Source organism: Topomyia yanbarensis, chromosome 1 (genome assembly GCF_030247195.1).
Source record: "Topomyia yanbarensis strain Yona2022 chromosome 1, ASM3024719v1, whole genome shotgun sequence".
In the NCBI taxonomy this organism is placed as follows: Eukaryota; Metazoa; Arthropoda; class Insecta; order Diptera; family Culicidae; genus Topomyia; species Topomyia yanbarensis.
This window is the reverse complement of record NC_080670.1, coordinates 211862175-211923122: the sequence shown is the minus strand read 5'-3', so window position 1 is coordinate 211923122 and position 60948 is coordinate 211862175. Positions and strand designations below refer to the sequence as shown.

General features: G+C 41.4%; 9 protein-coding genes across 14 annotated transcripts; 3 read left to right on the top strand and 6 right to left on the bottom strand.

The window, feature by feature from the left end:
• Positions 1 to 3016: 3016 nt before the first annotated feature.
• LOC131691384 (gastrula zinc finger protein XlCGF57.1-like) lies at positions 3017 to 5483 on the bottom strand. The gene is made up of 2 exons (XM_058977728.1): positions 5108 to 5483; positions 3017 to 4956 (listed from the first exon to the last, which is right to left on the bottom strand). The coding sequence occupies exons 1-2, from the start codon at positions 5362 to 5364 to the stop codon at positions 3609 to 3611; spliced, it is 1605 nt and encodes a 534-aa protein (XP_058833711.1). The 5' UTR covers positions 5365 to 5483; the 3' UTR covers positions 3017 to 3608.
• Positions 5484 to 11275: 5792 nt separating this feature from the next.
• On the bottom strand, positions 11276 to 13672 carry LOC131691373 (gastrula zinc finger protein XlCGF57.1-like). 2 transcript variants are annotated; one of them, XM_058977707.1, is made up of 3 exons: positions 13494 to 13672; positions 13197 to 13432; positions 11276 to 13095 (listed from the first exon to the last, which is right to left on the bottom strand). In XM_058977707.1, the coding sequence occupies exons 1-3, from the start codon at positions 13494 to 13496 to the stop codon at positions 11553 to 11555; spliced, it is 1782 nt and encodes a 593-aa protein (XP_058833690.1). In that variant the 5' UTR covers positions 13497 to 13672; the 3' UTR covers positions 11276 to 11552. The 2 variants fall into 2 exon arrangements, with proteins under 2 accessions (XP_058833690.1, XP_058833698.1); XM_058977715.1 differs by having other exon boundaries at positions 13500 to 13672.
• A 3541-nt stretch (positions 13673 to 17213) lies between these two features.
• On the top strand, positions 17214 to 20062 carry LOC131691346 (zinc finger protein 62-like). Of its 3 annotated transcripts, none has more exons than XM_058977666.1 (6): positions 17214 to 17269; positions 17332 to 17567; positions 17657 to 17770; positions 17830 to 19448; positions 19504 to 19684; positions 19746 to 20062. In XM_058977666.1, the coding sequence occupies exons 3-6, from the start codon at positions 17657 to 17659 to the stop codon at positions 19950 to 19952; spliced, it is 2121 nt and encodes a 706-aa protein (XP_058833649.1). In that variant the 5' UTR covers positions 17214 to 17269; positions 17332 to 17567; the 3' UTR covers positions 19953 to 20062. The 3 variants fall into 3 exon arrangements, with proteins under 3 accessions (XP_058833649.1, XP_058833656.1, XP_058833664.1); XM_058977673.1 differs by having other exon boundaries at positions 17628 to 17770; XM_058977681.1 differs by having other exon boundaries at positions 17229 to 17273.
• Positions 20063 to 27684: 7622 nt separating this feature from the next.
• On the top strand, positions 27685 to 29438 carry LOC131691407 (transcription factor grauzone-like). The gene is made up of 3 exons (XM_058977776.1): positions 27685 to 28406; positions 28469 to 28760; positions 28849 to 29438. The coding sequence occupies exons 1-3, from the start codon at positions 27746 to 27748 to the stop codon at positions 29393 to 29395; spliced, it is 1500 nt and encodes a 499-aa protein (XP_058833759.1). The 5' UTR covers positions 27685 to 27745; the 3' UTR covers positions 29396 to 29438.
• Positions 29439 to 29485: 47 nt separating this feature from the next.
• LOC131691414 (transcription factor grauzone-like) lies at positions 29486 to 31716 on the bottom strand. 2 transcript variants are annotated; one of them, XM_058977793.1, is made up of 5 exons: positions 31461 to 31716; positions 31039 to 31192; positions 30009 to 30979; positions 29772 to 29955; positions 29486 to 29713 (listed from the first exon to the last, which is right to left on the bottom strand). In XM_058977793.1, the coding sequence occupies exons 2-5, from the start codon at positions 31153 to 31155 to the stop codon at positions 29531 to 29533; spliced, it is 1455 nt and encodes a 484-aa protein (XP_058833776.1). In that variant the 5' UTR covers positions 31156 to 31192; positions 31461 to 31716; the 3' UTR covers positions 29486 to 29530. The 2 variants fall into 2 exon arrangements, with proteins under 2 accessions (XP_058833776.1, XP_058833769.1); XM_058977786.1 differs by lacking the exon at positions 31461 to 31716 and having other exon boundaries at positions 31039 to 31450.
• A 247-nt stretch (positions 31717 to 31963) lies between these two features.
• Positions 31964 to 35980, bottom strand: LOC131676218 (zinc finger protein 271-like). Its single transcript, XM_058955340.1, has 9 exons — positions 35510 to 35980; positions 35323 to 35436; positions 34232 to 35253; positions 33989 to 34169; positions 33731 to 33931; positions 33410 to 33547; positions 32431 to 33350; positions 32190 to 32370; positions 31964 to 32134 (listed from the first exon to the last, which is right to left on the bottom strand). Exons 2-9 carry the CDS (start codon positions 35434 to 35436, stop codon positions 31964 to 31966), a joined length of 2928 nt encoding a protein of 975 aa, XP_058811323.1. The 5' UTR covers positions 35510 to 35980.
• Positions 35981 to 36016: 36 nt separating this feature from the next.
• On the bottom strand, positions 36017 to 38095 carry LOC131691391 (transcription factor grauzone-like). 2 transcript variants are annotated; one of them, XM_058977751.1, is made up of 4 exons: positions 37826 to 38095; positions 36989 to 37751; positions 36642 to 36933; positions 36017 to 36586 (listed from the first exon to the last, which is right to left on the bottom strand). In XM_058977751.1, exons 2-4 carry the CDS (start codon positions 37665 to 37667, stop codon positions 36028 to 36030), a joined length of 1530 nt encoding a protein of 509 aa, XP_058833734.1. In that variant the 5' UTR covers positions 37668 to 37751; positions 37826 to 38095; the 3' UTR covers positions 36017 to 36027. The 2 variants fall into 2 exon arrangements, with proteins under 2 accessions (XP_058833734.1, XP_058833723.1); XM_058977740.1 differs by having other exon boundaries at positions 36989 to 38095.
• Positions 38096 to 39980: 1885 nt separating this feature from the next.
• LOC131691366 (zinc finger protein 675-like) lies at positions 39981 to 46841 on the top strand. The gene is made up of 4 exons (XM_058977693.1): positions 39981 to 42205; positions 42274 to 43448; positions 45714 to 45887; positions 45955 to 46841. The coding sequence occupies exons 1-4, from the start codon at positions 42089 to 42091 to the stop codon at positions 46340 to 46342; spliced, it is 1854 nt and encodes a 617-aa protein (XP_058833676.1). The 5' UTR covers positions 39981 to 42088; the 3' UTR covers positions 46343 to 46841.
• On the bottom strand, positions 43550 to 45661 carry LOC131691399 (transcription factor grauzone-like). Its single transcript, XM_058977763.1, has 5 exons — positions 45281 to 45661; positions 44509 to 45214; positions 44282 to 44447; positions 44050 to 44226; positions 43550 to 43988 (listed from the first exon to the last, which is right to left on the bottom strand). Exons 1-5 carry the CDS (start codon positions 45401 to 45403, stop codon positions 43643 to 43645), a joined length of 1518 nt encoding a protein of 505 aa, XP_058833746.1. The 5' UTR covers positions 45404 to 45661; the 3' UTR covers positions 43550 to 43642.
• Positions 46842 to 60948: the final 14107 nt, after the last annotated feature.

The window sequence follows — 60948 nt, the reverse complement described above, 5'->3', positions numbered from 1 at the left end:
TGTGCGAAAATATCACCCCTCTTCACTTGGGGTTTCTTTTCGAAACACTCTTATTTTTCTTCTCATTTTCAGAACACTTTTTCAAATGCTCCTTAATCACACACCACTGAAAAAAACACCCGCGAAACTTTAATCGTTTACCAACTAAACTTCAAATTTTCTGCCAATGTGCAGATAACCGAAGGAAAATGTCCGAAAACTCGCATTTGTGCGTTTGAATTTTCACTTCGAATTCCATTTTTTCTCAATGTAAACAAGCACGTCAGCGCCTAGCAACAAGCGTGCATTCCTGGCTTCCACATATCTTCCATTAAAAGCTAGTACTCACGGCCCCGCCATGCCGTTGCAGCATCTCACGATATAAATCGTGTGTCTCGCAACCGTCAGTTCCATCAAGCGTGCCCTCGTTAGTGCTGACAAAATCCCCTTGAGCTCAACCGTGGTACCTATTGCGACTGGCGACACGGTCTCCTATTAACCGCTTGTACTCTGGCTGCTCACCTGCGTCCAGGTGCGCAGCTGCGGTAACCAGATTCATTCCACCAACTGATCTGCCTGCGAATTGTTCCTGATCGACCGATACCTTGATGGAACTTCTGATGAGCCGCTATCTAAGCCCCGATGCTTGAAGTGTCGGAAAAGGGGCCCTACAATGTACCACGTGTCGTCATAAAATCTATAATCGCTGTGATTTACTCACTTCTCTTGGAAGGCGTTTTCCGTTTCGTGTTTGCTAGGCAGGTTAAAAGCGTATCGCTTTCCGTTCGCAGATCACTGCTTGCTGGTACTGATGCCTTCACGATTCTTATCTTCTCGGTGCAATCCGGTACGATTTGGTGCTGCCCGGAATCAACCCTGATTAGATCAACAGAGCTTGTATGAACGGACGTCGTGTTCCTGCTTGTACGCTGCCAAGAAGAAGGCAATTAGCGTCGGAACGATTGATTCATCTCATCCTGCTTACCTTGAGTTTTGACCGGGTCCTCACTCGTGTGACTGTCGGAATCGCGTGATTTTTCTGTGCGACCCTTGCCAAAGCAAAATCCTATTGGTTATTTGTGTGTTCTGTTCCGCACGAGTATTTTTCCAGCCGGTTTAAGCAGCAGGAATCACGACTGCACCTTGCACCATTACCTTTTGATCTGATTCCTCTTTTTAGTAAGCGGAAGCATTCTCTTTTCAACTGACAGGCAGAATGGATATAGTTATCGCAGAAAGTTTGTTGATGTTGTTTTACTTTCAAGATGGCAAGCGGCCCTTGTGGTGGATCCATACACGCTCAACTTTAACTTAGCGTAATATGTGTGTTTAAGATGTTCAAATTGAGTTAACATCTAATCAAATAATTTAACTGCTACAAAGTTACTTGGACCGTTGCTATTTGTGCTTTACTTCAATGACATATATTTAGTGCTAAAGACTCGTCGTACGTCTATCGCAGACAAGTTCAAAGTATATCGTCTCATTCGTTCAATCGAGGACTGAAGATTTCTCCCAAAAACAGCTTGAAACCTTCGTTGATTGTGGAATAGCAAGAAACGCATGTCAGTAAATCCGTAGATGTGCTCGGTGATCGAATGCCCATGAGACATTCTGACAACGCTCTGCTTGCAAGACTAAAAGGCGTTCGTTTAATAAAGAGGAAGAGGTTTCCTTTAGACTGTCCTGAGTTATTACTTGTCTAGTATGGCCACCCTAATTCTGACTATTTTTTTCACAATTACTTGGATGTTCGGGAAACTCGGTACTTCTATGTCGCTTGTTCTAAGCTTCGATAATTATTTCGGTACCACTCTATCCATCATCCCTAGAGTTCAGATATGTGAAGTACCCTGGTGCCTTATATTTCAGTTGTTCGCGTTCTTCAACTCGATCTCTATTTATTCAATGTTTTGTGTATTTAACTGCAAAAACTATATTATTTGTCATCTTTATTCACTATTTGTTGATTATATGTCATATGCAACTCAATCTTACTATTTCTTTAATTGGATATGTCGCGGGATCTGGATCTGTCGTAAACTGTTGGTTGGTGTTCGCTACTCCACCTTCGTCTGCTGTCTCTATCTCTGCCGATGCGTTTAACTATTAGTTGTAGGTTTTGCTTTCGGAGATCCTCAAACATTTATGCCCATCGTTCGAAATCGTTGAACCGAAACTTATCAAACAGTGCGACGCTGTTGCACTGCTCCTCAATTTCTTCCTTTTGTCCGCTAACACTTTCATCTGCTAAGAGATTTTCTTCAGCAGAGGGTCCAATTGTAACTTGTTCACAGTCTGGTAATCCTTCAGGAAGACGAATATTTCGTTGCGCCCTAGCTTGTTACAACCATTTTTATAGTTTTTCGGCTTACTTGTCTATCTTCCTAGGGTTAGCTTGTTGATCCTTTGTTATTCGTCAGCTGTACAATTATTCTGAATGGAGACACATCCTGTTGGTTGTATTCATACATCGTATAGACCTTCCTACCTGCGTCGTAGGGTTGATCCGTTATAACGTTAGGCTAGGTTTTCGTTATTTCACTTTCTCTACTTGGAAGACCCTCACGCTCAAACCGAATTGGTTGGCTCGAAAGAAGACGCGTTCACTTCCTCTTAGAGTTCAAAAGTATCGAGTAACACAAAATGGCGTTCACCACAAGTAGTTTTTGCCGTTCGCAAAGGTACATTCTTTTCAACTGAGATCGACTAAAAAAATCAAAAAGTATTTCTCACTAACAAAAACCGCATGTCAAATGCACTTCGACAACCAAATTGACAATAGTTAGAGAAGTGAACAGATGCCTTTATACCTGAGAATTTATACTATAACATCTCCTTTGGCCAGTTGTTCCAACTAGCGAATCAAATTCAGTTGAACAGAGGGGGTAACCTTCATTCAGCGAATCACGACTGTAATTGCGAGGAACAAAATATATTTTTTTCAAGTAATTTTATCCCAAGATGGCTTGGTTCGGGTTCGGTCATCGAAAAGCTCAGCTTAATTTTTCTTCTGCATTTTTATACTTCTTTAGATTAGAAATCAGCATTTCAGTCTGTTTTTAATAAATGTTCCCTTCTTCCGACGTTTCGGTCCTTAATGGACCTTTCTTAAGGAATCTGTGAATTTTATTGTGCCCATTAAGTTATTTTAAATGACAAAAAAAATTCCAATATTTTGGTGTCCTCTTGTCTGTTAGTTCTTGCTAAACGCATAGCTGTCAAGTTCTAAGATTCTGGTTTCGGTTCATGAAACCCCTCATCGCACGAAAACTGTTTATAGCAAACGATCTAACTTGGACCACGATTGGCGTCACTACACAACTCTATCAAGATGTCCGTTTACTCGAATTGTGTGTGCGTTATGTCGTGTTGTTATTCGATGTAGTTGGTGTGTATGATCTCGCTCATCTGTTTGCTAGTTTTTCACTCTCCTATGCACCTATCTTGATGATTATAACTAGCGTTATCGGAATGGTGTATATAGGTTTCAGCGGACTGGTGATGGAATAAAATTATTTGATCTGTTAACCAAGTGAGCCGTTGTCTTTTTCCCTTAATGAGAAAATACCTCTTTTAAAGCAACGAGGCCGTAATTTCGGGACTTTCCGTCCCGACACGGGAAACATTTAACCCATATGCAGGAGCATGTGTGCGGTCAGCCGATATTTTTCAGCAAATTTTAAACCACACTCGGTGCATTTGTACGGCCGATCGCCCGTATGAACAACCATATGTCTGTTTAGACTCTGCTGGCGGGTAAAATCTTTGTCACACACGTTGCACTTGTATGGCCGCTCGCCCGTGTGAAGGCGCATGTGTATGTTCAGGAAACATTTTTCGGTAAAACCTTTGCCACACTCAGTGCATTTGTAAGGCCGTTCACCCGAATGAGTAAACATGTGGTTGGTCAGGATCCGTTGGCTGATACAATCTTTGCCACACACGCTGCATGTGTACGGTAGCCCATCCGAATGTATCAGCATGTGGTTCTTCAGGTTCTTTCGTTGGCTAAAATCTTTGCCACACACATCACACTTGTGAGGTCGCTCACCCGTATGAAGGGGCATATGTGTGGTCAGCTGAAATTTGTAGGGAAAATCTTTGCCACACACATTGCACTTGAATATCCGCTCGCCCGTGTGAAGACGTATGTGTGTTGTCAACTGACATTTTTCTGTAAAATTTTTGCCACACATGTTGCATTTGTATGGCCGCTCGCCCGTGTGAAGGCGCATGTGTTTGATCAGACTCGTTTCGCGGGTAAAATCTTTGCCACACGTATCGCACTTGTATGGCCGATCATTCGCATGTACGAGCATGTGGATGTTCAAGTTCTTTTTGCGAGCAAAATCTTTGCCACACGCATCACACTTGTATGGACGATCATTCTTATGACTTAGCATATGTGTGTTCAGCGTATATTTGTCTTTGTAACATTTGTTGCACTCGGTGCACTTGTATGGTCGCTCGCCCGTATGACTGAACATATGCGTAGCCAGACTAGATTTTCTGATAAAACTTTTGTCACACTCAATACATTGGTATGGCCGCTCATCTGTATGAATGGTCATGTGTAAGGTCAGCTTGCTTTGGACGGCAAAACTTTTGTCACACAAGTCGCATTTATGTGGCCGCTCACCCGTATGAACGAGCTTGTGTCTGTTTAAACTATTTTTGTAGACAAAATCGTCGCCACACACAGTGCATTTGTACGGTCGCTTACCGCTGTGGGTATTCTGATGATTCGTGAAATCTGCTCTACTGGGGAATGCCTTACCACATACATCACAACTGAAAGGTCGTTTACTGCTGTGTACCCTGAAGTGCTTGTTTAGTTTATACTTCTGGATGAACCGCTTGCCACATACTTCGCATCCATATGGTAGTGTGGTATCGGTGGTTGAAATGGGGGATACTATCTGCGGATTGCTCAAGTCGTCGCCTTCAGCATCGGGATCCACGATATTTCTTTCGCTGAAAATATGGGAATCGTTAACAAACTAATCCTTGACTTGAGTAATGGGAAAACCAACAGGTTACCGTGGGATTAATTGGTAAATTACAGTGGTCTTTCCGTTTCTGCGGTCAAACTAATCTACTTCACAAAGGAATAAAACGAACTTACGTTTGATCAGATGAATTATAGCTGATGGAATCGTGCTCGATGCCAGAACCTTCCGACAGTCGAGTACTCTTTTCCTGTGGCCCAGTACTCGCATTTGAGAAATCGAAATCATGAGTTTTGATATCGGATGTTTTATTTGTATCGGCATCGTCTTGCTCTACCTTGTCAAATATACGATTGGCATCATTGGAGCACTGAGCATCTGTTAGACCGAAGTCTGTTTCTGGCTTGATTTTCAAGAACTCTTCCATATCCATATTAAGATTATATCGATAGATTTCTGATTGAACTTTAAATTATGGAATTTAATTTATCGGTCACCGCCACTTTAAAAAGAAAGTTTATTTTGTTCTACGCAAGCAGGAACGATTTAATCTTGACAGATCGAGGAACGAACGCTAGCATCGTAAACCGGGTTGCCAGAAAGGCTAGCAAAACCAGAAACACGCATAATTTGGCGCCCGTTAGCACCAATAGCATCAGCGGTGCACCAGCTTATGGAAGGTGCTCGTTCAAAACAACTCAAACCTTCACGGAAACGAAAAACTACCTAAAATTGAGTTCCTTTGACTCAATCTCGTGGTATCGTGGGGGAAGTTAAAATTAGGTAAACCGTGTTGAGGGTAGTTTTCATTTAACCACGGCAAAAATTACAACTCATTGATAGGTTTTTTATACTCAAATTTAAGTTGAATTTACCTAATTTTGAGTATACCCGAAACAACTCAAAAGTACCTTCCTCCACGGAAGACCTCGACTGAGTCGAATCTCTCGTTTTGTTTTTGACAACACTAATAAGTGCGAAAGCGACGCACAACTCAAAAGTAAGTTAAAAAACTTATTCTGCAGGTCGTTTTATTTATCAACAGTTTTTTCGGCATTTAATTAGCAAGGGACTGGAAGGTGAAGTATATTTTTCAATATTTAGAGCCATAGTACTCAAGGGAGAGCAAGGTGTTGAAAGGAGAAAGTTTAGAAAAGCGTGGAAGGATCATATATGCAAGCTTAGAGCTCACCGGCGACTTAACCTTTTGTCTGCTACCGTAGGGGTCAGGGTCTTTTGGCATTAGAAATGCGAATCACCTGAGTCTACGGCATGTCCGAACAAGCGTAAAGTAACTTGTTAATTCATGCTGTCGGATCCGACAAAAAGTTAAGTCACGGTAAACTTCCACACTAAGCATTTGCGACGTTGAAACTCATTGAATGAGCCAGTTTTGTTTGTTCCCTCACCAATTGCCTGCCTGAGTGATTTTATTTTATCGACTATTGTGGCTGTCTCAGCGTCTGTGACAATATGGTCACATGTGTTGCTGATTTGCACGGTGTCGGCAGCTTTCACCCAACGCTGCAACGATGAATCCCCATCACGGTAAGTTCTATTTTTACCATTTTTTTGTTAACCATTTTTGTTAACGACCTATTGAATCAATTTGTCAACAGTTTTTTCGGCATTTAATTAGCAAGGGACGGAAGGTGAAGTATATTTTTCAATATTTAGAGCCATAGTACTCAAGGGAGAGCAAGGTGTTGAAATGAGAAAGTTTAGAAGAGAGTTTCAACACCTTGCTCTCCCTTGAGTACTATGGCTCTAAATATTGAAAAATATACTTCACCTTCCGTCCCTTGCTAATTAAATGCCGAAAAAACTGTTGACAAATTGATTCAATAGGTCGTTAACAAAAATGGTTAACAAAAAAATGGTAAAAATCGTTTTATTTAACCGTGTTGAGTTCCGAGTACTCAAATACCTAAATCAAAACAAACTCTCAAAGTATGAGTTTTGAATTGAGTAAAATTAGGTCTTCTTTTGAGTAATCCTTAAAAAATACTTTGAACAAATTTAAAGTTCAATGTCGACCAAAGCTTTAAAAAAACGTTACTTTGAAGGGAAAGACAAGAAAACATTTAGGAAATCCAACCGTAAGTTCGCCAAGTTTTATTGTTGCTTTAAGCTAATTTCTTTCGATTTTTTTCAGATTCAGCTGTTACTACGAGATTATAATCTGCAAGCTATTTAGGAAGAGAAGAGATCGCGCTATATATGGATTCTGTGGTCGAGTTTAAATTTTTTCTAACCCGAATCCGACTCGATCCCGAGAGCTTGAAAATTAAAAAACCCGACCCGAGCCCGAAATACTAAAATTTAAAAAAAAAACCCAAACCCGAACATTCTAAAATTGCAAAACCCGAATCCGACCCGAACCCGAAAATGAAAATATTGTGAAACTCGAGCCCGACCCGAACCCGATAATTTTAAAATTTAAAAACCCGAACCAGAAAATTTATAATTCGAGGAACCCGATCTGAACCGGATCTGTTAATGCGGAGAATGAACCAAAGATCCCGAAGGTTTTGAAATTTAGGCACCCGAGCTGGATCCAAGGCTCATCCAAAATGATTATAGAATCACTCGAACCATGAAGTAGCACCATACGCGTCCAGTTATATCTACCTATGGCAAAACGAATTACTGGCGAGAGGAATTGGCATTTATATTTACTATTATAAGTAGGATAAATCGGTGGCTAACGCATGGGAAACAAGAGGCATAATGATGACAAATTCAAACTCGCTCGTACTTAACCGAAATTTCTTTTTTTTTATCGAAAGCCGTTCCTGCAAGATTAGTTTTGTATAATTTATTACATGTATTAAATTAAGCACTGTCAATTGGTAAGTCGACTTCCACAGTTTAGACGACGTTTTACGATCAATTCCTTAAAATCGTGGAAATTCATGTGTTTTCATGAAAAAATCCGGATCATGCAACGGCCCAGCCCGGGGACAATCTGACGGAAAGTGCTTGTTTCATACATCTACTACTGTTTTGATAGTGGTGCAAGTATACCATTACCATATGGTGCCATCGTTGATAGTCTCTACTTCCCGTAGATCTCTACTCGCTTAAACCAATATTTTCCGACAAATTTACTTTGACTTGGTTTTCATAAAAATAAATCGCATAGAGATTTTAGAAGCGAAACACTTATTGTTGAATCCTCTCATGAGTACTCGTTTAAAAAATAAAACAATTCGGGCAGTTAGCAAATCTGAAGAGAAGAAATATTATACATGAATAAAAAATACAATAGTTGAGCATCAGAAAATATAACGAATTCTAGCGATTTAAAGGTGGTAAAATTTAGTACGGTTATATGTGTCATCTATTCGTATCACGAAGTAAAGTAAAGTAAACAATACTACAAAAAGAGACTGGGTGGTTGGGTGTGATCTGTTCAAAACCCGAACCCGACCCGAATACGAGAATTCCGAATTCGAAAAACCCGAGCCCGACCCGAACCCCGAGAAATTCAAATTTCAAAACCCGGAACCCGACCCGAACCCGAGAGGTTTACAAAACCCGAACCCGACTATCTCTAATGGATAGACCGAAGTCCAGACATCATCATAATAAACATCGTATGATTTAAGAGCCTAACGACCTGTTCAGAGTATCATCCAAACAATATGTGGAATCGTTGCAGTATGTGGGTTAACGTTCATGTATACTATGCTATATTTTGCACCCGTGTAACAAATAAGGATTTGTGCCCTTCAAGTGCAAAGACTGGTTTTACCAAAAAAAATTTGGCCTAGTGAGAAATTTTGGTGTTTACCCAATTTTCCTCCTTATGGTGAAATATAGCATAGTGCTTTCGCATAGGCCTGCTAAGCCAAGACTTTCGTCTTTACTGTGTCTCATCGGCATAAACAGAGCTTCTGCTCGGACGGGACATCACGTTTGATCAGTCGTTCGATTGAAACACAAAGTGTGTTTTAGTTTTAAGGGATTTGCGTCAAGCCGGCTCTAATCTATTCCGACAAAAAGTTAGTGTCGGTTTCTGATGAGGCGAAGCCGAAACGCACCCGTGTAACGTTCATGTATAATTATTTTTTTATTGGGGCGTATAACGCTGGGAAGTTCAGGTAAATAAAGTTATATACCGATACATTTCTATATAGATATGTTAAAAATATAGGATGGTTATTTGTCATTTTTTTTTTTTGAATTAAATGTACTCAAATTTTGAAATTTTCCATCCGAACGCAAAACTGAACAAGCGAAAAAACTCATTTTTTGATTTCCTGCAGCTTTTATGAAGTTGAGTGGCTGGCCACTCATTTTTGAGCTATGTTGAGCGAGCGTGTTTTTTAATCGAATACCTAATATTGAAGAAATGAAGCAAACACTACAGATAATCTACACCTTTTTTCAATGAGATTCAACACATAAGATTTAAGTTCCAAACCACACTGAAGAATCAAAATATTTTCTTTTGGTCTTTAATCAAATATTACACTTAAAATAGAAGCATGCCATTTAAATTTTAAGTATCGGCGTATTAACTCATAAATGTTTCGCTCATGGAATCCATGGTTTTGACAAATGCGGCAACATTAATTGTAAAAAACAATACAATTTCACAGTTCCACAATTGCCATTGTCATTTCTCAGCCCTCACCCTGGCAGACGTTTATATGCCCATCTAGACTCTGTCAAGATGAGGACCTACAAAGCCTAACTGTTCGTATGTGCTAGTCCGTATAGCACACCAGTTTCTTCCACAAGCAGGCGCCGGCTGTTAACCAGTCCCACAAGTTTCAGATACATTACATAGAGGATAGTCGGAGGCAGAAAATGAAGAGATAGTAGAGAGATTTTGGTTTGCTGAAACGAGATAAGAAAAGTAATATAATTGTGATTAGTATCGTAGTTATAATAAATAAGCAAACGATTTCTCATCTGTTGTTTGTTTCCTTGTTCGTAGTCCTCCTTCCTGTTCCTGCATATAGTGTAGCAAAAGAAACAAATGAAAAGACAAAAAAATGAAAATAAAGGCGAAATGCTCTCCTTCCAGACGCCGAGCATAACCCTTACTTTCGCTTTGCTTATCATTTTGGTACCATCCGGGAAGCACTTGGCCTTGTACCCCTCGCTCTTCCACCATCCTCGTGGTTTTCTCCATTTATCATTGGCGTCACATGTGATATTTGGGTACGGAAAATGATTTTCTGAGCAGACAATCAAATGAAAGAAGATTGCCAGGTAATTAGTGCACTTTCTGCACCAGGTATCATATCGCATTTGTAAATACACATATTAAGTGTATCTACTATACGATATGATGGCCGGAAGGATAGATAAGCAACCCAAGCTCTCCAATTTCATAGTTCCACAATCGTTGCCGAGCTTAGATATACCTTGATCCGGGGAGCCGAATTTATTGCGACATCCATCTCCCCTTCAGGCGAACCATTGTTAGGGGTAGTCACGTTTGCACGGGCCTATTGCCCAGTGCACGCTGATAGAAGAACCAAGAAAGGGGAAAGCGGAGTAATAGCGATACTTAACTTGGATAACGGTATCTAGGCACCTCACAAGAAACGAAACACGGCTACTGCTCTGTTGGTCTTCTAACGGTTAACGCACCCGCAAAAGAGGAAAAAATAGACGGAGTGGGCACAAAATAGCCTTGAAAGTGGATTAGCACTATTCTTTGTCGCTGCACGGAGTGGAAAGATCGACTTATCGCTTCGAGAGTCACCGTACGAATGGAAAAACGTTAAATTAAATCAAAAAGTACTGCAGTGGAATAGTCCAAATTATTCCAAAATTCAAGGTACTACTTAACTCATTTTACTAAACGCTTGCAGTATGTAGTTATTATATTAAACTCCCCGTGTAAACTGTTTGTATTTGGCGGACCACAATTCCTGTTGAACTGGCTGACGTAAATTTTCCGCAAAAAGTATCAGCAGTTGCAGTAAACCAACAAATGATCCGGGAGTGATACGATCTCGCAAAACTGTAACTTGATGATCATTTGTCTGTGTACAACAAACCTTCCCACAGCGTGACTGGCACCCAGTGAACATTTTGGGACGATACTAGACATGAGGAAAGAAGTGGGTGAATGAAGAACAGTGAGTCAGTTATGTACGGTATGCTAACTAGACTCGATGGCGGATTCAAAACAAGTCGTACACATTCGGAACATCAGAGTTCTCAACTCCTATTTGACAGTTTTCACGACGCCATCCGCGTTACGGCTTGGTAAGGCCAAATTAGTATCGAAGGGGGTCAATTATGATATACTAGACATAAGGAAAGAAAGATCGGATGAGTAGTTCAGCAGTGCACGTATCGGCTTCGTTACTGTATTGTCCATCATTAAGCCTTTATTCATCAAATGTGTCTGAATGCTCTTTATTGCTGTATTTAGTGTACTCAAAGGGTCTAACATATTCCGGATATGCACGTTGAGTATCCCATAGTGCAGTAGTAAAGTTAAAAAAAACGTAATTTGGATCTATTGGTTTATTGTCTGCGTTATTTACCCCATCTTGCTAATAGCTTAATCCGATGTAAAAGTTAAATGAATTTTACGATGATCAACAGCGCACCTAACCTGCCACTCCCCTGTATTGTGTCTAAGCTGGTTTACTTGCTGGATAAACTTTCTCCCGAACACTTTTTGCGCCCGAGCTTGTGTTTCGTCAATTCAGATTTGTAAGCAAAACCTTTACTGCACACACTGCACCAAAATGGCCACTCACCAGTATGAACGGGCATATGTTTGTCCAGCTGGCTTTGGAACATAAAAGCTTTATCACACGAAACACACTTATACGGACGGTCATTCGTATGCATGTTAATGTGTCTGGTCAGGTTTTGTTGGTTGGTAAAATCCTTGTCACATAAAGTGCATTTGTACGGCCGCTCGCCCGTATGCAGGATCATGTGTGAGGTCAGCTTATAATTGTCGGTAAAACTTTTGCTACACTCGGTACACTTGAACGGTCGCTCTCCCGTGTGATCGAACATGTGTGTAGTTAGATTAGATTTGTGGGCATAACTGTTTTCACAGAAAGTGCATTTGTATGGCCGCTCACCAGTATGAAGGCGCATGTGTGCGATTAGGCCCTTCTCGTGGATAAAATCTTTACCACACATGTCGCACTTGTATGGTCGCTTACCCGTATGAACGAGCATGTGTTTGGTCAGGGTACTTTTGTTGTTAAAATCTTTGCTACACTCGGTGCATTTGAAAGGGCGCTCGCCCGTATGAACATACATGTGTACAGTCAGATTATATTTGAGGGAATAACTTTTGCCACACACGGAGCATTTGTGCGGTCGCTCTTCCGTATGACGTTGCTGGTGTGTGATCTGATTTCCTTTGTGTATAAAACCTTTGCCACAAATGTTGCACTTAAATGGCCGCTCGCCTGTATGACGACGCATGTGTGTGATCAACTCATATTTGTTGGTAAAATCTTTGCCACAAACGTTGCACATGTACGGCTTGTCGCCCGTATGAGTGAACATGTGTTTGGCCAGCTTCTGCTGGTTAGGAAAATCTTTGTCACAAATTTTGCACTTAATTGGTGACTCACCAGTATGAACGAGCATGTGTGTATTCAGCGTAAAATGATCATTGAAACCTTTACCACACTCGGTGCACTTGTATCGCCAGTCTTTCGTATGAATAAACATGTGCGATGTCAGACTACATTTGTGGATATAACTTTTGTCGCATACAGTGCACTTGTACGGTCGCTCGTCCGTATGAAGGCGTCTGTGCGTAGTCAGCTTGTGTTGAAGGGTGAAACCTTTGCCACACACTTCGCATGTGTATGGCCGCTCATCCGTATGAATGAGCATGTGTCTAGTTAAACAACTTTTGTAGACAAAATCACTGCCACACAGAGTGCATTTGTACGGCCGCCTACCAATGTGGGTATTCCGATGATTCCTAAGTTCCACTCTACCGGAGAATACCTTACCACAGATATCGCAACTGAATGGCCCTTCGCCAGTATGCTGCCAAAGGTGCTCGACTAGTCTTCTCTTTCGTGTGAATCGCTTGCCGCAAAGTTCGCATTCAAGTAGTCGTGTAGAATCACTGATAGAAATGGGGGATACCACATGCTGACTGCTGAGGACGTTGACTGGAGCGTACGAGGTCATGAGATTTTTTTTGCTGAAAATATGTAAATTGTTAGCAACATAATCACGTTTTCGTTTTCGCAGTTGAAGGACCAGCGTAAAATTAATTTACACCACATAAAAAAACGGACTCACGTTTGATCAGATGGATTATAGCTGTTTTCGGAATCGTCAGAGTCTTCCGACAGTCGATTGCTCTTTTCCTCTGTACTAAAACTCGTATTTGAGACATCAAAACTATTATTTTTGTTATCGAATTCGATATCCTCTTCCTTTGGGTTATCGAATATCGTATTGTCATTATCAGAGCTCTGAGCGAACGTTAGTTCGAAAGCTTCTGTTTCTAGCTTAATTTGCAGGGACTCTTCCATCTGTGCGAGTGAATGAAAATGTAATTTATTAATTAATCGCACAGTAACCTTTTGATTTTACCATTACTCAGGTCAAGGATAGTAGTATGTAGTTAGAATTTTTTTACTGTCTGCAATGTTCACACCAATTTTCGTCACCTTGATCCACTGATTATAATATAATTTACGTGAATGATCTTGTTAATGGCAAATTAATAGCTTGAACATACAAAAAACCAACTTTGCACTGTTTGTTTACTATATTCGGCGATCTCAATGATACAAAAAATGACATTTTCGGACATGGTGGCCAGATTAATTTAATATTGGTCACTCACCCAAAGTTTCTCGGTAGGGTAAAAGAGGCATTTTGGGCCACTTTAGAACAGTTTCAAAACCTCGCGATTTTTTTTTCGTTTCGATTATAGAAGGTCATTCGTCTCTTTTTCGGATTAGAGAAAACTCTGTAGAAAATCTTTAACCCTCTGTGCGGGGTTGGGAATCTAAGCCAGATGAGCTGCGTACAAGCAGACCCTGTTCACTTCGGCAAAATTCAGTCTTCAGTTCAGTAACGCCATCGAACTAGAACTAATCTTCTGCCCATTTTACACATCCACACTACTGCAGAGTATCGCAAGGTGCGCGCATTTTTCATTTTTCTCCTATTGATCGTTTCATTCCATTTGCCATTCTTCTAATACTTATTCCGGTGCGAAAAGAACCATATTCCCGAAACAATCTGACATGCTCGCGCAATTGCACGCTGAAACAAATTTGTACAAGTGCGTTCTGTTTGTTCAATGAGAACTCGAAAGAGGGTGTTGGAAACACCAAAATGATGTTCTCGAAGGTTTGTTCGTAGAATCCAACAAACATTAGGAGCTGAACTTTAAGACTACTTGCTGATTAAAAGCAGATTAAAGGCTATTTAAGCTGAATAATACTTTCGCTGAACTATTTAAACATTAACAGTTCATTCAGCCTATTTAATCTCCAGTATTCGCCACTTCAAACTAAGCTGAACTAACAAATGTTGCAGCGACAGCATTAATGCTTTTATTCAACCATCTTAGACTGAATTACGAGTTGAATAAATGATGCTGTTACCAATACTATTACCTTTAATCATTAAGCTGCACTACATGTCTTCACAAGATTGATTCTACCTATACATTTGCTCTTATACCACCTTTGACTTTTAGCTGAATTATGTGTTTAACAAAGGTAATTGTACCTACTCCAAAAATTGACACGATTAGCTAACCATGACGAATGATAACCGACCTGGGTTCGAGTCCCAATACACGCACATTATTTTTTTTACTTTTAAGTGAAATACTTCTCACTTAGAACCCTTTTCTTATTCTATTTGTTGCTTCAACGGTTTGCTCTAGTAACATTTATACAGTGTTTTTTTACAATTTCATGCAGTTAATTTGCAATTTCAATTTCGGCCTGAAAAAATGTCTGCTAACAAAAAGAAGCTATCAAGTTGGTTCGATGCATTAGTAAACCTAAAGATAATTCATACCAAGGACTTGCATATACATACACACTTAGTTGAACCCAGCCAAATCCCCGCACAGTCGAGTAATAAGTAATGTTTTGTACTGATATCGCGGAAAATTCTCGATTTTTCGAGACAAAAAGATCGATTGTAAGAAACAAAAAAATTAAAAAATCTCTATTCAATGACAATTTTGACACAAAAATCGATTTTACCAGATCAATTTGTTTAAGTTAACAACATCGATTTTGAAAAATTCGTTTCTACATCGCCCATTCCTATTTCGAAGTAAGTGCCTAACTGTGGACTATAAAGTCCCTGGAATAACATATGATTATTACATTGGCGACAACTGTACTCGTAAATCTTTCAAGCGAGAAAACAGTATATTTTCTAAGTGTTTAGGTATATTCCAATCGAGATGTTTTCATATATTTTAGAAGCAACAACAACAGCAAATTTATTTTGTTGTTTTATATCTACTGAGTTTTCAGCATCTGAAACCAACGATTTACAGTTTTTCAATGTAAAAGCTTGCCAAATCATACGCGCCCTTGTTTGCGTAAATTTACCTTTTAATTCAAAATGGTCTGTATACTGATTGAACACAAGAGAAAATTTTTGTTCGAACGATGCTGTAAATTTTTGACACCAGAATTGTTTCCATGGTCCATTTGCGAAATGGTATGGCAAATAAATCAAGGAAATGGACACCTTAGAATTAAAAATGGCTTCAATCCATCATTCAGTTACCACCACTTTCATATGACACTCGTTGTTACTTGTCTAAAAGTTTTGTGACATCCGTAAGTCCTCATCTTGGATACAAAAACGTCTACAATCATTAGTTTTTGAAATTAGTAAATTGGCTAATTTAAAATTTCCGAATGTTTTAAAAATTATCGCATAAAAAATTATCGCAGGTTAGGATTCGAACCCAAGCCAACTAGATTCACTCAAATCTATAAAAGGCTAGTGTAGTCTTTGTACAGACTCTATTCAGCAGCCTAGACTTTTCGGTACATCGGTGAAATCTTAAGCATTCGATGTATGCAAGATTGATGCAGACAGTAAGGTAAGTGCTTAATATTCGACAGGTTGCTGGTTCGGATCCAGGTACGTGATATGACTTCCAACTAGGTAATACAATTTTTCTCTAATTGTAACGTAACACTAATAAAAGTATATGGCTTCCAAAGAGATTGTTAGCGTGTGTAACTTGAAATAAATGTTTTTTTTTAAATAATTTTTCTATGATAATTTTCTCAGCTGAATGGCGGTAACGAAAAGGTTTATTGATGAAGCTGAACTGTGGCTTTCTTCAGGCTGAATACATGCTGAAGAATTGTTCTTTAATGTGTCTTAATCAGACAAGCTGAAGAAATTCAACAAATCCCGGATGTTTAAGGGTGGAATAAACGATATATGATTACACGTATACCTCCAATGCTCAGCTAGAGCTGAATAAAACAACTGTTAAAACTTTTAAAAAACCACGGAATGTTTGTTGGGAATTTAACAGTGAAATATCTTGTACTTTATCTTCAAATGCAGCCTTTGGGCGTTTTGCCGCCGTCGTCTTTTGACCGTCTTACTCTCCCTTAAGGTGAAGCGATGTCAAAATCACAAAAAAGGTTCGGTTATGTTTGGCTATGTTCGGGTTACGTGCAGCATCTGTGTGCGGTTAGAAAGTACTATACCGATATGAGATGGCACGCACACAAGCGTATCGTTCAGCAATCAGCTGACTGATTTTGGCACCACGTGTTTCATTTGTTTTGAAAAATAAAAAGGTACAAATTTCCCAAACGAATCAAAATTCCGTGAAGAGAATCTATTCATCAGCTTGTGCTAGCATGCCTGTATACAGTGATACTGCAGTTACAAAAGATTTTGTCTTGCGCGCCAATGCAATGTTTTGATTTTGACGATGAAATAAAAAGAAGAAGCAGAAACGACGGCGGCCATTTTAGCTGCCACCTTGTGGCTCTATTCAGCATGTCCTTAAGGCTAGTTTACAGTCCGGAAAATGGTTCACGGGATTTGTGTCTGGATTTAATCAGGGAAAATTTTCCGCCAAGATCTCTCCGTTAGCCAGCAAATTGCCCCTTTTGACTGGGTTGCGTCGTCTAGTGACAAGTTGCCGATAGCATTTCAAGGGGACAGTTCTATTTTTTACACACATTCAAAACTTGACTAAGGTACATGGTTTATTGGTCCTTTTTAAAAAAAAAGCCAGACATGCACTTTTGATGAAATTGAGTAGCTAGAAACTCACTTTTGAGTTATTTGGCATGAGCGTGTAAGTGTCGATTTTGACAGTTTATTCTATTTTCGGTTCATATGCCTCGGTCGGTAATTTTTTCGCTAATTTGTTTTGTGTGATAAATAATGCAAATTTTTATATTTCCAGTAAAACGGAACTACAACAGACTGTAAATATGGCACAGCTAAATTGAGAACTACAGAATATACAGTAAGAAGTATCGTAAACTACAACAGTTACTATTACCCGATTGGGTTACCCGGAATCAGCTCGGGTGCAAATGGACATCGTTTTTTATTGACTCTACTTGACTGGTTCTGAAACTACACAAGGTCCCCCCTTGATCAATACTCAGGGGACAAAGCTGCATAAAATAAACAGAGGTAGGAGTTTGCCATATCATTTTTGTTCTATTGAACAAAAAGCTAGTCGCGCTCTCACAGGTTCCATAGTAAATGTTTCTGTCATCCAGATGGCTACGCTAGTTTGCCTCACCTGCACGAAAACTACACAACCGGATTGTTCGATATCTGTTAGCGAGCGCGAGAATGTACAGACTGTCTTGTCCAAATACTTCTGGTTCACCGTAAGTAATACAACAGAAATCCATCGTACAGCTTACGGAGTATATTTTTCTCATCTCAGGAGGATGTAAACCGCAAAAGCGTTCTGTGTCAAATCTGCTGGGATAAGATCAATGATTTTCATCAATTTTACTGCGAGATTGAGCGAGTCCATTTCCATTACGAATACAAAATACCTACCCAGTTCTTGCAGGTAAAGGAAGAACCTATCGCTCAGGAACCTGCTCCCCCATTGCCCGATGTCCTAGAAACGAACGTTTCGCTGAAAAGTGAGGACAGTGATAGCAGTGAAACATCCCCGGACAGGGGTGACGATAAAGATGATTCTTCGGACGACGAACCTCTTGTTGTAAAACAGCCGAAACGAAAAAAGCTTAAAACCCGAATTTTATCTCGTGGCCGGTCAACTGTTTCGAAAAGCATTCCAGATGATCAGCTAATTGCCGAACGGATTGAGCTGCAATGTGACACGTGTTCACTAAAGTGTAGTACGTTCGAAGATGTGCAGAAACATTCGATGGCGGAACACGAGAAACGAGCGTTTCTATACTGCTGTAAGCTCAAGTTCAGCAGAAAGTGTCGGCTCATGGACCATATTCGGTATCATATAAACCCGTCCGAGTTCCAGTGCGACATTTGCCCGAAACAGTTCCCCAACAGTGAATCACTGAGTCGCCACAAGGACAGTGCACACGCAAAAGACGGAGCCAGAACGCTTCGGTGTGGTACGTGTTCGAAGACATTCTCTCGTCTGAAAACGCTGGTCATTCATGAGAAGTATCATAAGAAAAAGTGGCGGTGCATCAGCTGTAAGAAATACTTTGCGAACGAATCATCTTTGCGCGCGCATAATCGAAGAAATCATCCGGATGGACTGCCTGTGGAGTCTGAGGAGAAAAGTCCACTAGGGGTGAAGAGTGAGAGTGATTCCAAAGATAACACTGTAGAGCAGGAGGGGGATTTCACCGGAAGTGATTTCAATGATCCCGATTTTGAGGACGAGAAACCGAAACGAGGGAAACGTAACAGATCGGGCCGGGGTGCACAACGGCCGGCGGACTGGGTACAGAAAAGCCAACAGCTGATTGCAAAGTATATCAACCTAGAATGTGACACGTGCTCGCAAAAGTTTAGCACGTTCGAGGAACTGGAACAGCATGGACCAGCGCAGCACGATAAGAAAGTTCATGTTTACTGTTGCGAATATAAGTTTAGTAGAAAGTGTCGTCTCATGGATCATCTTCAGTATCACGAAAATCCATCGAAATATCAGTGTGGTGTCTGCTCGAAGCAGTTTCAAAACAGTGAATCCTTTAAGCGCCACAACGATCTAGCTCACAAGGAGGAGGTGGAGAAAACACTGCAGTGCAGCATGTGTCCGAAAACGTTCGCGTTTGCTCGCTCTCTTAGGTTGCATGAAAAATATCACCGATCGTTGAATGAGAAGAAATGGTACTGCGCCACCTGTGATAAGTCGTTTGCCTGGGAAACGCTACTACGGCAACACAACCGTATAAATCATTCGGTTCGAGTGTTCGAGCACGTCTGTCACATCTGTGCGAAAGGTTATCACACACTGTCCTCGTACCGGTCGCATATAGCGTCACACGATGAGAATTACAAGCGGGAAAAGGCACCGGAGGAATTGGAGCGGGTGCAGTGTACGGTTTGCGAAAGCTGGTAAGTTTTGCTGTAGCTGTCTGCTAAAATGAGAATAATTTTTTTTTCGATGCAGGCTTTTTAAGAAAGGCTTACGAAAGCACATGCGAAATCACACGGGTAGTCGAACCTGTGACCACTGCGGTCAGGTATGCAAAAGCATAGTGACCCTGCAGTATCACATGGCTCAGCATAAAAAGGCTGATCTCACCTGTTCAGTGTGCGAGAAAACGTTTAAACGGGAGATTAGTTTGAAGGTGGGTTTCTTATATAGCTAATCATCATTCAGTTGAACTCGATTCGAATATTTTCTTCCAGGAACACATGGCTGCTCACACCGGCCAGGTACTTTACACCTGTGACTTCTGCGGAAAGAATTTCAACTCCAATGCGAATTGGTCCTCGCATCGGAAAAAGTCTCATCCCAAAGAGTGGCTGGAGGATAAGATGCGCAAGAATCCTCACATGCAGCTGGAAGAGGGACAGAAACTGCTGGATCAGTGGCAGAAGCAGCAGTACTGCTAGCCTGTTGGTTCGGAGAAAAGGCTCTCTGTATGTGGTTATAGCGATAACAGTTTATTGTGTAGTTCCAGTGTATGCATACTTGAAAGACAAAAAATGAAAGCTTTCTGATAGGTTCAAGTTGTTTTTTGATAGAAATAAGAGAATTTTCTCTTTGGTATGTCCTCATTTTTCGACACGAGCTAAGGACCAGTAACTATAATGTTGATTTGAAGCTGAAACCGTTTGGATGTGCTGCGCACCGCCGGTCATAGTCGGTCACCATTTTGAATTTTTCCGAAGTCAACTTGGATTGCATAGTGAAAGTGAAAAAGTGACCTGAGTTTAGTAAAAATGATGAAACAGGAAGACTGCAAAGCAAATAGAGAAATCTGCGTCAGAAAGTTCACGAGTTTTGGGGGCAAAAGACGCACAAAAAGCTATAAATATAAATTAAAAAGAAATGAAAAACAGATGGTGTACTTTTAGGTGGAGAAAACATCGACATAAAAAATGAGTAAAAAAAACCGATTCAGACGCGAAAGCAGTACCAGAAAACGACACCGACACAGAACAACGCGAAAAAGATGAAGAAGTGCACTAATCAGCAGGGAAACATACCAAACGATCCGCAAAAAATACGAACAATAAGATACCAATAAATTGGACAGATGTAGCGTACCTGGAACCTTTAAGCTACGACCAACATACCCAGCAACACCTAGTGGACGTAGGGTAATGCTGCGAGATGATAAAATATTCAAATGGTTGGAAAGTTCAGATTCAAGGTGATATTTGAAACCGCACAAGAGGCAAGTAAATTAGCAGGTATAACAATACAGGAGCAGAATCTCAACTGCTGGCACCACAAATGTTTAAGGAGATCATCAGATTAATAAAAGTAGTGCCGTCACAGTGATGAAAGGAAAGTACTGGAGGAGCTAGAAGCAGAAGTTCCCATTAGAAAGGTAGAGAGACTACAGAAAATGGATAGAGAATAGATGACGACGACAAAAAATGTAATATTGACATTCTAAGACAAGGAGCTGCCTAACCGTGTTGTGATGTACGGATACAGATTCAAAGTGGACCTACCTGTTTCCGGTAAACCGGTGCCGAAACTATTGGGACAATGGCCATAAAACCGAACTGCAAACGAACAAAAAAATGCAACGACGCACATACTAAACAACAGTGCACTGTCACGGTAAGCACCTAACGGACAGTACAAAATATCCAGAAAGGATGAAGCAAAAGTGGATCGAACAGAAAATGCTACAAGAAAACCCAACGTATCAAGAGGCAAAAAGAAGTTTCCTGCAAAATCGTTTTCAATTCTTGGAAGATGATGGAAGATCCGAAGAAGGTACAACAGTCACCGAGACACAGTGAAAGCACTAGGGTGGCGTAAAGATACGGAACTTGCAAGAAAATGACGATGTTCTTAAGGAAGGTGGGATTGATAGGAAAGCTGAAGAAACTACAGAAATCTATCAAGGAAGAAGTATACAGTAAAATCGACGAGCAAACACCACCAAAGCAAATCTGGAACATTATCCGTGGACTAGACGCAACACAAACAGGTAGAAAGCGAGGTGCACATTACAAACCCGAACAGAACACAGCAGACGAATTCGTCAAAAGCATATTAGCAACACGACGTCTACGACATACAAGACGCACTAAGTTTCGAGAAGTTCTCGGAACATGCGTAAGAAAAAGAAGGAGCATTTATCACCTGGGATGGACAACATGTACAAAATAATAATAAAAAAACTGAGACTCGACATCATCAGCGAAGTATGCAACCAACTAAGCATTTTATTGAGGGCAAAAACCTGAAAAATCGAGAACGAGCAAACTAGTATTGATACAAAAACAAAACACGGATTCGGGTGAAATTGTTCCGAAACGAGGTATAGTATTAATGAACGGCGGCTTCCTGAAAACAACTAGTTTGTCAACGACATGCTATACGACTATCATTCGGATTCAAAAAGAAGCACTTAGCGATTAATTGTGTAAACACAATCAAGAAAGCACAAAACAACGAACAAAACTTGTCTTTTTCGATAATATTAGCAGAGCATTTGACGAAGTAGATTAACAGAAAATGTTAAACATCTTGGGCGAAATGATATTTCAGCACCTGAAACAATGATGAATAGCAATTTCGGCAACAGAAATACTAGTGTAAGTAGGTCTGCCGCAAGGATACCCCCTGTCACCCCTACTATATTCAATCTACACAGCGGATTTTCATCAAGCACAGGAGGCAGAAATAATTCTAACCCAGTTCGCGGATGACGTCGCAATCGTAATAATAGGGGAAGGTCTCGAAGTGATAGGCAAAGCGAATAGAATTTTGCAAAAACTGACGACAAAAGTGGACGACAAATGGCTTCGAGTAAACCATGCAAAATGCGGGGCTGTAAACTTGAGTAGACTACGACAGAATACACCCACGATAGAAAGAAGCACCTAGAAAAAATTAAAACTGGAAAAAAGCATTACCATACTGAAAATGATAGCGGAGAAATCGAACCCTTCAGACCCAGAAACTCTAATAAAAATCGGGACCGCATTACTCAGAACAGGACAAACAGAAGCAAAATCGAAGTTCCACTGAAATCATGTCAGAATGGCAATGAGATACTTAAGCACACTAGTCAACGTCATATTATCGGACGGTGGACTCTTACCAAGGACAAACAACCGAATGACTACCGTTAAAGAAAATAATTAAATCTAATAGTAATGATTTTGAGCTACAGGGCAACATCAAACCCTTGGAAAGTCTTTTCGAAAATTCATCGAACGTTATTTATATCCTGGTTAAACGCTTGAACCGTTCGGAAGTATGTAATCAACTGAGAAAATATTTAAATATTTTTAGTGCAATACTTTTTACTGAAATAATGAACTGTTCTAATCTATTGTTTCGATTTTGCAGGATCTCATAATGCCACCGTTGATCATTTGACAGCGAATCCACGAGACTTTCGATGCCAGAGACGCCAACTTGTTGTACACATTGCAGTGAGTTTAATCTTCCATGACAAAAAAGTATTCCGTAGTAACAATATCACGTGTTAAAAGATTTTGGACTAGTTGTATATTTCACCAACATGTCTTATCAGAAAAAAAAAATAGAAAATTTTGAGAAATTTCTGTAGTTAGCATTCTTTAGGTTTAGTGAATACAGGAGAAATAAAACTTAACAAGAACTTACAGTGGAAGGTTTGATCTACACTAATATCAAAATTAATATTCCGTAGTGATAATATCACGGCTTGAACGCGGTTCAACTCAAATATCAGCGACATGTGCGACAATACTGACACCAGAGTTAGTGGAGAAAATTCCTAAATCGATGATTGGTAGGGGCTAAATTTTAGAGAAGGCACAAGTTACCAAATTTAGGAACCTTCGGCAAGCTCATGTCAGGACTCGTGGCCGCTGCCAGAGATTTGAGAACACGGTTCAAACCGACCAGCTGATACCGAAGGATGCTGACATCAATCAGCGGTAGGGCAAAAAATGACCAAACAGTGCTTCGCATGTGGACATGAAGGTCATCATGTGTCCGAGTTGCCCTAGGTCATACCAGCCAGTGTAGACAAACGGTAGAAAGTGGTTCAGCAGAAGAGTTTATGTAGGACATTCCTGAATAGTCACGGAAAATGGCTATGTCGGTTGCGGACTGGATGTGGAATTGAAGGATGTCAACAAAACACCACTCCTTGGCTACCAATCGCAACGTTCTGCTGTTTCTGCTAATCACGTTTCTGGGAAGTTCAATTGACTAGTATTCCGTGGCTCTGTGGAAAAGGTCTAGAATCTTTGATCGCTGAGGGTTCCTTGTTCAAGCTTCTACAGCAACCGATCGAGCAGATGCTTGACGATTCCGACCGGAAAGAACCGGTGATCTTACATCGAACTAGGAACGTGACTCGTGTTGAGTCTGAATCAAAGTAGGGATCAACGGTTCCACTTGAACAATGTGTTTGTACAGTGCTTCCTCTCTCAAACCGTCATGTACCATCTAGCACGCAACCTTTCGCACCTGCGGTGTCTCCCATTGGAAGACGATGAACTGGTTCAGCCACAGTTGTTGATCGGTTTGAACAATCTGGCTAGGCTGAAGTATCTATAGATGCATCCCTGGGCGATCAACCACAACCTAGACAATGAATTAAACGACCAAGTCCGTGACTACTTTATGCTGGAAAATACTAGTGTCGCCACCCCAAAGGTTCACTAAAACCGGCGAATAATAAGTAGAAGACGGTACCCAATGGCACTCTGCGACTATGACGTCAATGGAACGAAGATTTGAGCGAGAACTATCGCTAAAGAGGAGGATCGGAGGCGGACAGTTGAATACGATCGGAAAGGCTATACATACAGAGCAAATAACCCGGAGTTGACTTCTGTGAATGCGCAACGGTCCTGGTACCTTCCCTTAAGCGTCGTGACCAACCCCTAGAAACCCAAAAAAATTAAATAGATATGTGATGCAGCGGCGAAAGTAGGCAGAGTATCCTTCAAAATCGAAACTGCATAACACTTCTGATGTACTGACTCCACATCCGTGAGTCAGTGGCGTAGCCAGGGGGGGGGGGGGTTGGGGGTTAAACCCCCCCCCCCCCAAACCAAAATTAATTGGATAGAAAAACAATTGATACTGACGAATTTAATTTAATATTCCACAAAATATTTTCGGAAAAATATTCTCTGATCACTACATTGAGAACTGTGTTTAAAGCGTCATGAGAACTTTTGGAAAATTGTGGGAAGGGGATCTTGTAACTTATCTCTTAGCCAAAATCCCATAGTTGTCAAATTACTTCAATGTAAAATAAAATAACTGTCTGAATTATTATGAGCTCATTTTTGGAAAGATGCTTCAAAATATGGATTAGAGACAATTTTTCGAACGGGAATCTAAATTTGAATAGGTTGATTGCATATAAAACATAAGCTTGTTTTAACGAAAACTTGCATACATTTCAACATTTGCTGAAAATGTATTTTTTTAGATTGTGTAGAGTTTAGACAACAATTCAATATGGTTAATAACAAGAATAACATTTCAGAAACTAGTTGAAAGCTGGTGTAATTTTGTCTCTAGCAGGTCAGAATCGGTTTTATGAGCACTGGATTTTTGTTGCATTATCAACTATATGATTAGCCTCTTAGCAGGATGCAATGAATGGCGTACTAAAATTTTGTGTGCTACGTACTGCAAGTTGTGACACGGTGTATTTATTAGAACAATTTTATGCAAAAAAAATCAGCATCTCTGAAACTTCGGAATATGAAAGAATAGGCTTTCCCCTTTCATTTGAAACTAAGATCAAAATAATCCGTCGGGGGGGTCCAGAGCAACTTTTTTTTTAAGTTTTTTTCGTAACAATATAGGTTTTACTACTGGAGATAATTCATATTTCTGTCTCTAGATGGTGCTTTATACATTCGAACAACACTAAAAGTGAGAATTTAATAGAAAATTTAATTGTCTACAAGTTTGTTGACCACTAAAAATTGATCTGAAATCATCCGGAAAAGTTTTTTAAGATTTTAACAAAGTTATATCTAAGATAGTTTCACACGAGGCCTAGTGGTTTGGAAATATGTTTTCTCGCACTTATTATATTACAAAAAAATAATTGGGTTTAGTGGCATGAAAATATTAAACGGGATTCATTACGTTGACAATTCTAATTGAACTTCTGGAAATTAGGATGTTTGACAGAGTCAGAAAACTATTTGTGCTTTTGGTTTGTAATCTTTCCCGATAGGTTCGAAGGGACTACCATTAATCGGAAGGTATTGCTTGGTTTCAAGGGTTTGCTTACATTTATGTTTTGTTACACGGGTGTTTTAGAAAAGACCAAACGTTGTATAATTTAGGTTATGATCGCTTAAGTCAGCTATTAAAATTCCGTTCAAGACGAAATGTTGGGACACACCGTTTCTAATTTAACGCAAACCACAGTAGTAAGTAGTCCAAATTAGTGGTTAGTGTGAAATGATTTATTCAAATTTTCTCCGCAAAGCATATTGTGGCAGTTAGATTTTACGGCTATTTCTTATCAATTATTACTAAATTGATCCTAAATTATGGATATGTATTACTTTTGAAAACAAAATATGATTTGAGTACAACAATAACCTTAGAAGTCCTCGAATATATCCAAAAAAAATTATCTTGATCCAAAAACTCAAAGTTTTTTGTTCACTGTTTGTCACATTGAGTTAATTTTGAAAACGGATAATCAGCGTTTTTAACCAAGCGTTGCAATGAAATCCGCGAAATATTGCAATAGTGCGTTAAAAGTTTCATTGAGTTTGTTCAAATATAAGGGTCGAAGTTCAGGACAAGTCAATTTTATACGAAAATGCTAACAGAGTAGGAGATTCATGTAAGAATAGTTATCAATCATCCCTGAGAATAATCGAAAAAATGAAAAAGAAGGCATACATAATTGAAAAGGCTGTTTTTGCGGGAGAAATCACTTACCATCATGAAAAAGAATATTAATATCATACTAGTTTGGTCAACACTTATCTAAAACTTCTCATCCTAAAAATATGAATGGTGCCCTGTATCAGGGAATTATAATTTTCAGCTAAAAGATGACTTTCCAAGCTCTCAAATTCCGCTGAATTCACTATTGAACTAAACACAACTATTTGGCAAATAAAAAAAGTGCTTGTGAATTAACAAACCACTAGGTCTTCTGTGAAACTAACTTAGACTTAGAATTCGTTAAAATATTAAACTACTTTTCGGGATAATTTCAAATCGGTTTTTATTTTCAACAAAATTGTTTGAAATGACATTATCAAAAACTTTGCTGAAGGCACCATGTCTCTTAATATTTTTGAAAAATTAATTCACCATAATTACCTCTATGAGAATTAAACACTAAAATTTCTATATCAAAGCAGGTGCTGTTTTATGTTGATAACTTCCCGAAGTTGTCAAACCTTCATAGTCAAGGATTATTATATTAGGTGATCTTGAACGTTGAAAATTTTTTAGATCATTTATCCCACTTTAAAAAATCGCAATTTTTGACTTCATTGACATATTATACAAGAAAATAATCTATAGAGGTTTGAAAACTGTTCCACGTTGATCCTTCTTGTTTGTAGACTGGAATGACGTCTGTTAGACTACTTATGTTTTTGAGTTTTCAATAATTTATCAAACTCATATTAAATTTCAAGATTTTTTCAAAAAATTTGCGATTTTCATCAAAACCCCCTCCAAACCAAATTTCTGGCTACGCCACTGCCGCGAGTATTGTGTCAAAGGAAAAAAATACGACACAATGGTCGTTGTCACCGACTCCACAAGCGCATGTGTAATATTCAAAGCTGAAGAACATGCTAGAACGAATCACATTGTAAGCGAGATCAGAAGCAGAAAGCAACCACAAATCTGCTACGACATCATACCGGTCCAGCCTAGCACGAGAAACAATCGATCCCTGTCGTGAGAAATTAATTTCTCTCGCACCCGGCGAAAACGTAACGTGTCGGCACAGTGAAAGTCACACCGGAAGTCGACTATATAGTATATTCCCCCGGATCCCACCCGAGAAACGTCAGAACGCATAAACAAAATATCAGCTGATCTCAAACCTGTCACAGAATTGGATCATCTACCTTACTTCTCCTTCTGTACATTTGAGTGGCTGGTAACTCACTTTTGAATGATTTTAAATGAGCGTGTCGACGAATTTGTAAACATTGAATTGAAACAACAGTAAAGTAATACGGCCAAGCTAATATTTGCTAACCAAATGGAGCTTGGAGTCCATGAAAATTTAAAATTCGAAAACGAAACATTTTCCAAGTGTTTCACCTGTTTGCTCGTAACAGATAACGACGCCCTGTCAGTGCTGAATTGCCAGAGCAGTGAGTATGCCATAACCGATTTGTTGACAAAGTATTTCTGGTTCCAATACGACGATTTTCGGGAAGATCACATTCTGTGTGCTACCTGCTGGAATCAGTTAAATAGTTTTCATCGATTCTATCTAAAAGTGGCGTCCAACCACAAACGACTCAATCAGTCGACCGAAGCTGCTGATATTGAAGTGCTGCCCAAGGAACTCGAACTGAACAGCTTTGAAGCTAACGGTAACAGTTCGTCTCAGGAGTCGAATCTCAAAGTAGCCGGTGACGATCCGATTGTAAAAGTGGAAATTGAATCGGATTGTTGTTCCGAAAAATCTTTTGACGTGCCAAAACGGAAAGTTTCTAAACGCAAAACGGGAAGAAAGCAAGCGGTGAAAAAAGAACGTAAGCCAATTAGCTACAAGGTCAAGACTGCCCAACAGCTAGCCGACGAGGATAAGATCATCAGAACTCATGTGCAATACACCTGTGAAACTTGCGCTGGTATTAGCCCCACTTTCACCAGTTTCCAGAAACACGTCAAGGATTCTCACGGAACGAAAGGTTTGATGTGAACCATGCAACATGGCAAGTTATTTGACTAATTAGAAATTTCATCTTTTTAGCCTTCATCGTTTGCTGTGGTAGACGGTACTATAAGAAGGTGAACCTACTGGAACATGTCCAACAGCTGGACAAACCGGATCTGTTCAAGTGCGACGTCTGCTTCAAAAGCTTCATCAACAATCATGGAGTCCGACGGCACAAACAGCAAATGCATCTGCCGGACGAAATTAAGATCTACCGGTGTGAACGGTGTCCTAAACGGTTCGCCAAACAGAGCCACTTGTCGGTTCATCTGAAAGGGCATGAAACTCTGGATAACGAAACGGCGAAGTGTGCCGAATGTGAAAAAAGGTAGGTTTAAAACTACTTTATGCTTGAAGGGCACAAAACCTATAACTAAAATAGTTTAGTAACGTTTGATTAATGTGAGCTATTTCAGCTTTCCATCGGAAGCACTGCTCAAAACGCACATCAAAATACGCCACACCCGCCCTACCGACTACATCTGCGACGTGTGTGCCAAGGGTTTCTATTCAAAAACGGACTTCCTTCGGCACAAAAAGGAACACGAACTGAGTCCAGCCGCGCTGCGGGTGCAGTGCGATATCTGTCAGCTGTGGTTCCGAAGCCGAATTCATCTGAATGACCACAAAAGACGCCACAGGCAACCACCGGTCACGTGTGATCTGTGCGGACACACATCCCCGAACAAAAAGGCAATGGCAAGCCACAAACGGCTGCGTCATGGGGAATCGAGCCTGGTGTGCCAGGAATGTGGCAAGACCTTCAAGCGACCTATTTCGCTGCGGGAGCACATGGCTTCGCATACCGGTGATGCGCTTTACTCGTGCAACTTCTGCGAACGGACATTCAATTCCAGTGCTAATATGTTTTCCCACCGGAAGAAAATGCACCCCGAGGAGTGGATGCAGCTGCGGAATGTTCAGCTAGCGGAGAGACGTGGAGAGTTGGACAGTGAGCGGTGAGGAAACGGCAAGCTGGTGAATAAAGGTAGCTCCTAGATTCGAAGTAAGAGGGTGGAATTGCGTTCGAAAAGTGAAAGTCCCTTAGGATGTAATACTATTTATTCGACTTAATTGAGTGTCCCTTACCAGCATTCGTTACTGCGGTAGCTGGGGCTGATGTTCCAACAGTAAACCAGGATTTTTCTTCAGTTTGTCCTCCAACCATTCCCTAGGATGCATTTTCTTTCTGTGAGACGCTCGGTTGGCATTAGAGTTGAACGTTCGGTCGCAGAAATCACAGTTGTACAGCACTTCGCCCGTATGAGATGCCATGTGTTCCTAAAAGATAAGAACCCCGTTCAAAAGAGGTAAATCTTCGAGTCAGACGAAATATTACCTTTAATGTGATTCCACGTTTGAAAGTCTTCCCGCACACCGAACAACTTAAATCACCTCTTCTATGTTGAGCTTCGTGGTACTTCAGCGTTAGCACACTTTTACATTCCTGGCCACAATACTTGCATGATTGCTGCCCACTTGAGTGACCGAGTTTATGGGTTCGGAGACTTGATTTGTTGACCCTGAAGCAATTTTCAGTTCGTTTAACAATTAACTACAGTTTAAAGCATCTTACCAAGCACCACAATCCAGACACTGCACTCGCTCCTTCGGAGCTTTCTCCACCACCGCGTTCTCATCATGCGACGCCACGTGCTTTGTGTACACACCCAAAATCTGGAAACCTTTCGCGCACACATGGCACACGTACTTGAACTCCTTCTGGTGCACCTTGCGCTGGTGCTCCTTCAGGATCGATTCGTACAGAAAGTACCTATCACAGCTTGAGCAGTGCCATTTTTTCTGCACCGACATTCGGTGGTACTTTTCGTGGATGGTTAAAAACCGTTTCCGCGAGTACGTCTTCGGGCACATACTGCACTGGAAGGTCTTATCTTCGTCCGCGGCGTGTACCTTATCTTTGTGCCACTGAAGCGCTTCAGTGTTTTGGAACTGCTTCGAGCAAACACCACAGCGAAACTGTTCCGGGTTCAGATGAAACTGGATGTGGTCTACGAGCCGTGGCCTTCGGCAAAACTTGAGCCCACAGCAGAACACGTACGCTCGTTTGTCGTGCTTTGTTAAAGAGTGTCGCTGTAGGTCCTGGAAGGAACTGCATTTCGTCGCACACGTATCGCATTCTAGGTTGATGTTTTGCGATATGAAGTCCTCATCTTTTAGTTCTTTCTGCCAGCTTTGCGAGGGTCGGCCTAGCGGGTTTCCGGTCGATGTCCGCTTCCGACCGCGCTGAGAGATTTTTCGTTTTCTGATCCTAGGCCCGTCATTGACAGGGTCGTCTGTTTGCTTTTCTTTAGAATTTTGCTCGGAGTCAGATTCCAGAGAAGCTTCATCGTCGTTTTTCACATCTTCGGTACTACTAGTCGATAAAGCATCAACCCGTTCAAGGGGTTCTTCCTTCACATTTAACCACTGAATCGGCTGTAGCTGACGTGTATGTACTCGTTCGACTTCGCAGTAGAACTTATGGAACTCGTCGATCTTGCCCCAGCACTGTTGACACAGAACTGCCGCTTTGCTTTCATCTTCCTGGGAGGTGAGTGAACTTAATTGTTATTGGCTTATTTTACCTATGTTTATTTACTTACAGCAAACCAAAAATGTTTGGCTAAAGCATCCTGTACTTTTTCGCAATCACGTACCACGACAGGAACATCTTGCTGGATGAGTTTTGTGCACGTGAAACACTCGGTTGGAATGGACATCTGAGAGTATCTTCAAGTGAGTTTCTCCTGTTTGGTACAGAGATGCCAGATTTGCAGACAAGTCTGCAAATTCGCAGACTTTTAATTTAAGCTGCAGATTTTTTGGATGACGCAGATATTTGCAGATTTTCTAGTTTGGTTGCAGATATTTGCAGATTTTTATGTTTTGTTGCAGATATTTGCAGATTTTTGAATATAAAGGCTTTTGGTTACACTAGCTTTCCTGACATTTTTTGTACTTCCCAGACTTTTAAAATTATTATTGCAGACATTTGAAAAAAGTACCTGGCATCTCTGGTTTGGTAAACATATCTCCTACTAGGGAAATGCTTAAACAGTTGATCTCGAGAATAGTTTTGTAGAAAGAAATGTTGAAATGTTTTTCAGAACTGCAGACGATAGATCATACCTCACCGCAGGGTAAGTTATATACAAAACTCAATAGACTGTATTGTTTGTAAACAAACTTTTGACAGAACTAAAAACCGTTCCCAAAGGGATCGAATTCAAATGAACTAAAAAAATTATCCGAGAAAATTATAGATTCACGGCTTCGTTATTATCGCTACAGTTGAAACCTGTAAAATCCAACCAGCGATATTCGTTTTTTCTCGTATTTAGTGCTAATCCATGATGTCGGAAGTAGTGCACTGCTTCCGACGCGATGCCATTGTTTAGAACCATAGAAAATCCGATTGTCGCTGGTTGGATTTTCCAGTTTTCAACTGCAACCAGAATACAATACTGCCAAGAAGGGCGTCTTCAAAACGTTTATTACCATACCGAGTTTAACTCAAAAGAACATTATTTATTCACCGTTCTTCGACTGCAGGTTGGGCTTTTTCCTCATCTTATCCTCGAGCCACTCCCGAGGATGCATTTTCTTCCTGTGCGCTGCTCGGTTGGCATGTGAGTTGAAAGTCTTCTCGCAAAAATCACAGTTGTACAGCACCTCTCCTGTATGGGATGCCATGTGTTCCTGGAAAATCATCAGATATTAAAAATAGCAGCTATCGAAGGCTCGCGTAGTGTACCTTCAGCGTAATCTGCCGCTTGAAAGCCTTCCCACAAAGCGAACAGGAAAGATCGCCCTTTCGATGTTGAGCCTTGTGATACCGTAAAGCCATGACACTTTTGCACTCGTGACCGCAACTTTCGCACTTTTGACTTCCCGTGTGCCGTAGCAGGTGTCTCCGTAAACTTTTCCTCAGAACCCTAAGCAAAAGAAAGTGATGAATGTCACATTCCCGAAACATTTCTCACCCGTTGCATTACAAACTGTCACACTTCGAGCACGGCACCCGTTCCTCCGGAGGTCTCTCCCGCCCACCATCTTCATCGTGTGATGCCAGATGCGCCGTGTAGGAGGACAACACCTGAAACTCCTTCGCACAAACATAGCACACATATTTGCACTCTTTCAAATGTATCACCCGAATATGCTGCCGCAGCATCGATTCGTACGCAAAGTATCGATCACAGCTGTCACAGTGCCACCGTTTTTCATTCATTTTCCGGTGATACTTTTCGTGGATATTCAAAAACTTCCGCTGTGAGAACGTTTTCGGACAAACACTGCACTGCAATGTCTTCTGTTCGCTTTCGTTGTGCATCTTGTCCGTGTGAGCTTTCAATGCTTCACTGTGCTGGAACTGTCTTGAGCAAACGACACACCGGAACTGGGCCGGATTCAGATGGAACTGAATGTGATCGATCAGTCTTGGTTTTCGGGTAAATTTCCGATCGCAACAGAACACATACGCTCGCTTTTTGTGCTGCGCCAGGGAGTGTTTCTGCAGTTCCTGGAACGTGTTGTATTTTACGGAACAGGTGTCACACTCCAGATTGATGTTCCCGCCGATAAACTCTTCGTCTTTGATGCTCTTTTGCCAACTTTTTACCGGTCGACCCACCCGGTTGTTCGTTTTCTTAGGCTTCTGTCGAGTAGTTCGGATTTGATTCTCTTTCAAAACGACGGTTTCTGAGTGGTCACTAGCGTACTTCGATCTTTGTCCTGTTTCATTTGTGTTGTCATCCTCGCTCTGCGAGTCGTATTTCTCTTCCTCTACATCCAACGGTATCGGAACGATCTTCAGTGACAGATGTACCCGTTTAATATCGCAGTAGAATCGATGAAAATCGTCGATCTTTGACCAGCAGGTACGACACAGGACGGTTGATTCGATGATTTCTTCCTGCAGATGAAAAATAATCAGCAAAAGCGTGATACCCTGGTCAAAGGGTTTATACCTACACGAAACCAAAAATGTTTGAACAAAGCGGTCTTTACATCTTCGTGGTCGCAAACGATCACCGGCGAATCCTGTTCGAGGGTTTTAGTGCAAGTAAGACAAATTGGTGCATTCATTTGAGGAATAAACAGTTCTTCACCTCACTTCTTCACTGCCAATTTGTTTATAAACAACCCCGGAATGTCACTTAAGCAAACACACTCACACATATCAAGACGCGTCTTGTCGCAGACGTAGATGAAATCATTTCTGAAGGGAGTTTTAAATGCATTCAAACGACCTAAAGAGCATCATCGTTTTATTCACACAACACTTTATTATGCATTCGAAAAGTTTGGAAGTAACTGTCGCAGCAGTGGTCCCTGTTCCGCCTCCAAATTAGGATTTTTCCGTAACTTTTCCTCGAGCCACTCCTTTGGATGCATCTTTTTTCTATGGGCAGCTCTGTTTGCTTTTGAATTGAAAGTCTTCTCGCAGAAATCACACCGATACAGCACTTCTCCCGTGTGGGACGTCATATGTTCCTGAAAAAACAATAAATCAATCTTTTCTAGACATTTGGAATCTCTCAAAACACCAACCTTCAAACTGATCTGCTGCTTGAACACCTTCCCACAAACGGAGCAAACTATGTCCGCCTTCTGGTGCTGAGCACGATGATACTGCAAAGACTTCAAGCTCTTACACTCCTGTCCGCAATGTTCGCACGTGCAGCTTCCCGTGTGGCGCATCATGTGATTCCGCAGTCCCTTCCGGTAGAGCCTGCCGTATTCGACAATCGTTCAGATCAATAGCATACCTACACGCACGCGACAAGGACTTACCAGATTCCACACTCCGTACACTGAACCCGTTCCACCTCCGACGGTTGCTTGACCCGCTTAAAATTCTCATTGTGCGATTCTACGTGCAACGTGTACGATGCCATCGTCTGGAATCCCTTCGCACAGACGTGACACACGTACATGAACTCCTGATCCGTCCCCGTCAGATGCTTCCTTTGGTTGTGATTTTGCAGCAGCGATTCATAGGCGAAATACTTATCACATTCAGCACAGTGCCATTTTTTCTCGCTCAACTTCCGGTGGTATTTTTCGTGGACCTGCAGAACCTTCGCCCGTTTAAATATTTTCGTACAGTAACTGCATTTGAAGACCGTTTCCGGTTCCGAAACATGCACCGAGGCTGTGTGACGTTTCAACGATTCTCTGTTCAGGAAATGTCTAGAGCATTTATCACACTGGAACTGGTTCGGGTTCAGATGATACAACATATGATCGATGAGTCGAGGCTTTCGGCAGAACTTGAAATCGCAGCAGAACACGTACGCAAGTTTCTCGTGCTGTGCCGTTGAATGCTTTTGCAGGTCCGTAAACGTTGCGAATTTTGACGAGCACGTGTCGCACTCCAAATTGATATGATCAGCGATGAACTGTTCGCTGACGGGCTGGGGAGGACGCTTCCTCGGCCGGATGCGCTTTTTTCTTCCCTTGGGAGTTTTGTTTGTATCTTCCGAGCTTTCACCCTTTTCCGATGCTTCATTGAAATTGGCGCTTTCTTCGTTGTCATCGTAAGCAGACAGGACGTCATTATCATCATCATAATCCTCGTCTTCGTCATCTTTATCAACGGCTTCTTTCTTCACTGACGGTTCGGGTGAGTTTTCTGACAATGGTTCGGCTGCCTCCTCTGGCTGAAAGGGTTCTTGTTTAACCGATAGAAACTGAATGGCAATTTGGCTTTCCGGCTGGCAGTGCATCTGCTCGACTTCGCAGTAGAATCTATGGAAGTCGTAAATCTTTTCCCAGCACAGTTGGCACAGGACCCTATGGTGACTTTCATCTTCCTGAAATGAGCGAGTGAGATATTTTTCTGAGCATTTCCAATGTTTTCTTGTACGGAAACTAATATTTACAGTGAACCAGAAGTGCTTCGACAAAGCCCGTTGGATGTTTTCGTTAGTGCCTATCGGTTCCGATGAGCCCGGATCGGTTGTTTTGTTACAGGTCAGGCAAGCGGATTCCGCCATCTGTTGAACAGGTGGAACAGCAGAAAAGCGTTTAGTATAGTTTAAGAATCCAACTATTGGTTGTAAATATTACCCGAATTTGCTAAATTGTTGTCGATTTTGTGTGGAGTAGCTGTGATTTATTTAATAACACTGAATTCAGCGAGATTCATTTGCTACTGAGGAACCAAGGAAAAAATCACTAGTCACCGGTACTGCTTCTTACTTATTCTTTTCGTTTCCGATTTGATCTGATTGCGGAAAATTTGATGCAATGAGAAAGGGTTATTAAGTCCCGAGACCAGGACAAAACTAATAAATATTAATATTGATGATACTGTATTATTTATCACAGGATTATTCATTCATTTGACAGATGTCACACAAATGCAGCGTGTACACACTGAATCAAAACTAGTTACTTAAAAGTTGAAACAATCTGTCAAAAATAAATTTTGTGTTGAGTAGAATCTAGTTGGGTACGAAGTAAACACGCCCGACGTAGTAAAAAAAACTTCTGTGGCCAATGTTGGGGACACATTCGAAAAGAGCAAAACCTTCCGGAGCAAATGTTTCTAAAATCTAACTTTATTAACATCGCAACCGAGGAAGTTATTCTGCTTTCGACCCTCCTACCGCCGATACCCCTTGATGAGCCACCCGCTGAGCACTTTTCATCTCCAGCCACTCCTGAGGATGCATCTTCTTCCGATGGGAGAACATATTCGCATTGGAGTTGAACGTTCGCTCGCAAAAACTACACGAATACAGTGCCTCTCCGGTGTGCGAAGCCATGTGCTCTCGCAGATTGATCGCCCGCCGAAATTCCTTACCGCACTCCTGGCAGGTATGGATGCTCTCTCGATGTCGGTGCCGTTTGTGTCCGGCCAAGGCGGACTTGTTCGGTGAAACATGACCACACAAATCGCACGTCGTCGGACCCTGCGAGTGGCGAATGTAGTGCTTCCGCCAGCTGACCCGGTTCTTCAACCACTGCTGACAGACGTCACACTGCACGCGAAGCTCGGCCGGGCTTAGGTCATGCTGCTTCTTGTGGCGCAAAAATTCCGCCTTAGAATAGAACCCTTTAGCGCACACATCGCATATGAAGTCAGTGGGACGCGTGTGTCGGATTTTGACGTGAGTCTTAAGTAGAGCTTCCGATGGAAAGCTGGAAAAGGTAATCGTTACGAAACGATATATTTCACCCACCAAGTCAAACTTACGTTTTCCCACAAACTTCACACTTGGCCGTAGCATTATCCAGATTTTCGTGCCCTTTCAAATGAGCCGCTAGCTGGCTCTGCTTGGCGAATCGCTTAGGACATCGCTCGCAGCCATAGATACGCAACTCATCCGGCAGGTGCATTTCCTGTTTGTGTCTTCGAATCCCTAGACTGTTAATGAAACTTTTGAAACATATATCGCATTTGAATAACTCCGGATTCTCTAGCTGCTGGACATGCTCTAGCAGGCGAACCTTCTTGTAGTAACGACGGCCACAGCAAACAATAAAACCTGACAAATTTGAAATGAGTTCGGTGAACGGTAAAATATTAAAAAAAAAGCTAACCTTTTGCTCCGTGATGATCCATAACGTGTTTAAGGAAATTGTTGAATGATGGGCAATCAGTGCCACATGTTTCGCAAATATATCGCACATGGGTCCTAATGATCTCGTCTTCCTCCGCCAGTTGTTCGGCGGTTTTAATCTGATAGTTGATTGGTTTCGGTTGCTTTCGTTCTTCGACATTTTTCCTTCTAGTATACTTCCGCTTCGGTTTAGCGGCTGCTGATATCGTTGGCGATTTTTCCGATGAAGAATCTGCCAGCGGTTCGGACTTGATGGAGCAATCCGTGGCCTGTTCATCATCGGATATACATTCTGGTTTGAACTCTTCTGCTTCGCTGGGTGGAAAAGATTTCAGCTCAACCTCCACCAGATGCGATGAAACTTCCAACTCACTTGGTTCTTGCTTGATTCGGACCGTTGCCGGATTCTTAAGTAACTCGTAGTTGTGCTGCACCAGACAGTAGAAGCTGTGAAAACACTTTAGTTGATCCCAGCATGAATGGCATATAATTTGATCGTCGTTGAAATCTTGTAATTGGAACCAGAAATGTTTCATCAGCAAGTCGCTAACGTTGTGGTCCTTCGTTATGGATAAAGCATCTTGCGGACGGCGGAAGCAGGTGAAACAGTTTGCGGATAACTCCGCCGGTTTTGCCTCTTGGGTCGTTGACCCTTCCATATTTTTTCCTTAGCTCGAACCCTGCAAATTATACTCACTTTCTACCGATCACCTCAAACCAATTTACTTTGAACATATCAGGATCTGATAAAATCAATCGATGAAGAACGTCGCGTTTTAAAAATTGGGATTCAATGAAAATTTTGTATCCTATTTACCTCCAGCATGTTTACAAACACGATTGAATCGAGGGGCTACACGACGGATTAGGAAATAAATTTCTTGAAAGGCACTCTCTATTACGCACAGTTGGAACATTGAATAGAATTTTTGGCCAAATCAGCGGCACAGTTCACCATCGACAACTTTGAAAGATTCCACACAGAAATGTCAATCGGAACGTTGACCGTCGGTCTCTTGAGGAGGAACCAAGCCTGGTGGAGTACGGAGTCGAACTCGACTTGATCATAGCACTGAGAATGAGCGCGATTGCTGTGCGATTTTTCAAAATCGATTTTCTTGTCTCGAAAAATCGATTTTTATTATCCGACCTTTTTGGGTTCGATTTTATTGATTCAACAATAATATCGAACCCCGATTTTTCCTCTAAAATTCCCACTGAAAGCGACGCGATTTTTTCCACAATCGATCTTTTTACCTCGAAAAATCGATTTTTTTCATCCTATTTCTCCTGGTTCGATGTTTGACAACATCGATTTTTTTTAATCAAAGAGATCGATGTAACAAAATCGATTTTATTTTTATATAGCAGTCAATTGGCACTTGATCTGCTTGGTGGATTCACCGATACCAGCTACTGCGATATCCATCTTGATACGATGTGATGAAGTTGCACCTAGATCCGGAATCTACGAGTGAGCGTGCGATTTACAACGAGGAGGGAAACAGTTTCCGCAAAACTGTACCATGCTAAATTTGAACCAATAGGTTTACTCGCCTTCATCGAACTGAATAGGTTAGCGATGGCGGATGTTGAGAAAATCGGCTGGCTTGCCGCGATGAAAGGAGTGCTTTGCATATCCGGAGTTACTGACACGTACAGAAAGGAGGCGTGGTGTTTTTCATGGCAGGAACGGGATGAGAGCTTGCTGGAAACAGTACCTGGATTAGTGGAATTCGATCAGCTCGTAGCGTAGTTGGATCTAGCATGTAGCAAAGGAGGTTGATGAATGGGGCGTTCCAATAATGGAAGGGCTCGAATAATTTTGCCAAAGCCAGCACATGGCGATGAAAATTTTCAGCTAAAACGTTAATTTTTTGGGAACGGTGAGAAATCGTAAAGAACTCGGAAGAGTTAGAACCACTTATTGTCGCACTTTAGGAAAAGTTTTCAAAACGATGTGCAGTTGTCGGCTTGTACGTCTACGGACTCGGAAAGTCGGAATATCTGTGTTGCTGTAGATCATCGACGTGTACGTGTCACGAAATGCAAGCCATCGTGAAAAATCCCCGTTAAATTTGTGTAGGTCTATCTTGGGTAAGCGCAGGTGAAATGAGGATGAAACGTGAGGAGATGTCGCCATTGAGATGCTGTTGGGTCAGTAGCCCGATTGGACCCGAAAAATCCTGACAGTACAAAAACGCGTCTGAAAATCCATTTGCTCTTCCAGGTCCAACATCCTCGGCCAATCTTACAGCCCGATCAGTCATTGTACCTACAGAAAGTCCCTGTAGATTTTGTTCAATGTCAAATGTAGTCGAGTAGGAATCTGACAGACATCCCGACCGCAATCGAAATCCTCCGAAAAAAAAAAAAAATCACTGTCTTCTGCATTAAAAGGATCCCTTTCCTTTGGATGACGTACTCAGACAGTTGACGCTTGACGCTTTTTTATACCATTTCACTGATCTTCACTACCACAACCTTATAGCGCTCGAGAAAAAAAACGGAGACGGAAAAACGGCACAAATTGTAAATCGTACTCCTGTTCGCCGCGGGTATCGCTCCTAAACAACGGAACTATATTGGAAATGGATGCTGTTTGATAAAATGGTTGGCACATGGTATACATTTAGACGGGTTGGCTTCGCGGACGACATTGGCATCATTAGCGTTGATTGCAGAGCAGTAGAAGAACAATTCGTGCTTTTTAAAAGGGAGGTTGCGAGAATCGGACAGATTATAAACTCTGACAAGACAAAGACCATCGTAGAACGCGCGGCAGTATGAACCTAGGGGCAGATCATTTGTGATGCATTTTTAAAATCAACGAAATTAAATGCATTTATTTCCATCAAAATAGAAATTCGTAATGCATTTAGCGTTGCGTGAAATGTATTTTGCGTTGCGTGTAAGGCGTCAAAATCCTACAAAAAAAAATCAGCCCTACATTCAACAAAATATCGAACAAAGTTTGGGCTGACAGGCGTGCTGTTCTACTCTCTGAGCATGGCTACCACCGTCCCAACAAAAACCTGGAAACTCGTCATCATTTAGTTAGTGGTACTAGGTTTGGTCGGATCATTTTCGATTTCCCGCCGAACCGGCTCTGAACGCTACTACCCATGAAGGATAGTGTCAACTCTAGCATGACCTCCATGCTGCTAAGATTTTAGTAGTATAGATAAACATGGAATCACAAGAGGCGACTATGTGCAACGAGTGGAGATAACGGCCCGGATTTGGGACCCAATAAAATGGAGCAAAACAAAGCAACCAACACGTACAGAGCAGACGCGGCGAATCCGTTCACCAGAGGTAGTTTAATGAGGTCACCACAACCAATAGTAGCTGAAGTCATTCGGCAAGAACAGGAGGCGGGAAAGCAGCAACAGCAGCAGCGGAAACAACAGCCACAGTAGAGCAGGATGAGTTACATCCCACAGACGCCAAAGGTAGGGGCAGCGAAGTGCTTGGTGGAGGAGCTTCACAAGTTATGGGCGCGAGAAACAATGTCCATAAGGGTATTAAGGAGATGGAAAGGCGCTACTGACTGCCGTGAAGGAGTATGACACGGCAACGCGGAGGGTGGATGTAGCTGGGCGACCATTGGCGTCGGCTAGGGCTACTATCCTCCTAGCCCCTCCGAAATCGGGTAAGGAGAAGCAAATTGGATTGGAGAACACGCCAGTTCCCATAACTCCAAAGCCCAGGAAATGAAAGACCGGGCGAGCCAAAGAGACAGACACTCGAGGACGTTATTATTACCGAAGGAAAGGATTCCACCCGACAGGGAGAAAACTGGAGTACCGTTGTAGGTCGGAAGGAGAAACACGGGAAACAGCAAGAAAAGGAGCGAAAAGGGGAGCACAAGAGGAAAGGAAAACCCTCGGCTTGTCAGATGGCGCCAAAGGGAGAAGCCATGCTCGTCAAAGCCAATGACGCGACGACGTATGCAGCGCTGCTCAAGAAGGTCAGGGAGGATCCGGAGCTGAAGGACTGAAAAACGTGGTATGAGTCAAGTCAAAAAGATGAAATGCCCCACGAGCTGAAGAATTCCACGACTAGCAGCTCGGCCTTGCGGGAGACTATTACCAAATCAATGGGTGAAAAGGCAGAAGTGATTTTGTGCAAGGACATTGATGAAATCAGTGACGGAAGACGAGCTGAGAGGAGCACTGAAGCAGCTGTGTAACCTGGGCGAGGTGTACATGACGATCCGGTCAAGGAATACGGAGGAACTCAGAAAGCGATGATTCGTTTACCGGTAACCGCTGCAGACAAGACACACGTCTTTTTTATATCGATTGTAGCGGTTTGAACCTTACGGTCATTTGCCTCCTTTTTCGGCTTAGAAAAATCTCAAACCCTATGTGCGGTGTTGGGGATTGAATCCAGGCAAACTGCATACAAGGCAATCGATTTACCAACCCCGATATGCCTGCCCTCACCCGCATATTCCTACTGTATGCCGTTTGACCGACGATATCGAGCGCTTCCAGGTTAACCAATTAGTTGATCACTAAGGGCCGATTTCTTCACCCGGAACTAAGTTTTAAATCAGGTTTAATGCACAGTTAAAGCGATAGTGAAGAAACAGGTCCTAAGTTTAGTTTCGTCGGTGAATCCTCGTAATACCAACGTTATTGATTGCGCCTGTTCAACAAACGTCTTACGCTGATGTACTTCGTTCGATGCTTTGTTGGATATGCAAATTTCGTCAAAAAATGCTTTTAAAATTTCTATTTTGATGAAAAGTAAATGCATTTAATTTAGTTGATTTTTAAAAATGCATCACAAATTCTTATTCTAATTCATTAGTGTATCCATCCTGCAAATGTACTAGCCCCCCGATTACGACATTTCTTCAAGAGGGTAGAATAGGGTTACTAGCAAATTTAACTTGAGCAACAACTACCGGGGGGCACTCCGACGAATTGTTTAGATTACCGTTCCAAACCAAGGTCGTCATAATTGACAGTTGTCAGCATTCTGCTTGCAGTCTTGCATTATAAAGAAGTTTTAATTACTCCAATGGCAAAGTAATCAATAGTCCGTTTTTTCCGAGTGAAATAAAACCATGCCGCGAAGGTTGGAGGACCAGTGTCTGACCTGTTTTGCGACGACGAAAGGTAGCGGTCAGCGGGCTGACGATACCGGTGTGAACGAGATTCTGAGAAAGCATCTTTGGTTTACGGTAGGTGTGGTCACTCCCCTCACTACAGTAGTACCCCACTAACGTTTATTTTTTGGTATTTTACGCAGGTTACGGATCTAGTAGGAGCACTCGTTTGTCCAACCTGCTGGACAAATATCGACTCGTTCAATACATTTTACTCCTCCGTTGAGAAGTTGTACGCAACCGAACCGTTACCTGCGGCATCGGAAGGGACCGACTTGAAACCTGAACTACTGCTGGTGGAAGTCATAACTGATGAAACGGATATCAAAGAAGAAGAGTTGGAAGCTGAATCAGTGGACGGAAGTGATATATTTCTGCCGGAAATTGAAAATGCTACGGTCGAAGAATATGGTGAGGATGCAAGCGAAGATCTAAAGGATGAATTAGAGGATGAAACGGTTGAGGATACGATGGAGGTGGATGACGAGGAACCTAACGCGAATGATGAAGATCCTGATGAGTTTATTAGGAAGCACGCGACGCTTGATTGCGAGCAATGTTCGGCATCCGATCTTACATTCAAACAGCTGTTTACTCACACGGAAAAAGTTCACGGTAAAAAACTGACTTCCATTACTTGCTGTGGCATTAAATATCACACACGGATTAGACTGTACGAACACGTGCAATTTGTGTTTAATCCTGAGGCGTACAAATGCAAACAATGTGATCACGTTTGTAACAACGGGGTAAACTTAAAGCGACATCTTCGCGTCCAGCACGGTGAAGATATTCCCATTCGAGCGTACAACAACACGACCCGTCTGCTGAAATGGAAGCTCGGAATCGATAAGACAGATGAACAGATCAAGAAAGAGCAAGAGGTTGAACGGCGCCGTCAGAAACGGCTACAGGAGGATGCGTTGATGCGGGAACATCTAAAATTTGAGTGCATTCCTTGCGGATTAAGCTTAGATTCGTTTGGCGAACTCTTCAGTCACACTCGGGAAACACACACGCACAAACCGGTGATAACCTGCTGCGGGAATCGGTATCATGCAAGACCCCGCCTCCTGCAGCACGTTCAATCACTTAAAAATCCGGTAGCATTTCGATGCGAGTTATGTTTCCGCTGCTTTCGGAATGGGTACGCCAAGAGTAAGCACATGTTCGAGATGCATCCGACTGAGGAGAATCTGAAGTACAAGTGCGACCGGTGTCCGAAGGTTTTTGTGCGGGAGCTGAAGTATCGGCAGCATATGAAAGACCACGAGGATTGTGACAATGAGAAGATCAAGTGCGAGGATTGCGGAAAAATGTGAGTATGCGGGGGAGGGTTAATGTGGGGGTTTGTTGTAACCACGCACGTTGGAAAAATCGATCCGTTGTAATGCAGAATGAAAGGTTGTTTCCAAATTTTCGCAATCGTATCTCGTTTGGACTCTATTTACCTTGAACTAGCTAGGATTCAAAATAACCTTTTTTCGCAAGGTACCATTGGCAAACGTCTTTCTATTTCGTAAAGTACTTCTCATTCCGCTCCTGCCACCATTCGGCCGGATGCATTTTCTTCTTGTGCGAGTGCATGTTGGCGTGTGAGTTGAACGTCTTGTCACAGAACGTACAGCTGTACAGGACGTCACCGGTGTGAACGGCGGCGACATGTTCCCGCAGCGTAATCGGCTTCCGGAATGTTTTCGGGCACAGCGTACAGGGATACTCACGGCCCCGGTGCTGTCGCCGTTTGTGACCCATCAGAGCCCGCTGGTGGGGTGATACGTGCCCACAAATGTCACACGTTACCTCGGCTTGCTCGTGCTGCTGCATGTGCCGACGCCAGTTTGGGCGGTTCTTTAGCCTGTGAAGATCGGGGAATGGTTAAACTTGTTCGGTCAGGGCCGGAATCGGAGTGGTATTACCATCGTAGACAAATTTCGCACTGCATTTTCAGCTCGGTCGGATTCTGGTGTTCGATCTTGTGCAGCAGAAATTGGGACCGCAGATGGAAACCTTTAGCGCAAATATCACAGATGAAATCAGTCGGTTCGGTGTGCTTTAATTTGATGTGGTTGGTCAAAATATGCCGTGATTTGTAGCTGCAAATAGATTCCTATTAGATCCCGTATTTTAACAGAATGCATAAACACGCACTATTTTCCACAATGTTCGCATTTGCAGTTCTTATTCTCCCAGTCGTAGTGATCGTTCATGTGTTTCTTGTACTTGTGCTCCACAACGAAACTTTTCGGACAGCGGTCACACTTGAACTTGCGTTCTTCTTCTGTAGCATGGAACTCCTTTATATGACGCTTAATGCCTACATTTTAAAGCAATATCATAAGACTTTTCTACTAGTTCTAATACAACATCGACCATACCTTCATCGTTGGTGAAATTCTTCCGGCACTCCTCACACCTAAAAGTCTCCGGGAAAAACACGGTCTGAGCATGCTGGAAGAGGAGAATCTTCTTGTAGTACTTCCTGCCACAGCACAGCACAAATGCTGACTTTTTGCCGTGCACCTCAAGTGAGTGCTTTAGAAAGCTGGTAAACGTCTCACTCGTTAAACCACATTCGTCACAGGTACAAGCGACGTGCTGCCGAATCAGTTCATCCTCTTTGAGACGGTCCTCGGCAGTTTTAGGCTTGTGTTTGGCGTAAACTTTTTTCGGTTTTGCTTCCGTCTTCGATGTGTTTACGTTTTTCCGTTTAACCGGACGCTTGGCTCGTTTTGGCGGAGCAGTTTCCTCCATTTCGGAAGATTCATCGGAACCCGATTGGTTCCAATCGTCCGATTCGCAATCGGTTAGATCTACATCCGATGCGACATCGCCAACATTGTTCAACCGCGGATTACCCGCCTCATTTTTCATGTCGGACTTGTGTGTGGGTAACGTGTCCTCTTGCTGTAGGTCTTCTGCCAGGTATTCAATCTCCATTTCCGGTTCGATTTTGACGGTCACTGGCATCGGTTGCACAATGTGGCGGTCGTACAGTTCCTCGACAGACGTGTAAAAGCGGTTAAAGTTTTCCACCTTTTCCCAGCAAGGTGTGCATATTATCGCCCCCGGGAAGTTCTCTTCCTACGAATGGTCGAAGGAGTGGCTAGGTTCATGATCTAAACTTGATTAGCTTTTGTGCATATTTACCGTAAACCAAAAGTGTTTGCTCAGGGTCACTGTAACAGATTTGTTTTTCTCGCTTTGTACGTCTAAAAAATCCGTGTCCGCTCGCTTGAAGCAGGTTAAACATCCGTCTCCGGGACCGGACATGTTTTCTGTTTAGTATTACTGTACTGATTTAGTTGTTTCTGGTATTCAAAAACTGAAACTCATAAAAAAATGTATCGCGAAAGGTACGAACTGTCAAATACAGAGAGAAGATAAAAACAAAACATGCCGAGGGGTGCGCGAATGTAATCGCTTGATGAGAAAAATTACATAGGACTTTGGGGTTATTAAAAAATGATGTATGACAAAAATGTATTAGTCTTCGCGAACAATACTTTAAAAACCATTTTGTATCCTAATTTTTTTTGTCTTTAAACTCACCAAATAAGACATCTGATCTGTTCTTCCACAGGTTCAAAAGCCACCACATCCTGTACATGCACGTCCGCAAGAAGCACCGGGAGCCCCAGTTCGTGTGTGACATCTGTGCCAAGGCATTCCACCTACAGTCGGAGTTCAAACGACACAAGATCCAACACGAAGATCCGGATCTGTTGAAGATGCAGTGCCAACACTGTCTACGATGGTAACTGTCCCTAACATTACCCAATCGTCACAAACCAATAATCATTTTTTCCCTTTCTCACCCGCAGGTTCAAAAACCGCGAGTACTGGCGCGCTCACGTCCGGTTGCACGTGGTCGGTGAAGTCGAATGCGAACTGTGCGGCCGGATTGCCCCGAACCGGCGGGCTCACCGGGCGCACGTGAAGAATGCTCACGGAGCCCGTACGAAAAAGTGCACCTGGTGTGGGAAGTGTTTCAATAAGGATATTAACCTGCGGGAACATGTGGCTTCCCGGCATACTGGCGATATGCTTTATACGTGTAGCTTTTGTCCGAAAACATTTAATTCCAATGCCAATATGCACTCGCATCGGAAAAAGATGCACCCGGTAGAGTGGTTGGCGATGCGGGAAAGTGCCGCGGAGGCTCAGATGCCGGCTGGGGTAGCTGGAACGGTCGAAAGAGTTCAAGAATGAATAATCCCTCGATAGACCATAATTCTATGAATAAATGATTGAAATCTAGTTGTTTTTTTCTGCAATTGGACGACGACAGGGAATCACACATTCAAGAAATACCACATTCCACAATGAAGGAGAAGAGTAAATCTCAAGTAAACCTGTTGATTGAGATGAGGCATCTGAGTGAAATGTCAAATGGTCACCGCATATAAGCCGTCGCCGCAACTCGTAGTGATTGTACAGGCTGGTCAGCGAGTAAAGAAGATGCGAGCTACGAACGAGAAAGTTGCCCAAGGTCGAATGTTGATCGAAACCAGAAATAACGCAGTTGTGTTATGTTGATAAGCTAGCTGCTTAGGTAGGTAGGTAAGGTATGCTGTAACAGATGATGGCGAAATCAATTTTCGCGCTTTGCTTTGATATAGTCGGTCACGGCTCTCACCATACAGACGCGTTTAAAGGAATCGATGGCGATGCTGTGAATGGGAATGGATAGGGATGAACTTGTATAACATCGTGGTTATTAAATAAATAATAAAAATCGTTGACTTAAGTTTCATTTTTTGTGTTTCGAATTCATCTCGTCAGTAACTAGCACCAACTGAGTGTCTAGTTAGACGACGTATCTGCACTAGTACCCAAATTAGCACTAGTTAGGGTCCATTACTTCACCCTAGCTTAACTTTTAAACCAGGATTACCAGTACAATTAAACCTGGTCTAAGCGTTAAGTGATAGTGAAGAAATCGGCCCTTAGACACAAAAAAATCCAAACAGTTCACATGTCATGTGAATGTTCAAATCAACTGACTTGTCCCGAGTGAAGCAAGCTATGTCACCCACCGAAGTACGATGGGTAATGAGCTGAAATTGGACACCAGAGGATAATAAAAACCCGGGACTTTGCATCTAACGGTGAAATAAAATAGATTAAATGTGGCGAATGACAGCTGCGGTTTTGTGTGATCTCGTTTTAGAAGCGGGGTATGATCACTGTCGTCAATGCGATAATCATGTGTTATTTTGGGACGTCATCATAACCCAGGGATAGCATAAAGGTATGTGAATTGGGGCGGAGTCCAAAGCGTTGTAGGTTCGAATCCTGCCTCTGGGTGATTTTTTTCACATGATTGTTCTCGCTTAACTCACCATTTCGAGCAGTCTACCCCATTGGGATACCACCATAAAGTCTTAAATAAGGTATTGGCACTTACCAAAAACAAACCAACAAAATGAACTATTTGAATAATCAATAATTAATCAACAAGAAACGAGAAAAAAGAAGTAATAGTCGATATCAATTTTTGTAGGTCCCGTATTTGTTGGCTCATTTGACAGAGATGTTTTGTGTCGTCTTGGAGTCGCATCAAACCATCGTGGGTGTATGATATAGGCGGAAAAGGGCACTTCTGAGAATGTTAAGGAAAATAAAAGGGGCAATTAAGTTTGTATATTGATGGTTTTTAAGAAGATGTACACGAGGGACATATAGAAGAGATTGCGGCTTGCCAGTACATCTCGAACCGGGAAGTTGGGTGGCTTTCCTCGGGCCTGGTGGGTGTGTATTGGCCGAGACCTGGCGGAACTGTACTCGGTGCACGCCCAGACAATGTGCTCGATGTCGTGATAGCCGTCGCTACAAGCGCAGATACTACTACCCACGAGCCGGAGATGTGCATTCAGCGTGTAATGGTTTGCCATGAGTCGGGACATCACATGAATGAAGTCACGACCCACATCCATCCCCTTGAACCAAGGTTTCGTCGATACCTTAGCAACTATCGAATGTAGCCACCTTCCTAGCTCACCATTGCTACACGAAGTTTGTCAACTTTTGAGGGTTCTCTGATGAGTAATACTGAAAAATTCGTTGAAGCAAATTGGTCTTTCATAAACGTTACCTTCTAGGGCTCCCACCTTAGCTAAGGAGTCCGCATTCTCATTGCCCGGAATGGAGCAGTATTTTTCAAGAAATTTCAAAGCAACGCAAGATAATCGTTTGTCTCCTTGCTCTGCGGAAGCCAAATTGTGCGGCTGACAAAAAGCCATTTGTTCCGAGCCGATTGTTGAGGCGAAGCAGGATTAGTTTCTCGAACATTTACAGCACAGTATTGGAATCGGCCAATACGAGTTGTGATCGGAGAGTGGTTTTTCTTAATTTCGGGATGGCAATTACCGATTCCGTCTGTTACTGGGGTCGGTACTGTTTCGATTGCGTTAATCCATTGACGAACCGGTGCCAATAAGTGCGTTTTTTAGCTTAAATTTTTTCATTAGCGTTGCTAACATCTCGTATTATCTACCATTTTTGGGCGACCTGACGTTCAAAAAGTTCCTGTATGTGTAGAACTTTTTTGCGTTGACTTATGGTTCTGAGCACTCTTTGTCTCACAACAGAGTGAAACACCGGCATTTAGAATCAAGCCCGCTAAAAACTTGTACTTTTCCTCCGGAGAAAGTACATGTGTTAAGTAGTTAGTTTGGGATATTTCGGTATAGTAGCTTTTACAATACGAAGTATTGAATGATAGTCCGATAGTTTTGAGCCATTGGTGATTGATACTAAGATCGCCAGATGATTACTACCGTAGAGATTGGGGTTTATCTTCTATGTGCAATCCAAATGTAGCGAGGTTTAGATGAGTTATAAATCTAACACGCTTGAGCGCATTGATGATATAGGAATCCGTGTCAAAATGCAGCCGTGTTCAAAATTATTATCATGAAGACAACCCCATGCCATATCGTGTAAGTTAAAGTTTCCTACATAAAACTATTGAATGTTTTTATTATCCGGTTCACGATATCAAAGAAGTTCATCTGTCCAGCACTATGTCGGATCTCTGACTGAAATATAGGAACACTTGGGGTTTTAATGTCCCAGGAAGCGCTGACAATTCCTACTCGTTTTTAAAATTTTTGAGACCAGGAGCTAAACCGAAGCATTTTGTAACAGCATTTCCATGACTTATTATATTTGGTGACCCATCATCCCTGAGTTATTACGAGGAAGCTTAAGGAGGAAATGATCTTCTCTAAACTCCTAAGCACAATAGAAGAAGCGACTTCAAAGAAGTCGTCAGGGTCGAACTCGACATTCAGCAAGGAATTACAGGAGTTAGAAGTGGTCGGTAGAGCAGCTCTCTTTTGAATTTCTGTAAAAGACCACTTGAAGTCTGAGGAAGCTTCAGCGATTTTTTCACGGGACACGTGGAGAGCTCATGCGGTGTATGCCAAAGTAGAGACATTTTTCAGCATCCCTAAAGGGTTCGGCAATTGAAGTGACATAAAAAAACAAATAAAATCTAAATGTTTTTTTTAATTTCATATTTTATACATTTTACCTAAAAATAGTTTAATTTTCATATTTCATCGACCAAATACAATGTGACCGCCTTTGAGTGCAATGGGCTGCTTCGGACGACCTAAGAACGCATTGTACGCTGCCCGCAGATATTCTTCTGGAATTTGTTTCCAGTCAGCCACAAGATGTTTTTGAGAGCTTCTATACGCTGTCATATTTTTTGAAACGGACCGTTGCTTCCGCCATACTCCGTACAGAATAATTCATCGGTTTAGGATATGATGAAGTTGCTGACTATTCCGTACTAGAAATGGACCCTGGAAAGTGCTGCTTTATCCACAGTTGAATGTGTTTTACCTTATCTGAAGTGAGCATGGGTACATGGCTCCACTACACCCTCCAAGATCAATTCGAGGTAGGTATGTTGGTTGATTTTCACTCCCTTAGGAACAAAAACGAACGTAGTTCGATCATTGTGGCCGATTCCCACCCAAACCATCACTGAAGCACGTTTTTGTCGACGAATCGCCATTGAAACAGCCGAATTATTTAGTGATTTTTTCGTAAAACATACGTTACCGTTTTTCTTATATACGAACTGATGGGCAGTGAAGATTTTTCCATCCGTAAATAAAACATTTTTCAGCATTCTATTTGCGGCCCTCGTTAACAACGCCTTCGCTCTTGTTACTCCCTGCAGTTTTTACTTTGCTGATAGTTCCTGTACTTTTTGGATCTTGAGCTTATTTTTCAGTATTCGTCGGACTCGTCGTTCGGATATTTTAAGATTTTTTGCCAATTTATTTGCGCTGCGACGAGAATTTTTTAGCAAAGGCTTTTTTTAAATTTTCGAGCAATAGTAGAGGAGGCTGCGGTAGCTTGACGTCCGTGGTAGTTTCTTGGTGCAACCGGCCTCTTGGTATGTATTAATGGTGCGGCATACAAAGCTTCTGTCTGAGGCTGCTGCCGAACTATTTCCGTTTTTTGATTTTCCTGCTGTGAATATAGCAATCACAACGCAACGTTTTCGCCCTAGATCCATTTTCCAAAGATAAAATGGTTTTAGAAAACAAAACGTGAATCTACTCCTAATAATCGAAGTAAACAAAGCGACGAAGGGTGGCCCGATTGTCTTTTATGTAGGATATTGTAATAGCGATCGAAGAATTTTAGCAGTTCAATTGCCGGACCCGGTAGTGATTCAATGGATAGTTGTATGCAGGGTGGCCAGACCTACCGATTTATCGGTAGTCCTACCGATTTTGGCCTTCCCGACCGATTCACAGACGACCAATGGAAAACTACCGACATTTTCTTGTCCCTGCAGAAAACTACCAATTTTTATGGATTTTGGACACATCCTACATCAACATTCATTTTTAAGTTAGATTTGGTCTGAGATCTGTGTTTTCAGTATTTTACAATTCAATGTCAACACTACGGTTTTTGGGACAACAACCCGGCCTACCGATAACTACAGATAACCTTTTAGTGACTTTACCGATATCAAGGAATTCTATCTGGCCACCCTGGTTGTATCGCCCAATTGTTACCTCAATAGATCTAAATACTGGTCGCAGTTGTTCGTCTCCTACAACAAAATACCCAAAAGTTCATGACCCGCGTCACAAAAGGCAAACAGCTAGCCGAAGTCGGACCAAAAGAATTAGGCAATCCATGAGACGTCTCTGATCAGCTGATTATTTCTTGTTTACTCTTCTGACGTTACTCCGAGGGGTGCGACGTCCGACAATGTCGTTGATTCGATCCAACATCAAACGAATCGGACTAATGAAAGATGTTTGTCGGACGAGTTTTTCTATTCGCAGCAGTAGACTTGTTGACAGAACCCACCGCTGGATTGTCAAACAAACGTCTAATGGATTGCCTAATGAGCCAGCCAAGGTCAACCAATGTGAGGTCGATTGAGAAAAAATTTATTTACTTATCCACAGTGATTTTTGCTGAACGCAATTGCTTGCAAAACGTAATTTTCACATGCAGAAGGGTTTCTGAAAGTCTTACCATCCCATGTCAACCCATTTGGATAATTGCTCCATCAATTTAAACTCCCATTGCTGGTACGTAGACACGATACCCCTTCGTAAAAAGCTAGCAATCCTGTTAGACTGATTAAGGCTACTCACAGTTACTCTTAGTTTACCTGAAGGAACCTTAGTTATATCGGCTACGGCCGAGTATGGCGTTGTAAATTTTCGTGATACAGTCGTGATTCGCTGGTTGGACACTTTTTAACTGGACAGCTTTTTAGTTCGACCTCCGCTAGTTGGACCATTGTCCAACTAAAAAGCATCTGAACGCCAAAATCTCATGTCAAATTTACTTTGACAATCAATCGGACAATATTTAGAGATGTGAATGGATGATGCATTTACACTGCCAACATTTCCCCTGGAGAGTTTTTGACATTTGTCAGCCGGTCCAACTAGCGAATCAAATTCGTTAGATGGACAAGGCCAAGCCCAACCAGCGAATCACGACTGTATCGTGATGATATTGATTGATTTAAGGAGGAACACCACAAAAAAACCGGGCGAATTGTGTGGATATTCCCAGGGCCGGCGGAACACTTTTTTTCCTAGTGGGTAGTAAGATTCGCAGTGACTTTTACGGCTAAGCAGGAATTACTCCATTCTTTTGAATTTCGTTGTATAAATTTTCCATTCTCTGCGATTCAACCTTCTTTGGTGGTGTTGACTAATGGGAAGGTATCTCCGACGACCGACATCCTTCCAGGCTTAATGGAGGTCGATTTGAATACCGAAGACAAAAATACTGCCGATAAGCCTCCTGCTCAATACAAACCATATTCGTCTAATTCAACCGGCCCCTGTATGGTCTACTTTTGGACCAAAGATAAGCCATTTAACATCATAGATATATCGCGTGATCTAACCAAACACTCGGGCGTGTTCGAAGAAGTATTTTATCTACGTACCCAGAGAGTGCTCAGAATTGTACGCGAAATGATCCTATAAAGATTTTTTGAACGTCGCACCGCCCGATTTTTTTTCCAAATATACGCAACATTAGAAACGCTAATGAAAGATTTTATGAAAGCTGAAAAAGCGGTTATTGGCACCGGTTCGTCGACAAATGACATAGACAAACAATATTTCGTCTGGTCGCTAGGCCCTACGTTGTGTATTCGATTATCCTTTAGATCGGAAAACACTAAACCAAGAATATTTTTTCGGCGACAACAGCATTTTGTTGACAAGTTTTTTAGTATTTCTTGTCGGAGGACGCTTGAAAATTTTGCAAATTTCGTGCCAATGGAAGTTTTGGAATCTCAAAAGTATCAACAAACCTTAGTTAAAGAGGATAAATTAAGGTCGTGACTTCCTTCGGGTGATACCTCAGGTTATGTCTAATCATTATACGTTGAATGCGCATCTCCGGCGGATTGGGTTCGTGGAGAGCGGTCTATGGGCTTGTGGTGACGGTTATCACGACATTAAACATGTTGTCTGGTCGTGTACCTATGGAATTAATTCCTCTTGTGTATGTCCTTTGTCTTTCTTATGAAAAGCCTACTAGTGTTTCTCCTTGTTTCAATTTTCAATCAAATAATAGTTCTTGTTAAAAAATTACAAATTGTGTATCTAGTCATTAAAAATTATTTCTTACTACATCCTTTAGTCTGAATAAAATTGCATTTTTTTGCATATCGATCTGAACTCTTTGTTTTAAAATGTAGATGTGTCAAAATAAATTCCTTTTAGTATAAATATAAAATATAGCTTGAAATTTCAAACAAATCCTGATATTACCCCATATTATCAAGAAATTTAAATTGTAATAGATAGAAATTTGTATCTGATGAAACAAATAAAATTGTTGTACATCGAGAATTTCAGACGCAATTTTCGAGTGGGTAGTACTACCCATACTACCCACGTATTCCGCCGGCCCTGGATATTTCGTGTACCGGTTGACTTTGGGTTAGTCGACCTTGGTTTCGGCACCAGGTTGATCACTTGGAGAAGCGTTCGCTTCAATTTTCAATAAATTTTAGGAACTGTTGTTCGTGGAAGATCATTTTGCACTGTATTGCCATAAAAAAATTGTGAAATCTTTATTATGTTATATTTCTCCTTAGTGGGGAAAATTTAAGGTAAACATCATTGCGCGTGAAAAGCACAAAACCTATAACTAACATTGTTATGGAATTTGCGTTTCGACGTCTACGTGATGTCTCGTACATCATTTTCTCGCGGGACATCAAGCAGGACTAGGGGTTTTCTCAGAAACACAATTTTTTAGGTTTCTGAAGCTAGCCTCGATCCGGCGCTAGCCTAGTCCAGTCCCTAAGTTGGTGTCGGATTGTAAGAAATTATAGACTTTATGGAATTTTTCTCTATAGGCCGTCAATTGTAGACGTTTGATTCCCAAGATCTCTATTAAAAATTTTCACCGGAATATCGGAACAACTCTCCATCGTTCAAAAACAACCGAATAGATAGAGTCGTTGCATTCATTTTGGCCCTTAAATTTTGGAAAGGGCGTGTATGTCTTCAGCCATTTATTCCAAATACAAAATCATATCTCGAAATCCTTTAACTGTAATTAAATTGCGTCTGAGAAAAAGTTGCAGCGAATCAATGCAGTCAAAAGTTGAAGTTCATGAATAGCACTCATCAGTATTGTTATGTCGAGTGCACATAACCTACATTTTACGTACCCTCGCACCTATCGAAACGGCCACCCATCAGGACCTGGTTCAATATTGAGGTTAGGCACGGATCAAATTAGCTTTCGATTGTATCCTCTTCTATTAGCCACAGCACCGAGCGCACCGCAAAACAGAACAGGTTTTTCGTTTGCATCCATAAACGAGCTGCGGTATGTAATCAAAACATTCCTCGCTCAAGCAACCCTCGCCCTATTACGCAAGAAAGCTTTTATCCGTGTGCATGACGTTTCCATCGCAACCGCCCCGCCGACTGCTGCGGAACGATCATCAGTGATAATTTCTCCTCGAACGGGGGTCCTATAACCTGTCAGCGTGCCGCTAAATATTAAGCAATATTATGAATAAATGAGGAAAAAAAGCCTGCAATCGATCGCGTCTCTTCGCTTTAGCTGGCCATACTACCGTCTGTATATACTAATATATAGCTAATAGTGATCGCTGGATTTTCGTCCGTTCGGTATGTTTCCATATTGGAATTCCGATGACACACATATTCGGTGTACATTTTCTCGGTTGATGTTCGATAGTGTACCACAGATCAGACGGAAACGAAACTCACTCCACTCGAGGAGTACTGAATTAAATTCCGTAATTGAACGAAAAATAAAAATATACTTGCAAAACTCTCAAAAGATCAGAACGAGTTTTGAACGACTTTCTATAACTGGTTATTGTTTGATACTATCGATCTTATTTGATAGCGGTTTCGGCCTCGTAAATTCGACAACTTCGGGGTTGTTCGGCATAGGAGATCTGGTTTTCTATGACTACGCAGTGAGATACCCGGACCCACGGTGAATGCTGGTGATGATGCTAATCGATAGTGTAAATTACTTTTGCACAATACCGTGTCGTCACATCGAGAGCGAAAGAGAGAAAGACCTATCCACCAAAAAACACCTCGAATGACCGTATATTGTTTGGCGAATCGGTGCTAATCAGCATTAGTCGGACGACGATGAGGTTATTTAACGCACAACTCCTCCTGTCTCTCAGTCAGTGATAGGCAGAAAAATAGTCTCACGAAAATCAAAGTCTTACATTCAATGTTTATGGCTATCGGATAGAAAACCCAGAGCGAAGGCCTCACGCAACTTTTCTTAAAACTATAGCGCGCCAATCCGCCCAGCTCGTTGGCATTTGTAATAATAACCTACTTTTTTATCGCAGCTAAAAGACTGGCTTCACGCGTTTTAATTATACCATTACAATTACTTTACTGGCGATTTTTCACTCAACATTTCTCATTTCACTAGCCAAGCTGGTGGTACAAACCAGATTCGCTACTGTTGATTATGTATTATGTGAACAAACGGCACACGCTCGTTGGAACTTCCTTTCTCTGATCAGGGTGCGCGCGCAAAAGGAATTTCACCGCCGCGAAATATCTATGCGTTTCTGCATGCCATGCCAACCGTCTACCTAACAGCCCTATAATCAGGGCCCGGGTGATGCGTGTGGGTGCTACACTTTCCAGCATCAAAGTCACATAACTTGGGTGAAAAAAAAACGATGAGAAGAACGAACGAACATTTCTTCCGCCATGATCTAGATGACGTGACGACCTTTGTCTAGAAGAAACATGACTGCTATGACGTAAGGCGTAGCAACCGGCCTTCTATGATCGGTTATGCTGATTAGGTTTTTTGAATCCGAGCCGGAGGGTAGGTTTGCTAAAAAGGTTTTTTTTCTTTTCTCTACTTTTTTCTCTTGAATCAGGAATTATTATGATGTCAAGCTACGAATCAGATTAAGAATTTGCTTTTCTCAGATTAATTAATTTCTATGCTTTTAAAAGCTGGTTAAAAAGGTTAAAACTTATTTCTCCCATACATCTACTGATGCGTTAGCCCAATTAAACCATTGTTCTTTCATTTATTTTCAATAAACAAAAATAAAAATACGAATATTAGCTAGCGTCGTACACTCGACTTGCTTATTCGAGACAGCGAAACATTTACTCTCTGTTTTCACGTTGTCCTTCCTTGCTTTTCACATCTAAGACTCACGAGTGTGAAACCGTCTTTCTTGACATTTGTTCCTTACTGATGGGGCATCCTGTTGATTTTGAGGTACTGGACGCAGTTGATGTAGTTGTTCCTTATACGGTTTTTTTTAACTCATAAAAGGGCCTTTACAAAACCGAGCAAGTACCCCCTGGTCTCAGGAAGGGAATTATGATTATGAAATTCTCTGATATCGTGAGCCAGATAGCAAAAACTTTTACTATTACCGATCCTTTTAAAAGCCTTTTAGTGGCTTTTCCCTACATCGAGAAAACTTTTGAAGCAGCTGACTGCCAAATGTCCCATCCTTGTAGCGATCTTTCGATGGCGATTTCATCACTGTTTTACAATGAATTTGCCGAAAATCAAATTTATCAATATTTTGAAAAACAGAGATGTGATGCCAAATTTTAGCTAACTTCCAACATAGACCATACCATCCGCGATTTTAATATAATTCGAAGACCCCATGAAGGAGTTCTTCTGCAAAAAAAAACTGCGTTCTAGTCAAAGTTTGATGTTGGTTCAGTTACAATGAATAAATAAGAGTGAAAATTGTCCGTGATGCGAAGAAATTAAGCCTTGTCAGTCGGTTGTACTCGGGCCTTGGAGAGAGAGACAACCCTCGACAAAATTTTACCAATATTGAAACTACAAACTCAAAACTTAAAAAAAGGTCTCTTGGCTCTAAACTCCTACGAAATTTCTCAATAAATCGTTATCGCATGACCAAAGGTCGCACAAATACGAACAGTGCAAGAACACCTCGCGCTTTTTGAAGTTCTTTTAAGTATTATTTCTACTATTCTTGCAAACAAGCATCACCGTTTCAATCACTGAAATTTCTCTATATATTTCCGTTTACAATTCGTATACGGAAAGACATTGGATTTTATCGTTCTCTTCAAAATTAGGTCGTTTTAGAACATAGCTTAAATTTCGGATATGTTTTGGAAATTCGTTTTTTGTCTTAGGAAACCAACAGCTCAAATTTCGAAGAAATCCTATCCTATGAAAACATATTAGTAGGTCGAAACTTCCGGTATAATCTATGACCGTTCGTACCAAAGTCTATTATTTTTGCGAAAGCAGAAAACAAGCCATTTATTGTAATTTCTCAATATTTTCCGTTTCCTATTCGTATACGAACTATCAGTGAAGTACGACACCAGCCTACTGTAGTTTCTTTCAAATTCTTTTTATTTTTTTACGGACTAGTTCAAACGAATGTGTTGATACGTGATATTATCATTACGGAATATTCTTTTTGCTATTGAAGATCCATCCACTGTAGCTTTACAATATTACAATACGTATTACAAATTTGCGATACTAATAAATACGATGAAAATACATTTCGTTGTATGCTCTCTGAAGACTGCCTCTTTATTTGTCAAAATGTGTCTTAAATACTAGTCGCTAGATTTTAAATCAAATTCTTTATTAGGTTTTGTGCTACTTGAATTACATAATATGAATGGAAATGGGAAAAGAACGTCGCTGAAATTTATTCTACTTTAATCTTTGGAAACTAAAACTGTACGTGTTGGATACAATCTCATTTCTGATTGGTCGGTACAAGCTTGCATTTGGTTGGTTTGTTTTGCTGTCGTTGGTTTTGCTTCACATAACGGCGTCGATTTGGTTCAAAACTGACATAGCTCAGATGCCTCACAATCGTTGCTTAAGATGCTAGGTATGCTAGGTTTATTCGCTATTACAATCTTCGTATGAGAACTGATTTACGTAACTACTGTGATTTTTTTTTTTTGAAATCTCATTTAATTTTTTTGTGAAGCGAAGCAAATCTTTTGACATGTGATATTATCACTACGGAACATTATTTTTGCTTTTGAAAATACAATTACTGGAGGTTCACAATATTACAATATGCATTACAATTTTTGCGAAATTGTCCTGGGAAATCTCTTGAAGTCGTCATCATTCCATGATTGAATAAGATTAAACCACCAGAATTTCGGATGTTTCAGAAATTCGTTTTTTTTACATTGACATTTACTTTGGAACACAATTCGTGTGTCTGTTTTTGAAACGCAATCCATGGCTTACTGTGTGAAGTTTCTATGCCATGAACGATTTTGAATGGCAATCCATATGGTTTAGTAGAGTTCAATCTACTTCATTATTCAGCCTGATTAGAAGATTCAGTTTACGCTCATTCGTACATTAACCGAATATGTAAATATGTCCATAGTTAGGTTGCGCGAATTTCGACTTATCCACCTGATATATCACCTTCAAAAGTAAAACGGAATTCCAATATAGCTTACAGCACAATCAATGGAGCTGATCAGTTATTATTGCACCTTACTAGCGAATTACGCCAAACAAGTCAATCCAATCATTTCATGCCAATCTCAAAGGAACTAATTAATTCAAAACTCATTATCGCCTATTGAGTGTTCGGTTGAATGCAATTTTTCAATCGCATTTTCACCACTTTCCCGTGGTCAGAAACTCCATTCCACATGAGCTACAGTTCGCTACGGCGGCACTCGAGCACTGATCGGTCCGAAAGCGCGAGTACGGTTCAATTCATCAAAACAGCATACACTTATTGGAAATCATTGCGATTAAGTCATATTTGCACCATTTGTCCACGTAACACAGCCAGGCCTAGCCCCGGTGTAAATGAATTTGAATGGGACCTGGACTGGAAAAGAGGTTGATTATTAGCTAAGCAAGCTGAGTTACACCGTTTGGACCAGCTGACGACAGCGGTGTCCTTTGGGCTGAGCTGTCTGATCACCCTGATCAATACCCGTTGATTAGACTAATGTGTCAAATGAGGTAATGATAGTGGTTATACGGAATGGCCAAATGGTGTTAACTCGGCGACGCGGTCTAGTATAAATAAGGAATCAAATTATACAGAGTCCTAATTAGCGAGGATTACCGAATCAAGGATGCTTAACCGGAAGGTGAAAAATCGCCGTAATCAATCACATAATCGTCGGGACATGAACAAACGTAAAATAAACATTCCTATCTAACGTCAAAAATGTGTGTTGGTCAACAAAAACCCAAACAACTCGAAGAAACAGACGATCGTAAGCTGTATGCAAATTACTCTCACTCGAAGGTTCCATCGACCAGCCGATCGTCGGAATTTTCTCGTTTATCATCTACCAAAACGGTGCCGGTGGCGAATAGCCCACATTACGTAAAGGTCGTCGTCTCAGCGTCAGGCAGTCGAGCTGCTGCGGGAGTGTCGTGGAAGTGGAAACGACCTCACCGGCGGAAGTTCCTATTTTTTTCACTGTCTGGTCACGATCGACTTTGCTTTTTCTCTACGTCAATTGACTACGTGGGTGCGATTAGAATGCAATATGACGCTTCTTTCATGAACATATTGTCCATCCTGAGATACTCTGACAATCCGTTGAGAGTCCCAATTTTGCAACAGCTTCATCCCGTCACAGGGCCATGGTTACTTACTCCGTTAATCTATCGTCGAAAAAACATGTTCGTTCCACGTTGAAAAATGATCTCTAAGCAGTTAAAACAAAATAGTCCAAGATATTACACCTTCGCTTTCAATATCACCTCGTGACATCCGGATCGTAAACTCGTCGGTGCACTCACTAATGGGGACGCGACACGGCGCGGCGAAACTATTACGAGATCAAATTAGCTTGACCGTACGAATTTCGGTCGGAGTGTGAGAGAAACATAAACTAAAAGATAATAATAATAATATTACAACATAACATCCAACAGATGACTGTTCGATGATCGCAGGAACCACAGCACGGAAATTGAATATGAATGAAACGCTCGGGTCAAATGACAGATGCAGCCGTCCAACAGCAGCAGCAAGCCATGCGGAAGGTAATCAAACATCATCAAGCAAATCTGTCGGATTTCATCAAATATTTGTCATTCGGGTATCTATAAAGCTGTTCGTTTGTTTTTGGTAGTGATTATTTTTATTTGCTGAAGCTTTCTTTGATGACAAATTCGTCTAAGCTAAATGTTACGTAAAGGATTATGGCAAGCGGTGTTTTTCAATGTGCTACTTATTTAATCAAACATCCCGTACATGTGGGTTACTATGATTGCAATAGAATGATGTCAATAATAACATTAATGTGACTTTCCGACTGTGTGTGCCCTCATAAACATCTTATGATTCAAGAGCCTAACGACCTGTTCAGGGTATCATCCATACAATATGTGGAATCGTTCACTCAAAAAAAAGTAAACGTTATGCCTATTGATTTTACACATAGATTTTCGCAATTAACGGAGGCATATAGACACTATTTGCTGGCACATAAACTTAATGTGTGTATTTACAAGAAATATTAATCTTACATTCACATTTCATAACTATTAGGCACATAAAACCCCATTCTATAACAATATGCACATATAACTTATGTGTGTGCATACATAGTTTATACAGTTGACACATAGAAGGTATGTGTGCGCGTGATAACAATAGTATTTCTTCTTCATATGAATTTTAAGCGGTTTGAGGCAAATAGAATTAACGTTTGGATTTTTTTCAGTGTTGGACTATATGGGTTAAAGTTTGTGTACATTTTTTTTATTAGGGTGGATTCCTTAAA

Excerpts from the sequence above, each read along its gene's own strand:
- LOC131691384 (XM_058977728.1), bottom strand. The coding sequence starts at position 5,364 with ATGGATATGGAAGAGTTCTTGAAAATCAAGCCAGAAACAGACTTCGGT. Across the intron at positions 4,957-5,107 it reads TATAATTCATCTGATCAAAC|CGAAAGAAATATCGTGGATC; the intron begins GTAAGTTCGTTT and ends CCATATTTTCAG.
- LOC131691373 (XM_058977707.1), bottom strand. Across the intron at positions 13,096-13,196 it reads TATAATCCATCTGATCAAAC|CAAAAAAAATCTCATGACCT; the intron begins GTGAGTCCGTTT and ends ACATATTTTCAG.
- LOC131691346 (XM_058977666.1), top strand. The coding sequence starts at position 17,657 with ATGGCTACGCTAGTTTGCCTCACCTGCACGAAAACTACACAACCGGAT. Across the intron at positions 19,449-19,503 it reads TGTACGGTTTGCGAAAGCTG|GCTTTTTAAGAAAGGCTTAC; the intron begins GTAAGTTTTGCT and ends TTTTCGATGCAG. Across the intron at positions 19,685-19,745 it reads AACGGGAGATTAGTTTGAAG|GAACACATGGCTGCTCACAC; the intron begins GTGGGTTTCTTA and ends ATTTTCTTCCAG.
- LOC131691407 (XM_058977776.1), top strand. The coding sequence starts at position 27,746 with ATGGAGCTTGGAGTCCATGAAAATTTAAAATTCGAAAACGAAACATTT. Across the intron at positions 28,407-28,468 it reads GGATTCTCACGGAACGAAAG|CCTTCATCGTTTGCTGTGGT; the intron begins GTTTGATGTGAA and ends TCATCTTTTTAG. Across the intron at positions 28,761-28,848 it reads TGTGCCGAATGTGAAAAAAG|CTTTCCATCGGAAGCACTGC; the intron begins GTAGGTTTAAAA and ends GAGCTATTTCAG.
- LOC131691414 (XM_058977793.1), bottom strand. The coding sequence starts at position 31,155 with ATGTCCATTCCAACCGAGTGTTTCACGTGCACAAAACTCATCCAGCAA. Across the intron at positions 30,980-31,038 it reads CCAAACATTTTTGGTTTGCT|GAAGATGAAAGCAAAGCGGC; the intron begins GTAAGTAAATAA and ends CTCACCTCCCAG. Across the intron at positions 29,956-30,008 it reads TGTCTGGATTGTGGTGCTTG|GGTCAACAAATCAAGTCTCC; the intron begins GTAAGATGCTTT and ends AAATTGCTTCAG.
- LOC131676218 (XM_058955340.1), bottom strand. The coding sequence starts at position 35,436 with ATGGCGGAATCCGCTTGCCTGACCTGTAACAAAACAACCGATCCGGGC. Across the intron at positions 35,254-35,322 it reads CGAAGCACTTCTGGTTCACT|GAAGATGAAAGTCACCATAG; the intron begins GTAAATATTAGT and ends CGCTCATTTCAG. Across the intron at positions 33,548-33,730 it reads TACTTCCAAACTTTTCGAAT|GGTGAAGAACTGTTTATTCC; the intron begins GCATAATAAAGT and ends GTGAAGAAGTGA.
- LOC131691391 (XM_058977740.1), bottom strand. The coding sequence starts at position 37,667 with ATGGAAGGGTCAACGACCCAAGAGGCAAAACCGGCGGAGTTATCCGCA. Across the intron at positions 36,934-36,988 it reads GGATCATCACGGAGCAAAAG|GTTTTATTGTTTGCTGTGGC; the intron begins GTTAGCTTTTTT and ends CAAATTTGTCAG. Across the intron at positions 36,587-36,641 it reads TGTGAAGTTTGTGGGAAAAC|CTTTCCATCGGAAGCTCTAC; the intron begins GTAAGTTTGACT and ends TACCTTTTCCAG.
- LOC131691366 (XM_058977693.1), top strand. The coding sequence starts at position 42,089 with ATGCCGCGAAGGTTGGAGGACCAGTGTCTGACCTGTTTTGCGACGACG. Across the intron at positions 42,206-42,273 it reads GAAAGCATCTTTGGTTTACG|GTTACGGATCTAGTAGGAGC; the intron begins GTAGGTGTGGTC and ends TATTTTACGCAG. Across the intron at positions 43,449-45,713 it reads TGCGAGGATTGCGGAAAAAT|GTTCAAAAGCCACCACATCC; the intron begins GTGAGTATGCGG and ends GTTCTTCCACAG.
- LOC131691399 (XM_058977763.1), bottom strand. The coding sequence starts at position 45,403 with ATGTCCGGTCCCGGAGACGGATGTTTAACCTGCTTCAAGCGAGCGGAC. Across the intron at positions 45,215-45,280 it reads GCAAACACTTTTGGTTTACG|GAAGAGAACTTCCCGGGGGC; the intron begins GTAAATATGCAC and ends GACCATTCGTAG. Across the intron at positions 44,227-44,281 it reads TGCGAACATTGTGGAAAATA|CTACAAATCACGGCATATTT; the intron begins GTGCGTGTTTAT and ends ATCTATTTGCAG.